This window comes from Xenopus laevis, chromosome 1S (assembly GCF_017654675.1).
Source record: "Xenopus laevis strain J_2021 chromosome 1S, Xenopus_laevis_v10.1, whole genome shotgun sequence".
Taxonomy (NCBI): domain Eukaryota; kingdom Metazoa; phylum Chordata; class Amphibia; order Anura; family Pipidae; genus Xenopus; species Xenopus laevis.
Genome location: NC_054372.1, coordinates 102,524,167 through 102,585,114, shown reverse-complemented (window position 1 = coordinate 102,585,114; position 60,948 = coordinate 102,524,167). Strand labels below are relative to the sequence as shown.

General features: G+C 39.6%; 1 protein-coding gene and 1 long non-coding RNA gene across 3 annotated transcripts; one reads left to right on the top strand and one right to left on the bottom strand.

Annotated features, from left to right (window-relative positions):
- Positions 1–22,694: 22,694 nt before the first annotated feature.
- LOC121399402 lies at positions 22,695–24,694 on the top strand. Its single transcript, XR_005964995.1, has 3 exons — positions 22,695–22,781; positions 23,973–24,028; positions 24,611–24,694. It is a non-coding gene; the product is annotated as an uncharacterized LOC121399402 (long non-coding RNA).
- Positions 24,695–30,257: 5,563 nt separating this feature from the next.
- dda1.L (DET1 and DDB1 associated 1 L homeolog) lies at positions 30,258–41,016 on the bottom strand. Of its 2 annotated transcripts, none has more exon segments than NM_001171704.1 (5): positions 30,258–31,756; positions 33,047–33,108; positions 35,760–35,811; positions 38,378–38,458; positions 40,842–40,885. In NM_001171704.1, coding segments are annotated over 5 exon segments (306 nt in total). In that variant the 5' UTR covers positions 40,845–40,885; the 3' UTR covers positions 30,258–31,648.
- Between the last annotated feature and the right edge of the window lie 19,932 nt (positions 41,017–60,948).

Here is a 60,948-nt window from a genome sequence, read left to right as displayed (position 1 = left end):
TTCTCAAACAGGCAATACATGCAATGATATTGTTACATGACAGAAATTTTCTAACCTGTCTGATTCCCTTCACCCGGTCACCCGCAGTAACAAACCAGTCACCCGCTATGTGCTCTGCACTGCAGTTGTTATTAACCCCACTGACTGAAAAGCACTCTGATATATCCCATACAGTATATCTCAGCAGGCAACTGGCAATCTGTGGGTTCTAGCAAATGCAGGGCTGCTATTAGGTGCAATAAAAAGTCAGTATTTAGTGGGCTGGTGTGGGCCTCTGTGTACCTGAAATGCCTGGCCTATTTTGATCCTCAGTCCAGACCTGTATGTACCTCAGAAACAACAGAGTATACAGTGCACCTGACTGTGTGACCAGGTGTGGTGGACAGGGCCGGATTTACATAGTGGGCGCCAGGCCTGGACTGAGATTCAAAATAGGCCCTGGCATTTCAGGCACACAGAGGCCCAAACAGGCCACACAGCAGCCCAAACAGCCTCCCACCAGCCCAAAATATAGTGACTGTCTATGGCAATTTATAGCAGCCCCTCTGGCATTTGCCAGAACCCACAGATTGCCAGTCCAGGCCTGGTGGGCGCCCCTAGGCCCACTGCCGTTCGTCGCGCCTGTCCCAGGAGCAATGAGGATTGGCACATGGGAAATTTAAAAAAATGATTGTTTCTCCAGCACATCCCCAGTGTTTTTGAACTGATGTGGGTGTGGTTGGGCAGCATGCCACCCCCCTAAAATCCTGCCACCCTAGACCCAGGCCTTGGTGGCCTTTGCACAAATCCGGGCCTGGTGGTGGAGGGAATGTTCAGGGCAGAACTTGGCATCTGGAAAACAAAAACCCAAATCCCAACACTAAAATGTATTTATTGACAATATAACATATTAATAATAACATTTTAAAAATACAGTATTTCATTTGATTTTATTGCATAAGTCCAGGGTAGGTGACAGGGTTGGGGTTCAAAAGCCTTACAGGGAAAATCATTATTTCACTGAAGCTGAAAGGCACGGTAACTAAAGGAGACTACATGGCTAGTAGGAGGCGCCATTTTAAGGGTGAGTCCATTGGCTGGCGGGTAACATAAGGCGTGTTTCTGTGTAGAGGCAGGAGGGGCAGGGGCGTAACTATAGAGGAAGCAGACCCTGTGCCTGCAGGGGGGCCCAGGAGGTATAGGGGCCCCACGAGGCCCTAATTCATATACAGTTTAAATAAATATTGGTAAAACAAGTCAACTGCTAAAAATTTTGGGGGCCTAAAAAATAATTTGCTGTGGGGCCCAGTAATATCTAGTTACGCCACTGAGGAGGGGGTTACCGGGATGGGTTGCTAAAGGATTCTAGTGGTATAGACTGTATGGAGATAGGCTGTAAGGATGCTGTGAAGATTGCTAGGTAAGTTGGCCGGAGCTGCATCTTTATGCAGGAAACTTGTTGTGTCCGATGCTGCAGTAGGTCAATGTTTGTCACTCACTTTTCACCTGCCTGTGGTAACCTCTGGTCACTGTGAGGAGTAGGCATGTTAAATGGGGCAGTAGGTATACTGCTAAAGGAAAGCTGCATAAGAAACAGTACTGTGCCTGTTATGGAAGAACTGTAATAAATCAAGTGACAATAACAGAAGAGCTGCGTGAGTATTAGCTCCGTGTGTAATGCTGCTACTGCTAATGATACACAATTTGTGCAGCAGGAGGCAACGAGCAGCGGGAAAGAAAAGGAGCAGGGCGGGCCCGAGAAGCCACAAATACTCCGTGTTGTCAGACTCCTCGCTGCCTGAGTTTTCTCTGTCTCTCCTCTCGCACAGCTCCAATGACAGCGGGGACCACCGGACCCATGCCACCCTGATCCTGGCCCCAGCATGCCGGACACAGAGCCGGACAGAGGCAAGAAAGCCCAGCCAGAAGGGGGGCGAGCAGACCCGGCTGGCAGCCAGCATGGCACGACTGGGCTACTGGGTAAAACAGCTCAGAATAAATCGCTGGAATATATTGAGGATGTGGGGTTGTGACAGATAAGATACAGTGTATGCTGGATACACAACAGGTGTGCTGTGCATATATGGGGTCACACATCGCATGGGGTTAATATTGTTGGCCATTGGCCTATCTGCAATGTCCTGACTAAGCATTGGACCTGCTCTTCCTGTAATGATGTTCACTGCTACACTTTACGTGGGCTTTGTGTTTAGAATGTATTTGTGCATGGGATGTTTCAGTACTTGGTAGCATGTGTGGCGTCTGATAGTGTGTGTGTGTACTGCAATTCTATGCTGACATGTGATGCTTCTTCCTGTATTGCTCTAGCCATGCTTTGTGTGAAGGAGAACTTCCACCAATGCCATCTACATATTGCTCTGTGGTCTACATATACTTGCATTGCTCATCATGTACCTGCCAGCCCTTTAAAAAATACTGTGGAAAACAGATAAAATACCATATGATAATTTACATTATTAATAAATAATGAAAATAATAAATATTATTATTATTTAAATCCGGTGCAGATGAACACTGGGTATTGTAGTTCAGGAACAGCTGAAGGGCAATCGGTTTAATGCAACATTCTGCTCACTAATGCATTTTATATAATATGTGTGTATATATATATATATATATATATATATATATATATATATATATACACACACACATAATATTATGCCAAACAGCTTTAACCATTTCTTGCAAGATAAGTTGTTTTTTGCATTCAGACACTGAGCCCCCACAAATTGCAATTTTGCAGATTTCATAGCAAATCATCTTGTTCTGAATGAGCACCCAAGTGTTATTCTAGCATGTCCTCTGCTATATATTCACCGCCAGCTGCTCCCAACAGCTTACTGTGGTGCATTCATATGTGGGTTAGTCTGGCAGTTATATAGTTTAACTACAGCTGGAGGGCCACAGGTTTGATGTTTTTGGGCTATCCATTAATTTTGCAATCAGTGTCTGCATTGCAATGGTAAGCTTTGGACAAGAGGCTCTGCTGCTCGTAGAAGGCAATTTAGAGATTGCTTTGCCATCTTCTACCAAATTAAGATGGCTTTCATTTTAGCATTCATCTGATTTTATTTGCTTAGTGTAGACTTGCATGAAATGAAATGCTTCTTAATAACATTGAGATACTTTAAGGAAATTGGTGTTTTGTTCATACTTGGATTTGTAAATTGGTAGGTGTGGAGATAATTTTTGGCAAAATGTTCCCTTTTACTTATAGATAAACTTTTTGGGAAGCGTCTTCTGCAAGCTGGTCGATATATCACATCCCACAAATCCTGGATGAGGACTGTGCCCACAGAAAACTGTGATGTAGTTATGACATTCTCTGGTAAGGCAGATACCGAGTTTTACACACACACAGCCTCCTGCTTTTTCCCCTGTGACTAGAATCTGCCAGTGATCATATACATTCATACATACATACTCAGTGGAGTAACTACAGAGGAAGCAGACCCTCCGGCTGCAGGGGGCCCCAGGAGGCACAGAGGGCCCCATGAGGCCCTAATTAATGAGCAATTAAACATATATTGGTAAAATAGGTTAACCTCTGGATATGTTGGGGGCCCTAAATTTAATGTGCTGTGGTGCCCAGTAACATCTAGCTACACCACGGTACATACATATTCATTTCTAAAACCAGCTATCTCTGCCCACACTAGTTATTTGATCTTTGGCCACCTTTTATCCATTCTATTAATATGAATAGAACACTAAACTATTATTGCATATTATTTTTAATGTTATTTTGTGCTCTACAGAACTGCATTACCTCTGGCAAAACATTTATTATTATGACATATTCATAAAGAGTCAACATATTTTTCTACACTGTACAATAAATGGGTATATACACTGGATATATGCAGAGATCTCCATCCGTACAACTGCTGATATGCCCATGGGTTTGAATGGATCTTGGCAGCTTTCTTAATTTTTCCACAGAAAAAATGCTGGATAAAGGCAAGAGAGACAATGCTAAATATGTTCGTGTTAGTTTTTCATCACTCATTCCCTACGAATCATTGTTGTCTCACCAGATAACATGAACCATGTACGCCTGGGCATACCTGAACTTATTATGCAGATTCGACACCACAGACACACCGGGATCTACGCCTTTTTTGTAACTTCAACGAATGAAAAGTATGTATTTACTTTCAATTCAAGTTTCTTTTGCCATGAATGAAGCACTTGCTGTGAACTCAAAGTCAAAGAACTGAAAATGTTTACTGGAGTAATCCCTGCATGGTATTTCATGCAAGATATACTGGTACATACAGTATGAATACCGGTAATTCACATTCCTAGTTTACCTACCTACAGCTGCCAGTACCTCTCTCTGAAGCTTACTGTCTTTGTCTGCCTCTTGTAGTGTTTGCTGTATCAGGTTTGTTGGTGGTGTTCCCTCCAGGCACCCATAGTCCATTTACTTTCTGGACTTTTCCTTTGGCAACCCTATCCTTGATTTGTTCTCATATATGTAAATTTCTGCTCATTGTTGCGTATTGCAGTTTTTTTTCTTCCACACTGCATTTTGATTTCCCTTTCTCACTGTCGGGCTGAGCTATCAACACTGGGTAAATTTGCACATGGACAGTAACCCATGGCAGCTATTTAAATATTTAAATGTTTGTTTCCATTGTTCATCCTGCATCTAGCTAAAAATGCTAATCACTAATTGATTGCTATCACTTGTGTTGATAAATGAGCCCCTGTGACTTTTCTGTGCCAGCTAAACTTAATATATTGTATTTTCCTTCATTGCTACTTCCTCCTTTGAACATCTTTCTGATGATGACTATTTCATAACCTTAATGTTCTCTGATCTCATCTCTTATGCTAGTTTGCTCCGCGGTGTGGAGGAGATTGGTCTTCGTAAGCCAGTAAAACCAGAGTTTGGAGGTGGAACACGAGTCTTCTCATGTGAAGAGGATTATATTTATCAGAACATTGAAAATTAATTAATTTTTTTCACATCTCAGGTGTATCCCAGGTTTAATTTTTTTGTTTTGCTTGTTTTCCAAGCAAAAACACACACACAATAAGCAACAAAGCAACAAATTTTCCAGTATCCAAACATAGTTTTACTAGAGAAGATTCTGTGGTCCTTGTGTGGGGGGATGCAAGCAAACCATGCTACCAATTATATCGTGGCAGCCATTGCTCACTGGCGGCCTGACCACAACCTACTTATAACCTCTTCCACTTTTAATTTAGTTTAGTATTGTTTGCTGTATTCTGATTTGACATTTCTCCTATCAGGAGTAGCTAGAAGATGAGGCAGGAGAAAAAACATTTCTGAGCTCAGCAGCAGACTTGGGTTGTAACTTTCGAATTAGTTTTATATATATATAGATATATAGATATAGATACATTTATATATAGATAGATAGATAGATAGATATATATATATATATATATATAGATATAAATCTATCAAACCTCGAAACCTGTCAGCTTCTTACTATTATTACAGGCTTATGCCAAACTTCCTGTATGTTGTACTGAATAGTGTTAAAACGGTATTTCAGGAATGGCAGTGCATCATCCGCTACTGGATGGAAAACCTCAGAGCCAAACAAGGAGAATCCCTGCACAATATCTACTTCCTTGAGGGCCAGCCAATTAGTGAGTAAGCCCTAAAAAATACTGAATATGCAGATAATTTACATTGTAATATAAATATTTTTTTGTCGTTCATTGGCTGATGTAAATTAGCATGTGTGTCCTAGCATGGCTTGTGTGTGAGCACATTTCCGTGCACAAGCCAGCGGCAGTCCTTAGTGCTTAAAATGGCAGTTTTTGATATATTTTTAAAATAAATGTTGTTAAAACAGCTGTTTAGGTAATAGCCTTCATATATGGATCATTTATTTTGTTTCACAGCATTTTCATTTGGTTATTTCCTCTTCATACATTGTTTGTTTGTGAGGGTCTCCTCACCTCTTTGCTTTTTTTGTGTTAATCTCTCACTTTATCACTCAGTCCCAGAGCTGATGGCCCGTGCGGTCATCCAGCAAGTGTTTTCCATCCATGAACAAAGAATATTGAGCCGACTTATGAGGTCCTGTATCCAAGCAATCTGTGAAAAACAACCTCTTGGTAAAACATTTTTCTTTTGGTAACAGAGACAATAGTGACTGATGTACTTTTGAAATAAATTCAAAAATAGTATTAGAGGTTTACCAATTGCTGCATAAATGTATTCAAGAACAGCAATTCACGTTCTACAGGTATAAGACCTATTATCCAGAATACTTGGAACCTGGGGTTTTCCAGATTAACCGATATTTCCATACTTTCCATTAAGGTTTATATCTTAGTTTGGATCAAATACAAATTACTGTTTTATTATTACAGGGAAAAAGGAAATCATCTTTAAAAAATGTACTTATTTAGATAAAATGGAGTCAATGGGAGACTTCCTTTCCATACTTCTTGAGTTTTCTGGGTTTCCGGATAATTGATCCCATACCTTTACTTGTAGATTTTTGTATAACTTTGTGCTAGAACTCCTTGTCTATTGGTTTTCTGTACTTGATTTATAAATCTTTTTGATTATAATCTTTTTGTTCCCCCATTAAAGCAGCAGTATCTGATATGTAAAGCATATGCAATGTGCTTCTGTACTTGTTGTCAGGCCTGATGTCTGTAGATATTTAATCTATTGCTTCATAAGAGTTTGGAGCCTACAGGGTGCCACTTTAATATCTTTAGATTATATATGTATAGCATCTGTTATCCAGCATTCTGGGGTTTTCTGCATAACAGAAATTTCCCTTATTTATCATAGTTTGGATCAAATACAAGGTACTGTTTTATTTTTACACAGAAAAAGGAAATCATTATTTGGATAAAATGGGAGATGGCTATTCCATAATTTGGAGCTTTCTAGGTAACGGGTTTCCGGATAACGAATCCCATACCTACAGATGAATGACTAATCCTTTAAACAAGAAAAGTAGAGAAGAAGTAGATTCCTGAACATAATTTGGACTTTAAAACAAACTTAGAAGGGCTTTAAATTAGCTGTCTTTGGAGAAAACCTGGCACAGTTTGAACTTATTGATCATTGTAACATTTTATTTTCAAACATAAACGCATTGTATGGCTTTGAGGGATAATCTGTATAGCGAGGGCAGTTGTTCTTGTTCTTCTACAGAACTTTTTTCTGTAAAACAGGAATATCAAACCATTGGCTATCCACCTGCTGTGAAATACAATACCTGCCACCACCAGTTTATTGCTGGAGTGATACACATTTGCATAGGTCCAACAATGAAGATATTTAAAGGGGACCTGTCATCCATACTTGAAAAGCTGTATAATAAAAGACCTTTTCAAATTAAGCATGAAATCATAATTCTTTTTTTTTAAAGGAGGGGCAATTACTTCCACTTTCCATTTTGCACTACATAGATTTCACTGCCCTCCTCACTTTCTCCCTCCCTCTTTACCATCTAATTGTGTAGCCAGAGCATGGATAGGGTTATTAGGTCCCTCATTCTGGCACATAAACACGATTTTGGCATGAATCAAAGCTTGCCTTAATACCTGTGTCTACAAAAATGGCACCTGCCTGCTGATGTGATTGTGAATTCCAAATGAAATTATTTTCATAGTGTAAATGAAGTTTATTTTGCTTTCATAACATCACAAATAGGATTTGGAGTAATTTCTTAAGGTGACAGGTCCCCTTTAATTCAACAATAGTCCATGATCTTTCTTATTTTGAAAATTGTATACATATATTTAACTTGTTTTAAAAGTTAAAAAACGTTAAGCAATGGACTCCTTTTCTTTTGTTTGCAGATGAAGTTTGTGACTATTTTGGGGTCAAAGTCGCTATGTATTTTTCCTGGATGGGTTTCTATATTTCCCAGGTGTTCCCCGAATATTATAAGTCAATTTGATTAGAGGCAATGTAGCATTTATTAACTGAACACATTGTTGGTGTGTAGAAGAATTGGTGCTCATCCATTTCATAATTACCAATTTTTTTGCATAGAACATGATGGATAGTAGTTTTGTAGATTTTTGTAGGGGTACTAATTAATCTATTACACCTAGTAATTAGTTTTTGAGAGATCTGATTCCAGGGAGGGATAGACATTCGTTAATTTGGCGAATGATATTTATCCATTATGTTGCTACTTTAGGCACTCCCAAATTAAATGAAGAAACCCGGCCTTCCCCATAGCTTTAAGCCTCAGGGGTGCAATGTAGATTTCGTGGCACATTTGAAATTGTACCAATCTGTCCCTGAGTGGTATTGGGAAGGGATTTAAATTGTCCGTGGTCTCTTCCCATTAGTCATCATCTAATAGGGCATTATTGACAACCACTTCCGTTTTGCTTTGTCAAATGGAACAGGTTGGGAGGACTGGATTGTGCTATGTAATTGAGATAATAGTTTGACTGAGCCCGGACCAAAAAGTCTGATTTCCCATGCCAGAATACTTGGTGTGAGTTGATAGGATCGAAACTGAGCATGAAATGCATGCCTCAACTGACAGTTTTATATCTTGGCAGTTAGGTTTGGTCTACTTCCTAAACCACCTTGGATCAACATAAATCCACACAATTTGCACTGATCTGCAAATAACTTGTTTTAGGCATTTCTTTCCTACGTTGGTACACCCGATTACACTTCCCCAAGTATATGTTGGGTCTCGTAGAAGCTTTATCGCTTGTCTCTCCCATTTTCCCAGACAAGTCGTGACATTTGCAGTGTTGTCTTTGCCCTTTTCAATGTTGTTTGGGCTGCACTATTCTTAGAGGGATGGAAACGAAGAGGGGCAGAGTTGGCATACAAATGAGGGACACTGGACACCCCTGCTGAATTTATTGAGGAGCCAAGACCCCAATTCAGTTTAGGTGTAAATTAGCAGTGAAAAAATAATATACACTTTCATCATTATTCCTACTCATAAACCAACAATGTGATCCAATTTCACTGATGTAGAATGCCCCACAATATTAAGTCAAAATGGAACAGTTTAGGGTCCTCTAAGAATATAACACTGGCTTTTAGAGCAAGGACTTCATTACACAGCTTTCTGTGTCCTCTGCATTGTAAATTAAGCAGTTATGAAGAAAAGGTGGAAGGCTGCCAAGCTGGCATTTTTACAGTTTCTTTTCAAAACTAGCTTTATCTGTTTTTAACTTAACAGGAACATTAAACTTTCCATCGATTAACTTGATTTGCAAAAGTTCCATGAGTGCACTTTGGGTTCGCTAATAGAGCAGTGGGAAAAGACTTCATGGAGTCATTGATTAAAAACCTTTAGAACTGAGCCACTCTTTCTAACATTTGCCAGTTGCACATCATATCCCAAGGTACAAAAGCAGTGTTCTGAATTGCAGGTAGTAGAAAAGACTGAGAACTCAACAAATCTGAATATTTGTGTAGCTGGCAAGGCTCAATTCTTCAAAGCACCCTCTGAAGTCTGGGACTGGATGCAAGTAGCATCTACTATTCAACAACCAGGAATATACAGTTTCATTTGTTTTAACCATTTGTAGATATTAGACTTTTTTTTACTTAACACTGGTATGCTGAAAGTTGTGATCAATGACTAAACTTTAGCCATTTAAGGTTTAGTGGACATAAAGTTTAACATTTATCCTATATAATAAAGTTGAAGTGTCTCTGCGACCAGTCCCTGTGTCCGTGGGATTGCGCTACTGCGCATGTGCCCCACGGACCGTCTCTGGCGAATTTTTTTTAGACTAGAACAATTCTGTTTTTATAAATGTTTGACTACATATGTTCTAGCGCCCGTTAATTTAACGGGCTTAATGTCTAGTTAAATAATAAATAACATAATTAACATCAGCCGATTGTCTTACTGGTCTTTCTCACTCTCTTTGATTATTACAGATGAAAATTGTATCTGCCTTTGCATTGTGTTTTATATTAGATTTGTTTGTAGAAGGAACTGATATAAGGTTCTGTTAATTACATAGTTACATAGTTAAATTGGGTTGAAAAAAGACAAAGTCCATCAAGTTCAACCCCTCCAAATGAAAACCCAGCATCCATACATACACCCATCCCTAATTATACAAAGTACTGCAAGGATGATTTTACTATGACAACGAGGCCTCCATTACTATATACCATTGTTGTCTTCCGCGGACGACCATGTGTTTTTGTCTAATAGACTTAAGGTATGAAAATCCAAATTACGGAAATATCTGTGAACCGGAAAACCTCAGGTCCTGAGCATTCTGCATAATAGGTCCCAAACCTGTATCATCTAAAATCTTATTATATAGTATTGGGTCCTTCCTATTGGTAATGAGAAAGCACTATGGGGCAAATTCACTAAAGCGCGAAGCGGCTAACGCTAGCCCAAATTCGCCAGCGTGACGTCATTTCGTTACTTTGCCAATTTACTTACGGGCGCTGGCGTAAATTTGCTAGCGAAGTGGACCTACTCTAGCGCTACTTCGCACCCTTATGCCAGGCGAAGTTGCGCTATGGCGAAGGGACGTAACTACGCTAATTCACTAACTTGTGCATTTTACTGAACGTTACCTCTTCGCCAGACTTGCCTTTGCCACCTCAGACCAGGCGAAGTGCAATAGAGTAGATAGGACTTGCGTCAAAAAAAGTTGAAAAGTCCCAAAATCGTAAATTTTTTTGGGGGTACCCTCCTTCCCCCCTACATTTCCTAACATATGGCACCTAAACTATACAGTGGGCACATGTATAGGGCAAAATAACAACTCTATTTTATTTTATGAAGCTTTCCCAGGCTTGTGTAGTGTAATGTATTTGTTGCTACATATACGTCCATTGTACTTTAACTTGGCCCTGTATGCAAATTAGGCATCACTAGCATAACTTCGCTTTGCTTGACAAATTAACGCTAGCACAACTTTGCTACCTTTCGGCTCCCTGAGCGCAACTTCGTATTTTATGTGAATCGGCGGCGCCCTGGCGAAGGCGGCGCTAGCGCATTTTCGTTGCTTAGTGAATTTGCCCCTATATCTGCATGTGTCAGTTGTACATTAAAGTACTTTTTGAGGTATGTGTTATATTGGTTATTACGTTTTACTTTCCAACAATATTTCACTTGGCTTTAATTGTTTTGTTCTTGGGCTGAAATAAGATATTAGCAATACAGATGTTTATTGGTAAGAAATTTAGGTAGAAAATGTAAAAAGTTAAATGAATAAAAAAAGTTTAAATATTTCAGCCCACTGCCAAACTGATGCTGTAATCTCATGTTTAACTGCCAGCGAGGAAACAGCATCCACAGGCTATTTACCTTATGCACAGTTATATACTGTAATTTGGAGGGGTAAAGCAATAATCTTAGTTATTTTATACAGTATATATATTAAGGGGGTGGTTCACCTTTAAGTTAAATTTTAGTATGTTATAGAATAGCCAATTCTAGGCAACTTCTCAACTTTCATGATTGATTTTCTATAGTTTTTAAATAATTAACCTTCTTCTGACTTATTCCAACATTCAAATGGGGGTCACTGACCCCATTGAGAAAGAAATCCTCTGTAAGGCTACACATTAAGGGGCAGATTTATCAAAGGTCGAGGTGAATTTTTAAATGAAAAGAATTGGAATTTCTAGCTATTTTTTGTTTACTTCGACTAGGGGATAGTCCAAATTCGATTTGAATTTGAAAAAAATTTCAAAAAATTCAAATATTGAAGTTTATCATGTACTGTCTCTTTAAAAATTAGATTTCGACCATTCGCCATCTAAAACCTGCCGAATTGTTGTTTTAGTCTATGGAGGACCTCCTAGAACCTATTTGGATTAAATTGGTGGACTTTGAAGAATGTAATTTTTTTTTTGGAAAAACTTTGAATCGAATTCGATCGTTTGATTTGAATTTGGTTGAATACGGACCTATTCGACCCAAAAAAACCTTCAACTTAATTTTGGTTGGTCTTTTTGAATTCGAATTTCGAAGTTTTTTTCAATTCGAAATTCCCTTGATAAATATGCCCCTTATTGTTATTGCTACTTTTTATTACTTCTCTTTCTATTCGGGCCCTCTCCAATCATTTATTTACATCAATCCATGGTTGTTAGAGTAATTTGGCTAGCAACCAGTTGGCTGAACTAGCACACTGGAGAGCTGCTGAATAAAAAGCTAAATAACTCAAAAACCACAAATGATAAAAAATGAAAACCAATTGCAAATTGTCTCAATAATCTTTCTGACGCTTGTTAGTTGCTCAGTTTCTCAAAGTTTCAAGTCAGAATTCTATCATTTTGGATCTTCATACATTATGTCTACTAGAAAATCTTGTAAATATTTAGGGGGTTATTGTAAGGAACTTACCCTGGTGGTCTAGCGGCAGCGGGGTCCACCAACGTCTTCGGCGTGGGCGCCCGTCGCGTTGCTCCCTGCTCCATGCTGGTTCCGGTCCTCTAGGGCGCGCGTGCCGCACGCGTGCATTATTTAAAGGCACAGTCACGCTGGCGTGATGACGCCAGCATGCAATTGGCGCGAAATTCAAACAGTTTAAAAGGGGAATTTGGTTTTCAGCAAATTGCCCGTTGTTAGGTTCAATTAGCTTGTTCCTGGGTGTTTGTTCTGGGTGATTCCTGTTTGATCTACTGTGTTTGACTGTTGCCTGCCTGCTTACTACTCTGACCTCTCCAATCCTGACCTTGCCTGCCTGAAACTACGTTGATCTCTCCAATCCTGACCTTGCCTGTCTGACTATTCTAACTGCTTGTGCTGGCCTGGCCTGCCTGTTCCTGGTGGCTTCCTATCTTCCAGCATCCTTGTAAACAGTCGTGCCCCATTGCCTGCCAGAACTTACGCCTTGCACCTCTCGTTAAGTCCAGGTGGCATCTGAGTAAGCTGAGGGCTCCTCCCGAGGCCAAAGGCGGTCACTTAACTGGTGAAGTACGAGCCGAGACCAGGGTACTTGGCATCTGTTCTGGTGTTGGGTGCCAACCATGACAGTTATTTACTAAAATCTGAAAAGTTCTCATTATTTTATTAATTTTTCAATTTATCACCCCTCTTTGTAATCTATCCTTCATTTCTCTATCCAAGTACAGGTATGGGATCTGTTATCCAAAATGCTCAGGACCTGGGGCTTTCCGGATAATGGATCTTTCCATAATCTTTAGTCTACTAGAAAATCATTTAAATATTAAATAAATCAAATAGGCTGGTTTTGTCTCCATAAAAGATTAATAATATGATATCTTAGTTTGGAGGTAGTATTCTATTGTTACAGAAAAAAAGGAAATCATTTTAAAAAATTTGGATTATTTGGATAAAATGGAGTCTATGGGAGACTAACTTATTTTTAATTCATAGCTTTCTGGATAATTGGTTTCTGAATAATGGGTACCAAACTTGTGCAAATACTATCTTCCAGGCCAATATTACTTAGTTTAACCTTCTGTGTGGTACTGTATTAGATGCTTTAGAAAAGTCTAAGTAGATGACATACACTGCCATCCCTGAGTAAACGGCTATTAAATGAATCTGGCAAGATCTGTTGCACATAAAACCATGTGGCGTAAATTTGCTAGCGACCGATTCGCCCACTTCGCAACACTTCGCCAGGCTTAACCCTTTAACTGCCAAGAACGTAGCTCCTACGTTCTTTTAAAAAAGGCTTTAAGTGCCAAGAACGTAGGAGCTACGTTCTTTACTAAGTCAGCGCTCTCTCTGCACGCGCAGCAAAAACAGCGTGCAGAGAGGAGCGATCACAAAGGCAACGAGCTTACCTGCAGCAGATCGCCGATCCTCGCCGACACCCTTCTCCACGAGCGACACAGACGCAGCAACAGCTTCCTTGTCGCAGGACACGGACCTCACGTGTTCCAGCGCCGCCCACGCACTTCCTGCTGCTCTGACTCATCGATCCTGGACCCTACAGCTCTGAAAAGGACCCCCTTCATCTAGATTCGGTAAGTGCCCCTTTTTTACTTATTTAATACATTTACAAGCATTTACATGTACACAATGCACATATTAGTAAAAGTAGTTTTTTTTTTTTTGCTTTTCTGACTTTTCTGATTTTTTTGATTTTTCACACTTTGGCACTTATTTACACACTCACATATGCACAAATGTATACCCTTTTTAGAGCTGTACATCCATGCATACACAAACACACACTTATAGCGTTTTTTTGTACTTTTTTTTTAGCTCTTCATTTTCAAGTTTCCCTCTTGTTATTTCCCCAAAAAACGTTAGATTTCATAGCGTGACTACTGGATCAAGCATTCTGACCACTAACCACGCTGTCAGAAAAGTTATTTTGTTATTTCGTTGATTTTCCTAATTGTATTTGATTTTTTGTGATTTTTATTGCAGTTTTATGCTTGCATTGTTTTTCCTTGTGTCATTTTTTAGCATCGTTTACACTTTGATCATTTGGGGTAGAAACACATTTTTAGCAATTCTGTGTTCATCAGAATGTGTACTTTCCAAAAATATATGGTTTTGGGGGGTCTTTGTACTGTTAGGGGCTCTTACGGCACATTATATGCAGTCAGTGTGCTATGTTCACAGAAGGCGAATTGACAGCCGAGAAAATTCTTATGCACTGTTTTCGTTTGGGGTCCGCACGTGCCCACCTGCTTTGGTTTATCTATGCATATTGGGCATCATACTGTTCAGTAGACCCTTGGCGTCAATATTTATGGTGTTTTCTAATTGTATGTAAGAAATTGGGTGAGATAAATGCGACCAACTGCAATATTTATAGGCGATTTTCAGAAATATCATAAAAACTGCTGCCTTTAGCGTTGCTTTGCAGTATGTACGTTTGGAGTAGAAAGACAGGTTTAGCAAATTTTTATTGGGCAGAATGTGTACTTTCCAAAAATATATGGTTTTGGGGGGTCTTTGTACTGTTAGGGGCTCTTACGGCACATTATATGCAGTCAGTGTGCTATGTTCACAGAAGGCGAATTGACAGCCGAGAAAATTCTTATGCACTGTTTTCATTTGGGGTCCGCACGTGCCCACCTGCTTTGGTATATCTATGCATATTGGGCATCATACTGTTCAGTAGACCCTTGGCGTCAATATTTATGGTGTTTTCTAATTGTATGTAAGAAATTGGGTGAGATAAATGCGACCAACTGCAATATTTTTAGGCGATTTTCAGAAATATCATAAAAACTGATGCCTTTAGCGTTGCTTTGCAGTATGTACGTTTGGAGTAGAAACACAGTTTTAGCAAATTTTTATTCGTCAGAATGTGTACTTTCCAAAAATATATGGTTTTGGGGGGTCTTTGTACTGTTAGGGGGTCTTACGGCACATTATATGCAGTCAGAGTGCTATGTTCACAGAAGGCGAATTGACAGCCGAGAAAATTCTTATGCATTGTTTTCATTTGGGGTCCGCACGTGCCCCTCTGCTTTGGTTTATCTATGCATATTGGGCATCATACTGTTCAGTAGACCCTTGGCGTCAATATTTATGGTGTTTTCTAATTGTATGTAAGAAATTGGGTGAGATAAATGCGACCAACTGCAATATTTTTAGGCGATTTTCAGAAATATCATAAAAACTGATGCCTTTAGCGTTGCTTTGCAGTATGTACGTTTGGAGTAGAAACACAGTTTTAGCAAATTTTTATTCGTCAGAATGTGTACTTTCCAAAAATATATGGTTTTGGGGGGTCTTTGTACTGTTAGGGGGTCTTACGGCACATTATATGCAGTCAGAGTGCTATGTTCACAGAAGGCGAATTGACAGCCGAGAAAATTCTTATGCATTGTTTTCATTTGGGGTCCGCACGTGCCCCTCTGCTTTGGTTTATCTATGCATATTGGGCATCATACTATTCAGTAGACTCTTGAAATCAATATTTAGGGTGTTTTCCATTTGTATGTAAGAAATTGGGTTGGATAAGTGCGACCAACTGCAATATTTTTAGGCGATTTTCAGAAATATCATAAAAACCACTGCATTTAGCATTGCTTTGCAGTATGTACGTTTGGAGTAGAAAGACAGTTTTAGCAAATTTTTATTCGGTAGAATGTGTACTTTCCAAAAATATATGGTTTTCTGGGGTGAACGTAATTTTTTGTACCTTTGCCTGTCACAAAATGCTGTATATGTGCTGATTTTGCAGTATCTGGTATTACAGAACTCGTATGGGGTGTCTTATTTCTGGGGCCCCTATACGCCACATACTTAGGTGTACCTATGCATATTGGGTATCATACTGTTCAGCGGACCCCAGACTTTCATGTTTAGGGTGTTTTATCTTGGTATATAATGATATGTAGGAGATACAATGCTTTAGAGTTGGAGTATTGAGGAGATTTTTGTATATGTCATAAAAACTGCGAAATGTAGGAACGCTTTGCTGCTTGGTAATTTGGAGTAGAAAGACTTGCATACCCATTTTAGATTCGTCAGAATGTGTACTTTCCAAAAGTATATGGTTTTCTGGGGTGAACATGCATTTTTGTACTTTTGCCCCTCATAAAATGCTGTAAATGTGCTGATTTTGCAGTATTTGGAATTACAGAACTGTCTTTGTTCTGGGACCCCTATACGCTACATACTTAGGTGTACTTATGCATATTGGGCATCAAACTGTTCAGCGGACCCTGGGCTTTCATATTTAGTGTGTTTTATTTTGGTATATAATGATATGTGGGAGATACGATGCTCCAGAGTTGCAATATTGAGATGATTTTCGGTAATGTCATAAAAATTGCCAAATGTAGGAACGCTTTACGGCTTGGTACTTTGGAGTAGAAAGACATGCATACCCATATTAGATTCGTCAGAATGTGTACTTTCCACAAATATATGGTTTTCTGGGGTGAACATGCATTTTTGTATTTTTGCCCCTTGAGAAATGCTGTAAATGTGCTGATTTTGCAGTATTTTGAATTCCAGAACTGATAACTCATATGGGGTGTCTTCATTTTGGGGCCCCGATACGCCACATACTTAAGTGTACCTATGCATATTGGGCATCAAACTGTTCAGTGAACCCTGGGCTTTCATATTTAGTGTGTTTTATCTTGGTATATAATGATATGTGGGAAATACGATGCTTCAGAGTTGCAATAATGAGATGATTTTCGGTAATGTCATAAAAATTGCCAAATTTCGGAACGCTTTATGGCTTGGTACTTTGGAGTAGAAAGACATGCATACCCATATTAGATTCGTCAGAATGTGTACTTTCCAAAAATATATGGTTTTCTGGGGTGAACATGCATTTTTGTATTTTTGCCCCTTGAGAAATGCTGTAAATGTGCTGATTTTGCAGTATTTGGAATTCCAGAACTGATAACTCATATGGGGTGTCTTCGTTTTGGGGCCACGATACGCCACATACTTAGGCATACCTATGCAGATTGAGCATCAAACTGTTCAGCGGACCCTGGGCTTTCGTGTTTAGGGTGTTTTATCTTGGTATATAATGATATGTGGGAGATACGATGCTGTAGACTGGACACTTTGAGGTAGTTTTTCAAAAATGTAACACATTTTTATAAAAACTGCTAACTTTAGGAAAGAATTGCAACTTGGTAGTTTGGAGTACAAATATATATTTACCCATTTTGAACTCATTAGAATCTGTTCTTTCCAATAAGGTGTAGTTTTTTTAGGGTAAACCTACTGTTAGTGGAATGTTTGGTCTTGAAATCAGATGTATGCAGTTTTGTAGAGCAGTGCTTTGGAAATTTGGTAGTTTACTGCTTCGAAGTTTTTGATCTATAGAAGTAAGAAATCTCCATAAAACTATATATATTTGGTATTGGCGCGTTCAGGAGACACAGAACTTTCCAAATCTGCCATGTTCTCATGCATAAAATAAATTATGCTTCTGATATATGTGTTTTTATCATGTGAAACAGTTTTTTTTTTTTATACATTTAGAAGCCCATATCTTTTTACTGGAGTGGAATAACAACAAAATACTAGCATATTTTGAAAGCTTAGGTTGTCCTGAGAAAAACGATACCTTGTTTTCATGGGTAAACTAAAAGACCCCCCCAGGCAAGTCCCCTAAAGTGAAAGAGCAAAAAATGTTCAAAAACGGTCTGGCAATAGAAGTTTCAACTTGGCCAAATTGGCTGGCAGCGAAAGGGTTAAATTCGCCTGGAGAATGATAATTCCCTAAAATGTGAAGTTGCATGCAGGGCGCCGAAGGCTGGCAAAGTTGCACTAGCGTTACTTTGCAAAGCAAAGTTGCGCTAATGTTGGCTAATTCGCGTACGGTGGGAAGTGAAAGTTGAATGGACGTATATGTTGCAACAAATACATTAAAGAAGCCCAGGGAACCTTAATAAAATAAAATAGAGTTGTTATATTGCCCTACACATGAGCCCAGTGTATAATTTATTTGCCATGTGTTAGGAAATGTAGGGGTGAACCCGGTTACCCAAAAAAAAAAAAATTAGACTTTTTGTAACATTCAGTAAAATCCACATCTTGGTGAATTTGTGGACTTAAGTCCGTTCGCCAGAGCAAAAATTCAACCTGGTGAGAAGTGTCTATCTCCTTCACTCGTCTATCTCCTTCACTAGCAAAGTGACGCCTGCACCCGTTAGGGAATCGACGAAGTTCCGAAATGACGTCACGCTGCCGAATTTTCGCCGCTTAGTATTATGATTGGAGATAAAGTCCAGTATTTTATCCCTTAATACCCTTTTGAAAAGCTTTCCTACCACTGATGTCAAACTAACCAGCCTATAGTTTTGAGGCTGAGAACGGGATCCTTTTTGAATAGAGGCACCACATTAGCAATACGCCAGTCTCTTGTCACTATACCAGACATCGATGAATCCTGAAAAATGAAGTAAAGAAGCCTGGCAATCACAGAGCTAAAAGTATTCTGGGATGAATACTATCCAGTTCAGGAATTGTGTTTATCATTATGGGGCCAATTCATTAACTTCGAGTGAAGGGTTCGAAGTAAAAAAACTTAGAATTTCTAAGTGTTTTTTGGGCTACTTCGACCATCGAATGTGCTACTTCGACCTTTGACTACGATTCGAATCGAAGGATTCGAACTAAAAATCGTTCGACCATTCGATAGTCGAAGTACTATCTCTTTGAGAAAAAACTTCGACCCCCTAGTTCGCCACCTAAAAGCTACCGAACCCAATGTTAGCCTATGGGGAAGGTCCCCATAGGCTTGGCTAAGTTTTTTTGGTCGAAGGATAATCCTTCGATCGTTGGATTAAAATCCTTCGAATCGTTCAATTTGAAGGATTTAATCGTTCGATCGAAGGATTATTCCTTCGATCGTTCGATCGCAGTTTTTGTGCAAAATCCTTCGACTTCGATATTCGACCCTTGATGCATCTGCCCCTTAATGTTCAAGTCTCTTTTGAATTTCCTCTTGAACCATGCATCATTAGTTGTATTACTGGAATTGTTTTTTGTTTTTTCCTCATTTGTGTAGATACAATCTCCATCACAAATCAGGACAGGACTGCTGCTAGACAGCATAGAATCCTTTACATGTGTGAGATTGCTCTGTTAACAGAAGAATCTCAGCCATAAAGTAAAGCTGGACATAGACGCAAAGATCCGATCGTACAAATCGAGGATTCGTACGATTTTTGGACCGTGTGTGGAGAGTCCCGACATTTTTGGTCCGGCAGGGATTGGTCTTTTGGTCGATCAGACAGGTTAAAAGATTTCTGTCGGCTGCCGATAATATCTCTGCATGTATTGCCGATCGTACGATTTTCAGTGGGAGACTGTCACTAGCTTTGATCGGACATAACTTTCGTACGATTGCTGTCAGGGGCTGAACATCAGCTGATCTGTTCTTTTCTACTTTATTTGATCTGAATGGTTAGTGGCAGGTCGGGAGATGGGGAAGTCCGATTGTTCAAGGATTCGGACGATCGGATCTTTGCATCTGTGGCGAGCTTAAGAGTGGACTGTTGCTTCACAAGGGAAAGAAGGCTCAACAATCTGGATATACCTTTGTCGAAATTTTTTTTTAAAAAAAGTGACAATTTGAATGAATTTGGTATTTCATGTATTTATTTCATACATTGGACACTGTAGGCTTTTTTACCAAATGTATTGATTAAGACACACAGCCCAGACACCTACCTCCCAGTAACAAAAGTGAGAAGCCATTCTCAGGCCCTGATTTGTGGGCAGACCACAAAGGCTATCGTCTAAGGCAGCAATTGGGTGGCGGCATCTCTACTGGGGACTGCACATTAAGCATTTTAGGGGTTACCAGCATGCCATTCTTCAATTACAGTCAGAATCCCATGCACATGCAGGCACTGTCTTGATTCACGCCATTATTCACTCAAGTTCAACATAATGGATCATGTCCATATCACATCCATATTGAATAAAAACAAAATTACACACTTAAATTTTTATTAGAGTTTACTTTAGATTTTTACATTCTTCTATTGAGCCCCATAACATTTAGTTCATTCCTCTATGAAGCTCTATCCAATTTCCAGCTGAAAGTTTTCTTTCAGTATTCCATCTGAAATGGCCCTGGGAGAATATATTGATTGGCTGGTCTTCACTAGTGATTGGCGAATAAATTCGCCTGGCACAAATTCGCAGCGAATTAAACGCGTCAACATTTTATTTGGACGCGCGTCTGATAAGTTGATTGCGTCAACAATCGGGAGAAATTTGTACATCACTAGTCTTCACTGTACATTCCTCATCTTTCCTCTCCTTTTATGATAGACAGTGTTCCATGGCAAGCTATCTATTTTAGGGAATGCAGTTATTTCTCTTCTCTCAAAACAATCACTGAGGTGTTTTCTCATTTCCTTATTATCGTACTTGCAGGTGGGGTTTCCGTTGGCAAGGAACTCGTATGCGTTGGCAATAGCATATACACCACACTCATAACGGTTTGGTTGTTGATCAACATCAAGTATTTCTGTCATTTTTACAGGATCACACGTCACTGCTCCTCCATAACATTCTCTTATTTGTTTCTTTAGTGTATCAGTAAGGTAACGTTTTCCAGAACTGTCTGCAATCTCCACGTTATGTGGTTTTAAGCAGCTTGTCAACCAATTCTTCCTGTCATGATGAATCTGTACGGACGGGCCATAAACAGGATAAAACTGCATTTGGGAAAATAGGCTGCTTTGAAGTCCCTCACAATTAAACTGCTTTTTTAGCAGGTTCTGAGCTGCATCAATTATTGCATCATCCAGCACTTCAGTACTTTGCAGCTTCTTTTTATGCTGCTGCTTCAGATTAAGTTCAGGGATCCAGTCATTGTTCCTGTTGTTTTTCTTTTTACCCCGCTTCTTTTTCTTTTTGGGGATAGTGGAGTCAGGTGTAGCTATCTGTTCATCCTTTGTGCAGATGGAGTCGGTAACAGAGGGTTCATGTCTCTCTTCCTCTTTTATACAGGTGGTTGAGTCTTTATTGATCTCTTCTTCTTTGCTGCAAACTTGTACAATTACTTCAGATTTGTCTGTGCTGGTCTCTTTTCTGTTTTTATTATGGTTTGGAAGACAATTGAATATTTGCATGATACATGTTTTTGTTAAAGGATTAAGAAGTAGCCTAAAAAAAGGAAAACTATACCCCTGAACAATTTAGGTCTCTATAAAAAATATATTGCATAAAACAGCTTATATGTAAAACCTTACTTTATGTAAATAAACCATTTTCATAATAATATACTTTTTAGTATTGTGTGCCATTGGGTAATCATAAATAGAAGGCCCACCCCTTTAAGTAAGAGCTCCTTTATACAGAGCATATCACCTGATTCAGGGATACATCTCAAGCCAAATTATAAATCTTGTACACCTCAATCCAAATCTTCCCCTATATTTTCTTATTGTCGATTTCTGTCTGTGAAGAGATGCATATATTATGCTGATTCTATAACTATACACAGACAATGAATTAGGAGGAAATGGCTAGAAATGTTGTACATTATGTTTTGTGCTTCTGTACCAGCCCAAGGCAACCACAACCTTTTAGCAGTAAAGTTCTGTGTCTCCAAAGATGCCCCAGTAGCTCCCCATCTTCTTATCTGCTGATTCACTGCACATACTCTGTGCTGCTGTCACTTACTGAGCTTAGGGACCCACTCACAATATACAGTACACATAGAATAGAAATGTCACAATAAAAGGCTGATTAGTAATTAATACATATAATTACTACATGGCATCACAGAAACCAGTACAATTAGCATCAGAATTTAATAATCAGCCCTGCATCATCATCTTATATTACAGGAAAACCTCATTTTCTGCTTGATAATTTGTGATGACCCCTAAGCTTAGCTTCTCAACAGCTGCTCAGAGCCCACTGAGCATGTGAGTGTCGCAGACACTTTCCAAGATGGTGACCCCCTGTGACAAGTTTGAAGTCCTGAATCATTGCTGCTATTGAGAAGCTGAAACTTTAGGCTGGTGCAATAAGTTCATTATATAAAATATGGTATTTTTAGCCATATTCATTTTTAGGGTTTAGTTCTCCTTTAAGAATGTATAGATAACCATTTGGTGCCAGGTAAAGTAGTAGTTAATTCACATCATTAAATCAAAATGTATTAAACAGTATGCCATTTCAATTTATTCTCAAGCAAACCTTAGATGTATAGGTCTTGTGTTCATGCAGTATAATGAGAACGTACTGGAATATTTGACTTCATTTTGTGCTTCTCTCTCTGTTCTTTGCAGGAGTTTATACTAAGTATCAAGGAGCTCCCATGGGTTGTACGCTTCTTTCCCAAGATTCTCCTGGCTGTTATAGTTAGCTGTTGTGGCGAAGTTTACAGGAAGATTACCTACTGGCTAAATGATTCAGGTACATTTTATTGCATTGCTTATATTATCAGTTCATCATGCTTCTGAAATCTGAATAACCTATACAGTATATCCTTGTCATCAGTTATAATTGGCGTTTAGTGATGGCACTTGTGTCTAATGACTCATTAAAACTTGTCTATTACCAATAAATTGTATACCCTTTAATATTAGGACATTTGTATCCTGCCAAATGTGCCACAGTAATTGTTCCCTTTAAAGTCACTGAGGTCCATTTATATAACCTCTGCAGGCAGAATATTGAGCAACTGGTCCTACTCAACTTAAAGGGGTCCTCCATCCAAATATGTTTTTTTTAGTGGTAGAAAATGTATTTTAATTTATAATGTTCAGTAGTAATTTTCTGGCAGTATGTCTGACTGTTTATATTATTTGCAATCCTAGTTCTGACCAGAAAGGGATAAACAAACACTCCTTAACCCTGCAGTTTCAGTTAGGGCAGAGACACACGCTCAGATTCAGGGAGATTAGTTGCCTGGTGACAGATATTAGGCGTCCCCAGTGATTGTACTTGTTAACCTGATACCCCTGTCTGGGGCTCCTGTTTGTTTAACATTGAGAGAGGGTAGTTGTATTAGTGTATTAGCTCATTGGCCACAGTCTTATTTAGCTTCTTTTAACATTTCTCTTCAGAAAGGGCCAGCACAGTAGAGTGAATAAGACCACTTTTGCATCTTAGTACGGCTCTCACTCTACTGTACATGCGCCTGGCCTAAATTAAGTGAAGTTGGAAGAAGATTATGACCACGAACTTCTTCATAATTACCCAGGGCCAGTGCAGTTTTAGTGAACAGGAGTACTAACCTGAGGTATCAGATAAGTAATTGTAACCACTTGGAGATTCCTAACATTTTGGCAACGCCCAATGATTGTATATTTAGTTTTAAGACCATTGAAAATCATTGATAAATGTATATTGGAAAATTGCTTAAAATTATATATTTTTTGATTATGTCAAAATAGTTTCTGGGTAGAGGAACCATTAAGTAACAGCAGTGTGTAAACTCCTATTTTCAGTACGCTGTAAACTTTGGTCCCTCATTTAGGCAATTGTTTATTTTGGCAGCTTACTGTATTTAATGTTGCTAATGAGCTACCATGAGTTGTTCAATCATATACTCTAGTCTTTGCTACAAGTAATGTTTTGTGTTTTTTTCTTAATCCTTTGCAGAAAATGATCGTTAACAGAGTGCCTACGAGAAACATCTCATCATTAAAATTGTTTTAGTAAGTGTTCAAACAGTCAGTGCTCATAATAGTTTTCAAGGTGGTCGCTATTAGGGTGTAGCCCAATAGAATCTGATGAAATGAAATGCATGATGTTGAATAGTCAAGTTTTTCATTTAAAGGGCCATTAATTAAAATATAGAATGAGTCTTGTGCTAATAAAGAACATGGGATATATGTATGATTTAATATGTACTACTGGGATAATACTCACAGAATCCAGTTTTTATTTCATGAAAATTATTTCATGAACAATGCTTCAAAGGTTCTTCGATTACTAATAATAAACCCACCAACTACTACAAGTCCACCTTCCTTAAAAGAACTGTCATGTACTTCCCTCTATAAATAATAAAGGAAATATAGATGATAGCAAGATTAGCACTGTATAATTGTAGCACTTTGTTGGTAAAAGAATTTGCTGTGCGTCTGTAACCCTTTTTTTCATGCTATGCTACCCACTTCCCTCTGCACCCCTTCCACCCATATTCTCTACTCTCTTTTAATAAGTCATCATTGTCTCCCCTGGTTTATCTTACCCTCCCCACACTATATATTTTTCAACCACTATTTTTCTTACAGTTCCAGTTTGTAAACTCCTACCTGAGTCTTTTCTACATTGGTTTCTACCTCAAGGACCTGGAGCGACTGAAGGAGGTGGGTGGTGCAGCTTTTCTCCATTTTTGCTATCTGTATTTGTTTTCAGGGTATTCGATGAAAAATGTTTAGTCCAGTCTTAAATTGAAAGTAAAGGCTATTCAGAAGGTATAGGGACTGTATTTTTAACATAAGCAGATTTTCCATGAATAAATATACATAGTAGTTTTGTACCATTGCAAAAGCATATGGCAAGTACATTTGAAATAGCTGTTAAGCATCAAGATCCCACTGCACAAGGTTATTTTTCAAAAGAGACTGCAGATGGGGCAAGCAGATGTGTTATAAAGGCACTGAAGTCAATATCTTCATAATCAGGAATTCTAAGCCTGTGGGTTGGAACCCAAAAATCAGTCCCATGCTATATGTTTGTGAAGATTCTCATTCATCCAGGTCATGGTATATCTGTGGAAATAAGTCAAATCAACTGGACTTGCTTACTGGTTCAATGATGTTTCACCAGTCATCTAACTGGCTTTCTCAATTCATTTACTTTTTTTTACATTTGAATGTGGTTCACAGCCTTTTATTTAAATTCTTCATTTATAAAACTAATAAAGACTCTCTATAAAATCTATAAGTGCTTGGTCATTATTTGTTCTCAAAACAAGTCATGGATGTAAAACGAATGTGCTGAAAAACTGGGCTAATTTTTATGGCAAAAAGTGTAAAATGAATGGTATATTTATGAAGGCGCATCAGGTAAAATACTGGTGAGATCCCTTTGTGCATACATTATATATATAAAGGTTCTGTTGTGCCTATACCTGAGTTATGCCACAATTATTGCCATTATACACTGTAATGGACCGTGTGATGTATGTAGAAGCCAATGGTATGAAAAGGGACATGGTAAGTAACACGGTGCCCATACACAGACTGACACATATGTTTACAGCATTTTTCTCCAAGCAGTCTGTGTAGAAGAAATAGCAATCACTACTATGCATAAGGGGCAACAAAGGTTCCAACTGGGCCTTATCAGATTTACAAACAAGCCTGACAAATGAAGCAGCCCTTCCAGTTTGAGGTTTGACTGATGTATCAGATGCAGCTGATGGGCACCACTTGGGGGCATCCGCTTTATCTGTAAAGCCAACCTCTGTCCCTTCCTTACTAGGGGAATTTTTAGGACACCATTAAGACACTAATCTCCCCTGGCCTTTGATGAAGTTACACACACACGTCCGTAATTTCCTCCAGGATGGGGGTTGATGGTTTATTTGTTGGGACTGCGAAGCAGTGGTCTCTTGGGGAACCTAATGACTGAATGGCAGCTTATGTGATTGGTAGGTGAGCACTTAATAGCGCTAGTAATACATTTGAGGGCAAGTGGGACACTAGAGGTGTTTCCTAAAAAAATCCCTAGTGAGGCAGGGACAGAGGTGTGGCTTTGCTCACCTGAATTCTGTTCTGCCCTGGTTTCGATTTTTGCCTCCTATGTTGCTACAGCGTTAATTCCATGGGGTCCCACGTTGTATTTAAACAACACTGTATGGCACTTTGTTCCTCCCCTTATATCCATGGACAAAATCTTTCACTTTCTTGAAATCCTGCTTCATAGAACACTTGGCGATATACAGCTCCTTCTTTTTAACTACATTTGAAAATGTGATTAGTGGCCCTGTAAAAACATAATCCTTACTGTATAATCATTGGACTATTAACAGCGCTGTTCAGCATCATGTATTGCTAGCAGTGATTTCTCTTTCCCCTCACCATCTCCTGTTCTTTCACTTGGCTCATGTCAATCATTTCCATTTTGTTTCCACACTCAGCCCCATCCAGACCAGTGTCTGCATAGAAACAATAGTCAGAATCCCTTTCGCTTTGGAGAAGCCTAAAAAAATATCTAAAATTTGGGGTTTGTACACAAGAGTAAAATGCAGGGGAAAATGACAGATAAAGAATCTAAAATGTCACCACCAAATAAAATGAGGAATGTTTTGTATTCTAGTGCACCGATAGATTAGCAATTCTGGAAAAATTAAAGACAGAACCACAAGGAGTATCTGAATTGGCAGAAAGAATGCTGGTCAATAACTTTGGATCTGACCCCTACTGGGTGCCCAGGTAATTTAATAGAAGGTCCAGCTGTCTGTACCAGTTAGAGTGAAATTGGGAGTAACATTACTGTGCTTCTTTGGAACTATAGCAGGGAACCTACAACAATGGCTTTCAGGGCTGCACTGGGGGGCCCAGGGCTGCTGTCTCGGGGCCCCCCTCCGACCGCTGCACACAGCTGTGTGCCACCACGCGCTTATACATGTGTGAAAAAGTACTGTGTTTTTGCCGGTCGTGGCAGTTAGAAGATCATCTGGTCGCTGCAGATAGAAGAGCAGGATGTGGATCTGGGCCAGTCTGACCCTGATGGCTTTTATATCTGTAACTTTGTTGAGAGTCAAAGGGGGCCCTGACCAAATATAGTGCAAGGGGGGGATGCTAGAAGGTAAGACTCCACCCCAGTCATTACCATTTCATTGTAGACAAATGTTGATGAATTTGTAGGTACAATATTGGTGAGTGGAGACTGTAAGGAAAATGGCACAAAGGCACTTTACTGAACCTGTTCTTTTACCCCAGCATTTTGTCATTGGGTGTAAAGTTGTTTTTTAATTTAAATCTAGTTATAGATGTTACTTATTTATCTGAACTACTCTAGTATGTCACCTACACTGAAGACCCTTTGCCACAAAGCAAGTGGGCCTTTGTGCTGCTATTGGTGCTTTTGACCTGTTCTGTTATTTCTATTTCTCCAAGGAATTCCTCCCAAGGATCCGCTATTCTATGGCAAGAAACCACTCGCACTTATTCTGGTTTGAGACTAAGTGTAAATCTGATGTGCTTAATTAGTAAGGGTTCTTAATCAAAACAGATTCAGCCTTTGCTGGTGTGAAAATGATTCCAGTTAATGTTGCCTATTTAATGAGAGAGGCAGCCATAGCCGTCCTTAGTTTTCATTCTCCTGCTGCTAATGAAGCTCTCTCTGTACCTCCTGTCATGTCCTATACCAACAAGTGCTGCTCCACGAGTGCCAAGACACCTACAGAAGCTCACTAAGTGCTTAGGGATCATCTACTGAGACACTGTTTAGTGATTTGTTGTACACATTATTTAATACGTTAGGCTCTAGAGGAAAGTCATTGTGACACTTTTGTACCCACAGAGGTATGTCCAATATTTTGACTGCAGTTTCAACTAGTCTATGGGCATTGCTGTATCCAAGAGGTGCAATATGGCAGCTCATTTGTTTAAGTGCAAATAGAGGTCAATGTTATATGCAAATAGTAAGCGGTCTGTTTAGAGGATTACTGACAGAATATTAGAACTTCCACTGTGCCATCTCCACAGTCTGGGGAATGAACTTTTTGTTTCAACTCCACATATCTGCAGTCTATTAGGAACACACACCTGGATGTGGCCCATTATAGCTAAGAATAAAATAATTATCTCCAAGATATTGTGCCCTGGGATAACACTGCAGAAATAGCAGAAACCGTCGCATGTATTTGAAGTGGAATATTTTATTGGGTAACATACACAAAGAAGCAGGCACAAATGATTGATAACTGAGCATTCGTCGTACAATGAATAAAATCTGAACATTTATGGCTAGATTAAAACGTTCCTTACCCAAGAGACCATGCTTTATTTGTGTATGTTCAAGGTTATTCCATGGGTGAAGGATCAGGAATAAATTCTGGAGTGCTAGTATTTTTTTTTTTTTATCAAATCTCCAAATGTTGGCCAATGATTTAATTTTTTTTTTAAATTCACTATTCTTTGCTGAAGATTTTTACGGTAGTGTTAGGTTGTATTTAATCATCAGCCTATAAGAGAAGAACTTGATAGCCAAGTCTGGACTGGCAGTCAAAATAAGCCCTGACATAAAGAGTACACAGAGGCCCAAACTTAGAATTGTTTATAGAAATTGGTGAATTTTTTGAAAAGTGACCTCAAAGCTTCCAATCTACAGCATCATATCTCCCACACATCATCAGGTACCAATGTAAAAACACCCTGAATATGATTGGCAGGAGTCCACTGAACAGTTTGATGCCCAATATGTATAGGTTTACCTAGGCATGTGGTATATAGAGGCCCCAAAATGTAGACACCCCATTTGTGCTATTAGTTCTGTAATTCCAGATACTGCAAAATCAACACATATGCATAGATAAAAAGGAAGGTAGAAAAAAGTACATTCACCCCCGAAAACCATATATTTTCGGAAAGTACATATTCCCCTGAATCCAAATTGGGTATGCATGTCTCTCTACTCCAAAGCATCAAGCTGCAAATCTTTCCTAAATTTGGCGATAAAGGCCTCAGTTTTTACATTTATGAAGATTGCCTAAAAGTATTGCAATTGGCCACATTTATCTCACCCAATTTCTTACATAAAATTGGAAAACAGCCTAAATATTGACCCCAAGGGTCACTGAATAGTTTGATGCCCAATATGCATAGATATACCAAGGCAGCTGACATGTGCAGACCCCAAATAAAAATAGTGCGTATGAATTTTCAGCTGTCGATTCTCCTTCTCTGAACAAAGCCCCCTACTTTGTATTATGTCCACAAGACCCTTTTAACAGCACAAAGACCACCCCGCCCAAAACCATATATTTTTGGAAAATGTACATTCTGACAAATCAAAAATTGGTAATTAGGTCTTTCTACGCCAAATTACCATACTGCAAAGCTACGCTAAATGCAGCGGTTTTTATGACATTTCTGAAAATCGCCTACAAATATTGCAATTGTCCACATTAACTCACCTAATTTCTTACCTACAACTGGAAAACAGCCTAAATATTGACACCAAGGGTCACTGAACAGTTTGATGCCCAATATGCATAGACATACCAAGGCACCTGGCATGTGCAGACCCCAAATAAAAAGTGCATACGAGTTTTCTCTGCTGTTGATTCGCCTTCTGTGAACATAGACCCTTAACTTCATATTATGTGCCTCAAGACCCTCCAAAACCATATATTTTTGGAAAGTACACATTCTGATGAATCCAACAAAGATAGACGTTTTTCTACAACAAACTGCCAAGCTTTTCGTAACAGAGGTTTTTACATTTTCTGAAAATCGCTAAAAAAGATCACCCTAAATATGGACGCCAGAGGTCTACTGAATAATTTGATGCCTGATAAGCATAGATTTATCAAAGTTTGTGGTATGTACGGACACTGTTTTTCTCCAATAGAGTAATGTAGGCTAGCAGTCCACATACCAAGTAACCTATCACAGTGCTTATTTGGCATCCCCAAGGGATTTTTTTCCTTTCTTGTGCGGCGTCAAACCTTCTACATTTAAGTTCGGCTCACAAGTTAAAAAAAAAAAAAAGTTGGGGACCTACCCCAAATGAAAAACCAACTGAGCTGCTGAGAAGAGAGTCCCAACTGTGTGTTATGCGCCGTAAGACCCCCAAACTGTAAAAACCATATATTTTTGGAAAGCACATATTCTGGCGGATCAAACCAAGTAAAATATATCTTTCTATACCAAAGCACCAAACAGCAGAATTCTGCTCTAAATGATGTTGGGCTAACACAAGTGATGCGCTCATGATTTCGAAGTGTTTAATGAAATAATATACATTTAAAACAATGTTGTTCTCTCCCCCCCCCCCCAAAAAAAAAATAGTAATAACAAAAGCAAATTCAATTTTATAAAAGAAAAATGTATTAATGTAATTTTGGTCAGTGACAGAGCAAATATTACAGTCTGGTTTAGAATCTGGCGTTGGAAAGCATCAGCACAACAAAATGTGTAACAGTCATTTGTTACTTACAGACGTGGGTATAGGACTATTTATTAGCGGACAACACAGGTTCCCTATTTATAGAATTGTGACGTTTAATACATTGATTACCAGCCTAACATATAAATTATAGTATGTGGTGATGGTTTCACCATTGGGCTAAGACTGAGGCAGCCTATTTATGGCACAGCAGTAAATCTTCATGTGCTGAATGTGTGAAATCCTACGAGCCACTCTATTCCAGTAATATGACCACCAGGTCTAGTAACATTAGAACACAGCAGATACGTCTTTTCTGCAAAGAATCACCCGCCAGTACATACGTGTGACATTGGAGGAAAATAAAAGCAATGAACAGGGATATTACACCCCTCCAATAAAACGTATATAAGTACACTCACTGACTACAAGTAGGGTTGCCACCTTTTTAAAATATTCTTACCAGCCAGTGGAGGCAGTGACACACCAGTAGGAGGGGTGATGAGGTAAAGGGGTTGGATGATGATAGTGAGGGGCAGGGCAATTACATCACCAGACGTCCCAGAGAGTCTTTGGGAAGGATGAATAGTAAGAGATTGGTACGTTTTACTGGATGACGGGCTTAAGGGGTGGAGCAGGAGCAGGCATGGGGCTGCACTTTGGAGTATTACAAATTTACCAGCAACTTTGTAATATCGGCACAGCCCTGGCATCTGTTTTACCAGATAGGCTGGTAAAATACCGGCCTGGTGGCAATCCTAACTACAAGAGATGCATAAACAGATTTTGTCAGATGTAATAATATCGGCACGGCCCTGGCATCTGTTTTACCGGATAGGCTGGTAAAATACCGGCCTGGTGGCTACCCTAACTACAAGAGATGCATAAACAGATTTGTCAGATGTAACTTAGATTTCCCTAGCCAGTGGGGCAAATAAACTGAACAGCAACTTGGGGGGGATAAAAAAAAAAAGTGTTTTTTGACATTTTAACACTATCCTCTCTTTAACGGTTTGCAGCGCAGTATAAATAAAATCTGGAAGAAATAAATACAATTTTGGCTCCTATGGATCATAAGAGTGGGAAGGCAAGGTTGGAGGGAGAGGAAAGGCTGTGTTGCTCCCCACACATTACAGTATGATCCCGTGTATAGAGGGAGGGACACGGAGTGGGACAACAGCTGATAAAGGAAGGTTTGCAAAAGGCGCCTATGTCTCCTCGTTCATTTCTTGGCTGTCTGTCCTGGCAATCTTTCGTGGGGGTGCTGATGTCTCGCCTATTTCTAATTGGTCTTGATCTCTTTTCTTTGCAGAATTCTAGTGAGAGAGAACAAACAGATTGAGAAGCTTTAACATAGAATGCGGAATTTATCATAACAGAAATGTACCCAGGCATTTTTCACTTTACAGCATCATGTAGCTCTAGCAATCAACATCACAGAATGCAATTGCTGCAGATAGCAGTTCCTTCAAAATAGTTCACTATAAAGCTGGTTTATCCTTTATATGTTCTACATCATTCACACAAGCAAGGGCTGAAATTAGCCACACCCACTTCTAAATTACACAAACATAGAACATCTATAATTTTAAACAGTCTCAATATTTCTACAGGCAAGTCTACAATGAATCGAGAGCAACAGGCTGCACCACTTACTAGCTGGATGGCTTCTGGCATGAGATGAGCAAAAAGCTGCCCCATATTTAAAAGTTAAAAACTTCCCATATTTAAAACAAAACTGCTGCACTTTTAGGGCAGTGTTGTATTTCCAGTTTCTACACTAGCAATCCCTTCTTAAAACCCAGTTCTGACCAGGAGTAGGAGGGGTTGGCCTGCTGCACCTCATCTTGGACAAAGCCTTAATGTTATTGACTTTTGCCAGTAAGAGACAGATTAGATAGCTATTAAGAGATACATAGATCAGATAGATAGATATTACGAGATATATAGATTACATACATAGATTATAGATATTAAGAGATATATATGGATATTAAGAGATACATAGATCACATAGATAGATATTACGAGATACAGGTATGGGACCTGTTTTCCAGAATGCTCGGGACCTGGGGTTTTCTGGATAACGGATCTTTCCGTAATTTGGGTCTTCGTGCCTTAAGTCTACTAGAAATTAATTTAAACATGAAATAAACCCAATAGGCTGGTTTTGCTTCCAATAAGGATTAATTATATCTTAGTTGGGATCAAGTACAAGCTACTGTTTTATTATTACAGAGAAAAAGGAAATCATTTTTAAAAATTTGGATTATTTGGATAAAATAGAATCTATGGGAGATAGCCATTCCGTAATTCGGAGCTTTCTGGATATCGGGTTTCTGGATAAGGGATCCTATACCTGTATATAGATTACATAGATTAGATAATAGATATTAAGAGATAGATATATAGATATTAATAGATTATAGATACTAAGAGATAGATAGAGGTATATAGATTAGATAGAAAGATAGATAAATAGACAGACAGACAGAGCTGGGAGCATAGAACCAAAAAAGTTTATTACATATAATGAAGGTGTTTCACACTCCAAACGTACAGACCACCGTATGTATAAAAAATAATATGCAAACTGAAAATCTTACCTTTTTGTCCCATTGTTGGTGTAGATAACGCAGAAGTATATTCGTTTTCTCTGTTACTATGACTGAATAAAAATGGGTTTATAAATGTGTGTTTTTATTAAAGCAGAGAACAAAACCACTGAACAGAAATACCGAACTTATTGAAGCTAGCACTGGCTTTCTAAATGAAAATCAAGCAACTCATACAGCAATATATGTTTTGATTTGACTATACTTAGCTGGTGCTCATCAACAGATATATTAACCAGATTGCAGATATAAATAGGGATGGGTGAATTTGACCCGTTTCGTAAAAAATTTGCTGCCGTCAAAATGTCGTGGACGTCCATTAAAGTCTATGGGTGTCAAAAAATTTTTGACGTGCAGCGCATCTTTTTTTTTTTGACGAATGACGCCATACAAGTCTATGGGCGTCATTTCCGCGGCGAAACAAGGCGAAATAATTAGCCCATCCCTAGATATAAACAGTGCTTGTTACTGATGCAAGATCGACCTAAATCAAGGCAGGGAAGGCAAGTTGCTCAGATGGATGATTCTCATTGCATGGGGGCTAGTCCAACACAACTTAAATAACCTACCACTTACATTACTGCAAACATCCTTGAACTCTGCAGGACCTCTGCTATTGATGTTCTAGACTTTTCTTTTAAAGCTAAACATACACATTCAAGTATACTTTACTTCAGAAAAACTGATGTATAGTAAGAGAAAAAATATCAATAGAAGACTTCTTGTTTTGTTATGCCCAGAGGACAGTTGCACAGGTAACATAAGCGTCAACAACAAGTTGCCTTCAGTATAAGTACAGAACATTCCCAGACAATCAGCCGAGTCCAATACTAACTAGGAACAATAAACACTCCAGCAGCAATTTAAAAAAAGGGTTTGTTTGGGTTTTTTTTAATAAGAGTGATAAATGCTGTGAACAGCTACTCATTTTTTATTTTATTTAAGTTGTTCTTGGATAGTAGAGATAGTGAGAGTTAAGTAGAAGAAAAGTGGAGAGGGATGGGTTACCTACATGTTGTAAGATACATACTAATCAGCCGTGGCAGTCTGTGAACAGCTACTCATTTCAAGACACTATTTGACCAAAATACAAAAATCTGAAAAGGTAGAATGCCCGAAAAGCAAATGGCTCTTTGTAGAACAGTTTGTAAACCAGCATCTGCAGTTTTGTGCTTCTGTACCATCCCAAGGCAACCACGGCCCTTTAGCAGTAAAGTTCTGTGTCTCCAAAGATGCCCCAGTAGCTCCCCATCTTCTTTTCTGCTGATTAACTGCACATGCTCTGTGCTGCTGTCACTTACTGTGCTTAGGGACCCAATCACAATATACAGTACATATAGAATAGAAATGTCACAATATAAGGCTGATTAGTAATTAATACAGATAATTACTACATGTCAGCATAGAAACCAGTGCAACTAGCATCAGAATTAATAATCAGCCTTGTAGCATGATCTTATATGACAGGCAAAGCTCATTTTCTGCTTAATAATTAGAAACAACCCCTAAGATTAGCTTCTCAATAGCTGCTCAAATCACACCGGCATATGAGTGCCGCAGACACTTTCCAAGATGGTGACCCCCTGTGATAAGTTTGAAGTCCTGGATCATTGCTGCTATTGAGAAGCTGAAACTTTAGGCTGGTGCAATAAGTGCAGTATATAAAATATGACATGTATAGCCATATTCATTTTTAGGGCTTAGTTCTCCTTTAAGCCACTGTCCCCCGGTGTGGTAGAAGTGCCTGGGGTACATGTCAAGCTAACATGTCTCCAAGAAAAGCATTTGGCTTGCATTGGGGTGCTGTAAATTAAAACTAAAAATGTTGCAGCCCTTTAAAGACAACGTGAAAGAGGACAGATTTTGGATGCTTCAGTAGCTCGTTTTGCACCTTTGAGCAGTTGAAGCTGCCATTTAAGGGCTAACATTTGTTTAGGAGCTTTTTGACTCAAAAGAAGATTACAGATGCATGAAAGCATTACTTTATCAGCCATTATTCTTAAATACAGGTATGGGACCTGTTCTCCAGAATGCAGAGGACCTGGAGCCTTGCAGATAATGGATCTTTTTCTGTAATTTGGATCTTCATACCTTAAGTCTACTAGAAAATCATGCAAACATTAAATAAACCCAATAGGCTGATTTGACTTACAGTAGGAATTAGTTATATCTTAGATGAGATCAAGGAAAAGGTACTGTTTTATTATTACAGAAAAAAGGAAATCAATTTTTTTAAAATCAAATTTTGATTATTTGGATAAAATGGAGTCTATGGGACATGGCCTTTCCGTAATAGAGAGCTCTCTGGATAATGGGTTTCCGAATAACAGATTCCATACCTGTATTGTATTCACCCAAAATGTCACCCTGACATTAAAACAACCATTTGAGATGTATGCAGAGAAATCTCTCTCTCTCTCTCTCTCTCTCTCTCTCTCATAATCTTGAGAACAGTCTTAAACCAAGACCTAAACATCGTTCTGTATGTTTCAAACGTTGTGACTGAAGGATTGAACTTCTAAGTCTGCTGTGGGCTTCATACACCTTAAAGATTGTAAGTGTATATTGTATATATCTCCAACATTCTTACATACTTTCAGAAGCACTCCACAGTTTTACAGATACAATTAAAACAATTTTGCTATTAACCCTTTCAAGTCTGCTTTATGCCAATAGAAGGAAATAATGGTTAATATTTGCTTACTTTGGTCAGAGGGGTATTCTCTTGTGGGGAGGTATACTGATGGCCGTCTGTTCTGTAAGAAAATTTTCACAGATCAGGAAGTGCTAAATAGTCATTAGTTATTGGATTATAATATAATACAAACATGTGTGTATAATGTCTGATTACTGTCATATTACCAACAGTTGAATACACAGTGTTCTCCTTAGGCTGTATTGGCTAGGCCCATCACTCAGCTGCACTGTCCCCCACATTGCATACAGAGTTCAATTTTCATACTGAAGCTGGTGGGACTGTGGGCTGTGTTGGCTAAAACACGCAGTGCTATCTGCATTTGTAAAATGCTTAAAATCTAAGTTACACTGGGCATTTTCTTAGCTGCTGAAGTAAACACCAATACCACACTGAACAATGCAACCCATAACGCATTCATGTCTCCCCACTTTGGATTTGTGAGATAAGATCAACATGGTGCAGACTTCTAGTACTAAGAATAAAAAACAAATTACACCGTTAGCTACTTGTCAGAACGCACAGTATACAAAATGCAGCACTAACCACTGCCGTTACAAACTATGGCATCTACAGTCACATGAAAAAGTTTGGGAACCTCTCTCAGCCTGCATAATAATTTACTCCACTTTCAACAAAAAAGATAACAGTGGTATGTCTTTCATTTCCCAGGAACATCTGAGTACTGGGGTGATTTCTGAACAAAGATTTTTAGTGAAGCAGTCATTTTGGAACAAAGTGCTTTGGACTGATGAAACAAAAATGTAATTATTTGGTCTAGCAAAAAGCTTGTTGAACGGTGGAAGAAGAACACTGCATTCCAAGGAAAACTCCTGCTACCTACTGTCAAATTTGGTGGAGGTTCCATCATGCTGTGGGGCTGTGTGGCTAGTTCAGGGACTGGGGCCCTTGTTAAAGTCAAGGGTCGGATGAATCCAAGCCAAATCAACAAATTCTTCAGGATAATGTTCAAGCATCAGTCACAGCACAGGGGTTGGATATTCCAACAAGACAATGACACTAAACACACTTGGAAATCTACAAAGGCATTTATGCAGAGGGAGAAGTACAATATTCTGGAATGGTCTTCACAGTCCCCAACTTGAATATTATGGAAAATCCATGGGATGATTTGAAGCAGGCTGTCCATGCTCAGCAGCCATCAAATGTAACTGAACTGGAGATTTTGGATGGACGAATGGTCAAAAATACCGCCATCCAGACACTCATCAAAGGCTATAGGAGGCATCTAGAGACTGTTACATTTACAAAAGGAGGCTCAACTAAGTATTGATGTAATAGCTCTGTTGGGTGCCCACATTTATGCACCTGTCTAATTTTCTTATGATGCATATTGCCTGTTCATCCAATAAACTTATTAAATTGCTACTTTGAAAGCTCAGCCAATGATAAACAAAACACCAAAGAATTAAGAGGGGTTCCCAAAATTTTTCAGATGACTATTTTCAGCCTGCTAAACTTGTCTGCTCCTAACGCGTGATGACCTGACCTGTGGATCCCTGATCAGTAGGCTTAGTTAATAATCTGGCACCTTGGAGAACACTTTTTTTGTGGCACATCATAAGAGTTTCTGATAAGTGAAGATAGTCAGGAAGCAAAATGTTCTTAGGAGACTTGTTTTCTATTCAACACCCATAAAAGTTGCCAAATTAAAAAAATAAATCAAAAATGTAATGCCTGTTAGAAATAATTCTAAATCCTTTTCTATCATATTAGTAGAGCAAAATAAACTTGACTTACACTACATTTATTATTTAAATATTGTTTCCTTTAGACTTGGAATCACACAATCAGAGCAAGTAGGCAGGTGCCATTTTGTGGACACTTATTAATGCAAGTTGTGTATTACCACAAAATCTTGTATATGCCCCAGAATGGGGAACCTAATTCTCATGTGCTGTGCCCTATATAATTAGTGTGAGGAGGGAAAGGGGAATGTAAAAAGTGTAGCGACATCTAGGAAGTGCTCAATGGAAAGTGAAAGTAATTGTCTGCCCAACCTCTATGCCTCAGGCATAAGGGCGGGGCAGGTAATATTTACCTTAGCTCAGATATTTAAACACCTTTATAACAGGAATAGCCGTTTTAATGAAAAAAAAAAAAGCATTTCATGTATTATTTGCAAAGGAATTATACCGTTTTTTTATGTGTGGGCGACAGGTCCACTTTAAATTAATTTATTGAGGAAAATGATCCAAAGTTACATATTAGATCGCCAAGTTTCACATAAGGAAATAATGCTGCAATGCAGTGTTTTCCTTTCACAAAACACTTTTTCAAGTTCTATTTTGATCCCATTCATCCACAGAACATTCTACCAAATGTCTTCTGATGTTTCAACATAACCTAGCGAACTGTAGACAGGCAGCAATGTTGTTAATAATAATAATAGTGGCTTTTCCCTTTAAATAAGGCATTGTCTACCACACTCACACCTGTTTATCACCCCATGGATGAAATTCCTGACCACCCTTTCAAATGAACTGAGAATGCTGGAGGTTCACATGTAGGTAATATTTATGCAGAAATAATTAAGATTCAAAAAGGTTCTCAAACTGTATGACAAAACATAAGGCATGTGGATTGCTTCACAGTCATTTACTCACTGAGGCTTTACACACGGAGTCTGCATGAAATCTACTGAAGTTACTCTCATTGTAGACAGGTAGTCCTTTTAAAAAATCAGCCTGAAAGTATAAAACAAGCAGATTTATTATTATTTAAAGTGCAAAAAATAGGCTTACAAAAACAGGGAAAAAAAATCAGGAACCTATAATAAACATTTGAAACAAGCGAGTGTACTATAACTTAAAGGGGTAGTTTACCTTTAAGTTAACTTTTAGTATGTTATAAAATGGTCAATTCTAAGCAACTTTTCCACTGGTCTTAATTTTTTTTTATTATAGTTTTTGCACTATTCGCCTTCTTCTTCAGATTTCAAATGGGGGCAGTGTTCCCATGTAAAAAACAAAATGCTCTGTGATACACATGTATTGTTATTGCTACTTTTTTTTACTTGTCTTTCTATTAAGGCCTCTTCTGTCCATACTCCAGTCTCTTATTCAAATCAATGCATGGTTGCTAAGGTAATTTGGGCCCTAGCAACCAGGCTGCTGAAATGGCAAACTGGAGAGCTGCTGAATAAAAAGCTAAATAACTCAAATACCACAAATAAGAAAAAATGAAAAGCAATTACAAATTGTCTCAGAATGTCAGTCTCTACTTCATACTAAAAGTTATCACAAAAGTGAACAACCCCTTTATCAGCCAATAAATTCAAACTTCCAATACGCAAACTGGCAAATATATATATAGATTCAGTATGAGTGCAATTCAAAAATAGACAGATTGCACTGCTCTTAAGAAGCACACTATATACCCCTGGGATAACTAGAATGACTGTAATCAGAAGACATTACACGTAGATGTAGCTGTGGCAAGAATATAAACAATGGGATAGATTAGAGTTAGAATAAGAGTTACAATGTGCCTTTATGATTGGATTAGTGGAAGAGTTTATATGCAAGAACTTCCCACACCAGTCAGTTGAACTGAAGAAGCTGCTCGGATGAGTGGTGAAACGTCTTCAATGATTACTCAGCAAGTGTGGAATGAAAGGAATTCCATATGATCTCTCAGTCCAGACCCAAACATGTTGGTATTTCTGACCTGGTGCAGGCCTTTCTTAGTCCACATATTATATTTAGCCATAAGTCCCAGATTTAGTCCCTTCTTCAAAGAATTTAAAGTTTCCATTAGTTTGTACTCCCACACTTCTTTCATAATCTGTTTTAAGATTGCCCTTAAGAACCAAAATTCTTAAATCCTTTATGGAGAAATGAGGGCCATTGAAATTACCGGTATTTCCTATTGGTGTGTCCGTTTTTTAATTGGTTATAGTGAATTGGTGGTGTGTATTTTGGTTCTTAAGGGCAATGAAAGAAAAGTATGGGAGTACAAACGAATGGAAACTTTCAAGTCTTTGGAGAAGGGACTAAACCTGGGCCATGTGTTTATGGCTTATTATGTGGACTAAGAAAGGACTGCACCAGGTCAGAAATACCAACATGTCTGGCTATGGACTAAGATCATATGGAATTCCTTTTATTCCACACTCCATTAATTCAGCCCTAATTTATACTCAGCCTCTTTGACCCACATTATCTTGTACCTGATCTGTTTGTCTCTTGCAGATCCCCTCGTAAATGACTGACACCTTACATGCAGATTGATATTCCTTTTTGTTGGTCATTTGACCTATGAGCTGAATGTTGTATATAAATATACAAGAAAACACCACAGCTTCATTGTAATCATCTTGAAAAGGGAACTAAAATGTTCTGATTATATTAGTTAGCCAATAAAGGTATCACCTGTATACCACTTTGTTATTTCTTATTACAAAAGTGTTGTCCTGTAATATAGATCTTTAACAAACTATGGTGTCCATCATCTAATATCCACTGGCCAGTTTACATCTACATGACTAGATATTACATAGAACAGTGTCAAAAGAGTGCCAACATGCACGGCTCACAATTTTACTCTCAAGCAAACTTGAGGCACAGACTGGCAGTAGAGAAACAAACACAATACCGGTATCATTACCCAAAGCTTGAGGAAAGGCTAATGTAAGCCTGAAACGTTGCAGTATTTCATCTGAATAAAGCCCTTTCAATAAAGGCTTTTTAAGAAAATTCCTGTTGGGTGCTGTCTATTTTGCAAAGTGATCATTACCCAAAGCAACAGGCCGAATGAGCCACAATCAGTGCATTGGTGCTAATAGTGCACAAATATATCAACAACCAGCTACTGGCTCATCCTCTCCACACGCAGGTGGAAATAAGTATGGTGGAACTTGTGCTTATCCAGAAGCTGAAGAGTAACGGTCCCAAACCTACTGCATGGCCACCCATTGCTACTATACGCACACTGGGCCTGACCTACCACTAAATACTTCCTACAGACACGGCACACCTACCACCATATGAATACTAGCCCACCCATTGCTATATGCCCGCACCCGGCTTGCTCACTTCATATCACCAAATACCACGACCACATACACACCATAGTCAGCCTCCTCACGGCGTCTCCGGCCTCTCCCTCTCACACTAACTCCCACAGCGGGAACCCCAGCCCACTAGCCTGGTCTGTCATTGGGCGGCGCGTCCCCATTTTCGCCCTCCTCTTTCCTTAATTCATTGGAAAGAACTCTGGTCTGTCAGGGATACGCCACGCTCATTGGCTCTGACGAATCCAAATAGTCAAGGGCGGTTGTCTCACAGACGATCACCTGCTCCACATGCTTGCTTCTTATTGATTGGTAGACTACGTTGCAAGGGATTCTGGGAATTGGAGTTTTTTTTTTACGATTGTTGATATCGCGAGACTCCAGTTCTATCGCTGCTTGCTTTGCTAAAGGTGTGATTGGTTTCGTATTCATTCATATATTGGCCCAGCATTTTCTGTTCATGGTTTATTTTTTAGAACGAGAGGGGGCAACTGGCATACACTGGCTAAAACAAGAAAAGAGTAAGACTGGGCCGGCGTGACGCCGGGGAAGAAATGCTGCAGCGGTTGTCGCAAAGTGGGTTCTTGAGGTCGTAGTGCTGGTCAGGACACCGTAATTCGACGCTGAAAGCTGCTGTAATTGGAACACATTACTGTGCTGTCCAACTGTGCACCTATACACTATTTAACTTGTTCAATGCGCGTCACTTGGCAAAATCCTTCTCTTTTAATATCTCTGTTTTTCAAGCAGTCTCCCACTGATGCCTTGCACTATGCCTCTCTAGCTGTTTACAATATATTCCATACCTTAACAAAAGCCTCAAATGGTGACAAAGTGGTAGAGCTACAGGGAATTGAGCAGGGTTTGTGTAAATTGGACCCTGGCTCCTTAATTTTTTTATACTATGTTTCATTTCAACCTATTCTAAGCAACTTTTTAACTAGTATTCATTATTTGTTTTGTATGCCTCTATAACTATAAACCTGCCTATATCCAGCCTTCAAGTAATAAAACTCAGATTAAACTGTGAGGTTTCCATTTTATTTTCCTTATTTGCTGTCTTGTTCTTATCTTGGTATTGTAAATTATGATGTCAAAGTTTCAGGCCCTTTTATATCATATGATCCTTTCTAGCTTCCAAACTGCTGCCTGGTTAGTAGGTTAAGCAAGTGGATAGTAGCAGAATTCAAAGCCTAAAATTGCAGAAACACTAAATAATGGAATCTTTGCCTCATTTGTGCACTCATGCAGTTGGCTAAATCCGGGGATCCAGTTGCTTGACTTTTGGGCCAGTGCTCAAGATACAATACAAACCTATATAGGCCTACCAGTCTCCATAAGGTTTTTCATGTTTACCCCATAAAATATCTGAAGTACAGTATTCTGGAATGGTCTTCACAGTCCCCCGACTTGAATATACTCGAAAATGTATGGGATGATTTGAAGCAGGCTGTCCATGCTCGGCAGCCATCAAATTTAACTGAACTGGAGAGATTTTGTATGGATGAATGGTCAAAAATACCACCATCCAGACACTCATCAAAGGCTATAGGAGTCGTCTAGAGGCTGTTACATTTGCAAAAGGAGGCTCAACTTAGTATTGATGTAATATCTCCGTTGGGGTGCCCAAATTTATGCACCTGTCTAATTTTGTTATGATGCATATTTTCTGTTAATCCAATAAACGTTATGTCACTGCTGAAATACTACTGTTTCCATAAGGCATGTTATATATTAAAAGGAAGTTGCTACTTTGAAAGCTCAGCCAATGATAAACAAAACTCCAAAGAATTAAGAGGGTTCCCAAACTTTTTCATATGACTGTATATATATTTACTTATATTGTGGTCTAAAGACAGATGTGCAAATGATCTACTACTACAATGGTGAGCACTATAATATAATGCTGTCTGATAAAGCATGAATGTGCTCTAGTGAAGCCTCACTTACAGCCCTGTCCAGCACCCTTTTTCAGTCAAAAGTAAGAGAACCTAGTCTACTTTCCATTACAGGCATGGGCATCCACATATAGGGGCAAGGGGGGCACTGCCCCCCCCCCTGGACTTGTACTTCATGCCTATCTTGCCCATGTGCATCTGTAATGGCACAGCCTGGGACCCTGAGGGAGAAGGCACTTACCCCGCCACACGATCATCAGTGTCAGACTGGGACACCAGGGACCCACCCAAAAACCTTAGACCAGGGGCTCACAGAACTATTATATTTCCTCTCCTCGCTTAACCACTATTCTCCTAGTCTCTTTTCTTTACATAATATAATACCATCATCTATTATTCCATCTATTTAGTCTTTTTGTTCTCATAGAAATAAAGAATGACCATGAAAAATGCCAAATGTTTAGCAGCATTAGGGTCCACTGACACCTGGGCCCACTGGGAGTTCTCCTGGTATCCCCGTGGGCCAGTTGAAACTGACTCTAGCTAATTACACCTGGTGAAAACATTTTTATTATCATACCTCCTTTGTCTCTGTGAAAATGTTATGTCCTGCTCAGACACCATATCATTTCAAGTATTTATATAACGTAAATGATACACTTTGTCCCAACTCACTGCAATGTTGCTTTATTCCGTAACTGCTTAGACATCCCACTATGCTGACTAGGCCCCTGAAATGGTGCATTTTGGTGAAGAGAAATACCATAAAACTGTCATCTTGGGCATTCCTCTGGGCTTACCAGAACTCTGCTGTAAAATGTAAGTGTATAGAATCCCTTTTGGTGTACTTATCTAGAATCCAAGTACAGGTATCTCATTCCAGTGCTCTGACATACACACAAAGGCTTAACTTGTTTGAAAGTGTAGCCACATTAACAATATATATCACTTGCAAACAGAGATCAGAGCTAATGTACTATTCCATGTTCTGATATAAATACCACAAGCAGTGCTGTTGGTTCCCTTTATTACTCATAAAGATTTCATTATATTGAATATTTTAAGGTACTAACATTTAATTTCAGATAGTTTGTTTCTCTCCTAGGGCTGTATTTAAGTCCAATGCCACCCTAGGCACCTGACCTAAACACGCCCCCTACACTGTGCGCATGACATCACATCCGCCAACCATTTGCCTGCATGATCCCTTTATCTATAATACCCTCATTCATACTGTATGTCTAAACTGCTGGTCTTGCCATCTTTAACCACCCACAGTCTCAGTATTACCCTGTTGCTTTATCAGCTTTTTACAGAGGGAATTGTGTATTGCACTTTTAGCTTGTATAACCTTCCTCCATACAGTATAGTTAGCTGTGTTTAACCCTGTGTTCATTCCAGGAGTCTGATTCTCAACATCTGTTTCATAAAACCTCTATAGATTATACCTTCTTACACTAATAAATGGGTGTGATAAAGGCTGGGCAGTGTCAAGTCTATATAAATATCCCACCTATTCCAGCTGCAAGCCAGTATAACTTGCCTTTGTTATCATCTACTGTCACTATCGGTGGTGCGATTGGGTCAGGGTTTGCACCCCCGGGCAGCTTGCGCGCCACTGGAATCCGGCCAGGAAATTGCATACAGAGGGGGGCAGGGGGTCCGGCTGCACCGTCCCGCACCAGGGCCCGCCCCCCTCTTTACATTTCTGTCTACTGAAGAGGCTAAATTAGTAGATTCCTTCTTAATTCCAGGGAATTTTAGTCAACTAAGGTAAAAAAGCATGAGATGATGATTCTAAAACAGAATTTGTTTGAAGATCTACATGTAACTGGTTTTCTCTCTAAATATTCAATTTCCATGGCTTCCTTAAACCAACACAGACCATCAGGGCCCTTCTAAATTGTGGGGCCGGCCCTTTTCCAAAGGCCCAAAGGGAAGAATTGTCCAAAGGCCAGTTAGGGTGAGATTTGGGAAGGATGTTTATTGTCTCTCAGTATTACATTGGTTCATATAAGTCCTATGGAGGATAGTAGGACTGACACAGCAGTTATATGTTGTTTCAGTTTCATTGTTAGGAACCAAGGAGAAACATAACCAATGCGACCATTTACTGCTCTATAAGAGCCTTATTCTAACTTCTCTCCCTCCCCCTCTATATGTTATCCCTGTCAAATCCCTAGCCCAAAACCCACAATAAAGATACACACAATGACTTTGTGGTTAATCTGTGTAATCCACAGCTTTATTAATAATTAGATAAACTGCGCTTTTTGATCGCAAGGAAGGCAAAAAACCTCTGAAAAGTGAATTTCCTTCACAAGAGGGAAAAATTCCTTCCTGACCCCTTAAAGGCGATCGGATTTGCTCCCACGATCAATTCGCCACATTGTGTCAAGGGAAGCGAAGGGGGGGGAATATGGTACGGTAAGGGACTGCGGTGAGAAGATGAGAAAGAGAAGGGAATATGGTAGCATAAACATGGGCACATTTAAGCCGCACGATGAATGCTGCATTCCTTTCCATTCCATTGGACCCCGGGCAGCCTGCAGACCCCGGCATTTGCAGTCTGAGGGATGGAATGAAAAGGAATGCAGGGTCTACCAAGTGTCTTAAAGGAGTTCCTGTGTATAACACCATATTTTGAATAAAGGGGAGGAACCACTGGTGGAACTATGGTGTCTGAAAGTACTGCTGGTGAAAGTGCAGTGGATGAAAGGGTGGCATCACTGGTGGAATTGAGATGCCCCATACTTACTGCTGTTTCCTGAGGATGTGGTGCCTAGACTGAGGTGCATCGGTATTTGGTACCGAGGAAACTGCTGGTGGTGCTGGTATCATGTGCCGTTGTTCTGAGGACCATCTGTAAAACCAAACAAGATAACTCAGACTATGTATTTTTTTACCTTACAAATTGATATCCCTGTAAAATCCTTATACGGGTATGGGTCCTGTTATCCAGAATGCCTGGAACCTGGGGTTTTCTGGATAATGGATCTTTCTGTAATTTGGATCTTCATACCTCAAGTCTAATAGAAAATCATGTAAACATTAAATAAACCCAATAGGATGGTTTTGCTTCCAATAACTATATCTTAGTTTGAATCAAGTACATGAAACTGTTTTATTATTACAGAGAAAAAGGAAATCATTTTTAAAAAATTGGATCAGTTGAATAAAATGAAGTCTATGGGAAATGGACTTTCCGTAATTCGGAGCTTCTTGGATAATGGGTTTCCGGTTAACAGATCCCACACCTGTGATATTTAGCAAATTAAGCACAAATCAGGTGATTAAGCAAAATTAAATGATTGACCACATGTGGCAAAGAAAAGGATGGATTATATACTGCACCTGAATATCTCTCATTGTTCCTAATCAGTATGGCCTTGTTGATCTTCTCTAGTTCTTTGTAGAGGTGTTTCAGGTGGGCCTTGATGTATCTGTAGTCCTGCCAGAACTCGTTCTTAAGGTGTAATTTCCACCATTTTGTAATCTTCACACAGTCCTTGGCCATCCACAGATCGTAGAGTGCAAACCAGATATCATTGGTGATCTTGTCCCTGATGCACTCGAGATAAGGGCCCGCGAGTGGATCCTCAAAATCCCTGATCTCAAAGATGTCCAGATCAGACGAGATCCACCGTGAGTGCTAGAAAAATGTAAGAAGCAAGAAAACACTGAGGTCAGGGCACACACTATGCTAAACCATGTCAAATTTCTGTTTCAGTGTATTTACACCAGTGATCCCCAACCAGTAGCTCGTGAGCAACATGTTGCTCTCCAACCCCATGGATGTTGCTTTCGGGATCCAAAAGCAGGTGCTTATTTTTGACATTGCAAGTTTGGAAGCAAGCTTTAATTGCATAAAAAGTAAGTATAGTGCCAAGTAGAGTCTCCAGTAGGCTGCCAGTCCACATAGGGACTACCAAATAGCCAATCACAGCCCTTATTTGGCACCTCAAGGAAATTTTTCATGCTTGTGTTGCTCCCCAATTCTGTTTACAGTTGAATGTGGCTCGCAGGTTAAAAAGGTTGGGGACTGCTGATTTACACAGAAGATATGCCATGTTTAGCATTGGGTTAGCCCCTCCTTTAACCCCTTGGATACCTTTCTCAGCAGTCAGAAAATAAAATAAGGAAATTAGCTGTGAGCACCTTAACCTTTTCATAGCGCCACTGGTAGTAAAGCCTGCTACTTGCACTCATGCCCATCTTTGATGTTCCTGTAAAATAAAATAGAGATTTGGGAAGGTTAGAGTTAATGTAAAGATGTAAGACCCCCAAATAAACACAATAAAGAGCAGAGGTAAAAACAGCAGCATATTTACACCTTATTTAATAAAGACCCTTTTCATTCATAAATAGGGATGGGTGAATTTGACCCGTTTCGATTCGCCAAAAATTTGCCGCCGACGCCCATTAGAGTCTATGGGCGTCAAAAAAATTTTGACGTGTGTCTTTTTATTTTGACACATAACGCCATACAAGTCTATGGGCGTAATTTTATTGGCGAAACAAGGCGAAAAAATTCGTCCCATCCCTATTCAGAAACTATGGTTTTAACATGGTTCCAATTAGAAACAAATGCTTATTATGTATATAGAATGCCCCTCACCACCAGCTCCCCATGTCCCCATTTTAAGACAATACCATCCCATTTTATTTGGTCCACAAATAAGCCCATTATTTCTGTCAGGGCCCTACTTTCCTCTGGATCAGCAGTTACACAAAAAGGTAGACCTTGATGGACGTGTGTCTTTTTTCAGCCTCATCTACTGTGATACATATTACAGATGGGAACAGGGCCACCATTAGAAATCACGGGTCCCATACAACAAAATATTCTGACCCCACCCACACTTGTGCCCGAGCCCCACCCCAGATCCCACCCACTCCACATCACAGTTAAAAGACCACACAGACATCAGTGCTAAAAAAATTAACCCCCCACACACAAGTTATAAAAAGCTATTGTTGGTTAGGGCCCCCTTATTAGTTAAAAAACACATTGGCGCCAGGGCCCCCCATAAAAGTTTTTTTTAAAAAAAGCATTGGTGCCAGGGCCCCCCTTACAAGTAAAAATAAAATTGGGGCCCCAAAGAATATTTTTTTTAAAAAAAACATTGGCTCCAGGGCCCCCCTTACAAGTTAAAAAAAATGGGGCCCCAAAAATATTTTTTTAAAAAACATTGGTGCCAGGGCCCCCCTTACAATTAAAAAAAAATTGGGGCCCCAAAAAATATTTAAAAAAAAAACATTGGTGGCAGGGGCCTATAGAATATTAAATAATACATTGGTGGCCAGGGGATTAAAAAAAACACAAATTGGTGTTCCCACGCTTTGGGAGTTCGGCTTCGGCCTGTTTTCGTGACTTTGGGTCCTTACCTTCCTCCAAATAACCCACAATGGGTTGGGCAAGTTGTTCTGCTCCTGATGAAAGTTGATAGTCTTTAGAAAGACTTTTGTGTTTCTTCTTTATATCCTTCTGCTCCTGGGAATCGCTGAGAATCACTAGGAATCGCTGAGAATCACTAGGAATCGCTCGTATTTCACTTTATGGGGAGAGAAAGAAGAGATTGTGAACTGAACCTTCTCTGCCATATATATCTGTATATACTGGATTTCCCTTAACCCTTTCCCTGCCAGCCGTTTTGTCCTAGATGCGAACATCTACTGCCAAGCAGTTTTTAGATATTTTGCACTCTTTCACTTTAAGGGCCTTTCCTGGGGTGGTCTTTTAGTTAACCCAGGAAAACAATATATTGTTTTTTTCAGGACAACCTGAACTTTCACAATATGCAAGAATTTTGGTGTAATTCTACTTCTCTAAAAAAATATTGGATTCTAAGTGTCAAATAAAATGAAAAAAATCATGTTGCACGAAGAACAATCACATATATCAGAAACATCATTCATTTTACGTATGAGAACACAGCTGATTTAGAAAGGTCTATGTCTCCTGAACGCGACAATACCAAATATATATAGTTTTATGGAGATTTCTCACTTGTATAGCTCAAAATCTACAAGCAGTACACAACCAAATTTCCAAAGCAACACTCCCCAAACGGCATACTTTTGATTTCAAGGCCAAACATTCCACTAACAGTAGGTTTACCCAAGAAAACTACCCATTACTAGAAAGAACAGATTCTGGTGAATCAAAAATGGGTAGAAATATCTTTGTACTCCAAACCACCAAGTTGCAATTGTTTCCTAAAGTTATAGTGTTTTATAGAAATTGGTGAATTTTTTGAAAAATGACCTCAAAGCTTCCACTCTACAGCAACATATCTCCCACACATCATTAGGTATCAATGTAAAACACCCCAAATATAAAATCCTGGGTCCACTGAACAGTTTGATGCCCAATATGAATAGATGTACCCAAGCACCTGGCATAGGAGGCCCCAAAAGGAAGACCCCCCGTTTGTTCTGTAATTTCAGATACTGCAAAATCAACACATTTACATCGTTTTGGGGGGCGGCAAAGGTAGAAAACAGTACGTTCACCCCAGAAAACCATATATTTTCGGAAAGTACACATTCCCCTGAATCTAAATTGGGTATGCATGTCTTTCTACGCCAAAGTACCAAGCCGCAAATCATTCCTAAATTTGGTGATTTTGGGGACATTTCCAAAAATGACTTCAAAATTTCGACCCTGCAGCATCGTATTACCCACATACTTTTAGGTATCAAGACAAATCACCCCAAATATGAAAGCCTGGGGTCCTCTGAACAGTTTTGATGCCCAATATGTATAGGTGTACCCAAGCACGTGGCGTATAGGGGCCCCAAAACGAAGACCCCCATATGGTCTGTCATTTCAGGTACTGCAAAATCAACACATTTACATTGTTTTGAGGGGGGCAAATGTAGAAAAAAGTAAGTTCACCCCAGAAAACCATATATTTTCGGAAAGTACACATTCCCACGGATCTAAATTGGGTATGCATGTCTTTGTACTCCAAAGTACCAAGCCGCAAACCATTCCTAAATTTGGTGATTTTGGGGACATTTCCAAAAATGACTTCAAAATTTCGACCCTGCAGCATCGTATTACCCACATACTTTTAGGTATCAAGACAAATCACCCCAAATATGAAAGCCTGGGGTCCTCTGAACAGTTTGATGCCCAATATGTATAGGTGTACCCAAGCATGTGGCATATAGGGGCCCTAAAAGGAAGACCCCCATATAGTCTGACATTTCAGGTACTGCAAAATCAACACATTTACATTGTTTTGGGGGGGCAAAAGTAGAAAACAGTAAGTTCACCCCAGAAAACCATATATTTTCGGAAAGTACACATTCCCACGAATTCAAATTGGGTATGCATGTCTTTCTACGCCAAAGTACCAAGCCGCAAATCATTCCTAAATTTGGTGATTTTGGTGACATTTCCAAAAATCACCTCAAAATATCTACCCTGCAGCATCGTATTACCCACATACTTTTAGGTATCAAGAGAAATCACCCCAAATATGAAAGCCTAGGGTCCTCTGAACAGTTTGATGCCCAATATGTATAGGTGTACCCAAGCACGTGGCATACAGGGGCCCCAAAAGGAAGACCCCCATATAGTCTGTCATTTCAGGTACTGCAAAATCAACACATTTACATCGTTAGGGGGGGGGCAAAAGTAGAAAACAGTAAGTTCACCCCAGAAAACCATATATTTTCGGAAAGTACACATTCCAACGAATCCAAATTGGGTATGCATGTCTTTCTACGCCAAAGTACCAAGCCGCAAACCATTCCTAAATTTGGTGCTTTAGGTGACATTTCCAAAAATCACCTCAAAATATCTACCCTGCAGCATCGTATTACCCACATACTTTTAGGTATCAAGACAAATCACCCCAAATATGAAAGCCTAGGGTCCTCTGAACAGTTTGATGCCCGATATGTATAGGTGTACCCAAGCACGTGGCATACAGGGGCCCCAAAAGGAAGACCCCCATATAGTCTGTCATTTCAGGTACTGCAAAATCAACACATTTACATCGATTTGGGGGGGGCAAAAGTAGAAAACAGTAAGTTCACCCCAGAAAACCATATATTTTCGGAAAGTACACATTCCAACGAATCCAAATTGGGTATGCATGTCTTTCTACGCCAAAGTACCAAGCCGCAAATCATTCCTAAATTTGGTGATTTAGGTGACATTTCCAAAAATCACCTCAAAATATCTACCCTGCAGCATCTTATTACACACATACTTTTAGGTATCAAGACAAATCACCCCAAATATGAAAGCCTAGGGTCCTCTGAACAGTTTGATGCCCAATATGTATAGGTGCACCCAAGCATGTGGCATATAGGGGCCCTAAAATGAAGACCCCCATATAGTCTGTCATTTCAGGTACTGCAAAATCAACACATTTACATCGATTTGGGGGGGGCAAAAGTAGAAAACAGTAAGTTCACCCCAGAAAACCATATATTTTCGGAAAGTACACATTCCAACGAATCCAAATTGGGTATGCATGTCTTTCTACGCCAAAGTACCAAGCCGCAAATCATTCCTAAATTTGGTGATTTAGGTGACATTTCCAAAAATCACCTCAAAATATCTACCCTGCAGCATCGTATTACACACATACTTTTAGGTATCAAGACAAATCACCCCAAATATGAAAGCCTAGGGTCCTCTGAACAGTTTGATGCCCAATATGTATAGGTGTACCCAAGCATGTGGCATATAGGGGCCCTAAAATGAAGACCCCCATATAGTCTGTCATTTCAGGTACTGCAAAATCAACACATTTACATCGATTTGGGGGGGGCAAAAGTAGAAAACAGTAAGTTCACCCCAGAAAACCATATATTTTCGGAAAGTACACATTCCAACGAATCCAAATTGGGTATGCATGTCTTTCTACGCCAAAGTACCAAGCCGCAAATCATTCCTAAATTTGGTGATTTAGGTGACATTTCCAAAAATCACCTCAAAATATCTACTCTGCAGCATCGTATTACCCACATACTTTTAGGTATCAAGAGAAATCATCCCAAATATGAAAGCCTAGGGTCCTCTGAACAGTTTGATGCCCAATATGTATAGGTGTACCCAAGCACGTGGCATATAGGGGCCCTAAAAGGAAGACCCCCCCTTGTATGTTCTGTCATTTCAGGTACTGCAAAATCAACACATTTACATCGTTTTGGGGGGGGCAAAGGTAGCAAAAAGTAAGTTCACCCCAGAAAACCATATATTTTCGGAAAGTACACATTCCCACGAATCTAAATTGGGTATGCATGTCTTTCTACTACAAAGTACCAAGCCGCAAACCATTCCTAAATTTGGTGATTTTGGGGACATTTCCAAAAATGACTTCAAAATTTCGACCCTGCAGCATCGTATTACCCACATACTTTTAGGTATCAAGACAAATCACCCCAAATATGAAAGCCTGGGGTCCTCTGAACAGTTTGATGCCCAATATGTATAGGTGTACCCAAGCACGTGGCGTATAGGGGCCCCAAAACGAAGACCCCCATATGGTCTGTCATTTCAGGTACTGCAAAATCAACACATTTACATTGTTTTGAGGGGGGCAAATGTAGAAAAAAGTAAGTTCACCCCAGAAAACCATATATTTTCGGAAAGTACACATTCCCACGGATCTAAATTGGGTATGCATGTCTTTGTACTCCAAAGTACCAAGCCGCAAACCATTCCTAAATTTGGTGATTTTGGGGACATTTCCAAAAATGACTTCAAAATTTCGACCCTGCAGCATCGTATTACCCACATACTTTTAGGTATCAAGACAAATCACCCCAAATATGAAAGCCTGGGGTCCTCTGAACAGTTTGATGCCCAATATGTATAGGTGTACCCAAGCACGTGGCGTATAGGGGCCCCAAAACGAAGACCCCCATATGGTCTGTCATTTCAGGTACTGCAAAATCAACACATTTACATTGTTTTGAGGGGGGAAAATGTAGAAAAAAGTAAGTTCACCCCAGAAAACCATATATTTTCGGAAAGTACACATTCCCACGGATCTAAATTGGGTATGCATGTCTTTGTACTCCAAAGTACCAAGCCGCAAACCATTCCTAAATTTGGTGATTTTGGGGACATTTCCAAAAATGACTTCAAAATTTCGACCCTGCAGCATTGTATTACCCACATACTTTTAGGTATCAAGACAAATCACCCCAAATATGAAAGCCTGGGGTCCTCTGAACAGTTTGATGCCCAATATGTATAGGTGTACCCAAGCACGTGGCGTATAGGGGCCCCAAAACAAAGACCCCCATATGGTCTGTCATTTCAGGTACTGCAAAATCAACACATTTACATTGTTTTGGGGGGGGCAAAGGTAGAAAAAAGTGCGTTCACCCCATAAAACCATATATTTTTGGAAAGTACACATTCCTGCGAATCCAAATTGGGTATGCATGTCTTTGTACTCCAAAGTACCAAGTCGCAAGCCTTTCCTAAATTTGGCGATAAAAGCAACTGTTTTTACATTTCTGAAAATCGCCTAAAAATATTGCAATTGGCCGCATTTATCTCACCCAATTTCTTACATACAATTGTAAAACACCATAAATATTGATGCCAAGGGTCTACTGAACAGTTTGATGCCCAATATGCATAGATATACCAAGGCAGCTGGCATGTGCGGACCCCAAATAAAAATAGTGAATATGAGTTTTCTCCGCTGCCCATTCGCCTTCTGTGAACATAGACCCTTGACTTCATATTATTTGCCTCAAGATCCTCCTAACAGCAATGACCCCCCAAAACCATACATTTTTGGAAAGTACACATTCTGCCGATTCCAACAAAGATAACGACGTCTTTCTACACGAAACTACCAAACTGCAAAGCTTTTCTAAACATATAGGTTTTTACAACATTTCTGAAAATCGCCTAAAAATGTTGCAGTTTGCCGCATTTATCGGACACAATGTTTTACGTACAAAGAAAAATCTCTCTAAATATGGACGTCAGAGGTCTAATAAATAGTTTGATGCCCAATATGTATAGATTTACCAAAGTATGTGTTGTGTATGGACCCCAAATGAAAAACGTAACTATGAATTTTCACGCTAGCCAACTAAGCTGCAGAAAAGAGAACCCTAACTGTACGTTATGTGCCGTAAGACCCCCAAACTGTAAAAAGACCCCCAGAAACCCATATATTTTTGGAAAGCACATATTTTGGCGGATCAAACTAAGTAAAATCTATCTTTCTATACCAAAGCACCAAACAGCAAAACGATACTAAAGATACATAGGGAACAATAATGCAGGGATAAAATTGCAATAAAACCACAAAAATAGCGTAAATCAATGAAATAACAAAATAATTGTTCTGACAGCGTAATTAGTGGCCGAAATCGATTATCCAATAGTCACGCTGCCAAAATAACACGTTTTTAGGCAAAAAAAACAAAAGATAACAGTATAATGAATTCGTAAAAAAAAAAAAAAACACCTGTTTGTGTATACATATTTGTGCACTAATAAAAGTTATCTGAGTGTGCAAATACATGTAAATAAGTGTAAATAAGTGTAAATAACTGTACAAAAGGGACCAAGTGTGCTAAAATTAAAAAAAAAAAATTTAAAAAAATTCCAATCTTTACTAAAATGCATAAATGTACTGTAAGTATGTGTAGGTGCAGGTAAGTGTGTAAAAAAACGTGCACTTACCGTTTTTGGAGCAGGAGAATCGCTGTCTTCTTTGGAGGAGTCCTGGCAGCGTGTCTGCAGAGTTGCTGCGCAGCAGGAAGTGCGTGGGCGGCTCTGCAGGCAGGAAGAAGGTGAGTGTAGTAGCAGACGCTCCATGCGATGCGTCTGCTACTTTGAAGTCGGATCTGCGACAATCGAGTCGCAGATCCGACTTGACAGCCCCCCAGCCTCGTTGCCTAGGGGGCTGTCTTCTCTCCCCACTCTCTGCGGAGGCGGCAAAAGCCGCCGAAGCAGAGAGAGCGCTCAGCTGCTAAAGAACGTACAATGTACGTTCTTGGCAGCCTGAGCATTTGCCTGCCAGCACGTACGCCGTACGTGCTTGGCAGGCAAAGGGTTAATAGCTCAATACTGCTGAATATAGTTGTGCCTTATATATAACCAGTAACACCAATCAACAGCAACTTTTATAGAATGAAGGAGCTGATTGGGAGAGACAGAATTTATTGGTGCAATCAAGGGCCCTAGACACCCCTGCTAACCAAGGTTGGGTCCTGGTGACACAATGCACAAACTAATAGTTGAATGAACAATTGGAATCACCCTCATTCATTTCTATGCCAATTTCTTTCACAAGGGCTCAATCAAATTGAATTTAGAAATGAACAGGAGTGATCATTTGGGAGTGAGCATTTGGTTGGCCATACACTGAACTGGAAATCACATGGGGACAAAACATCCCAAATCCCCCTCTGTGCCATTACTGTAAAGCTGTATGTTATTGGCAAGGTTTAATAGGGTCAGAAGACACTGGTTCCCATTAGAGGCCCAGGTGAGTAATGGGCCCACTGGGGCTTTTCATAACCAGTCAAGCTGATCAGTGCCCCTGCAACCATAACACAAGGCACCCTAATTCTAGGCATGTAATTATTTTTCTGATTTGTGCTACTTGTCTTTCTTCTCAGGTCCTCCCTTACCCATCATCTACTCTAATGCTGAGGCCACTAGGATGAGTGATGAGTGGGACAGTTGGCCAATGGCAGTTGGAAAATAGCAGTTGACATTAACAGCTAAAGAGCAGCAGAGTAAATGGTCTAACACTTCAAAAGCTGTAACAAGTAAACAAAAAATACCAAACACACTATATTCTATAACTACAAGTCAGCCACAGGGGGTGCTGGGAATTGTAGTTAAGGCACAGCTAGATAAGCACAGGTTTGGAGTCAGTGGGACAGCAAGTTCTCATGTTGTCTCACTCCCCATAGCAATGGCACACAGGCAGATTTTGGGTACTTTGGCACCCACAAGTTTTATTAGTTTGGGAAGGGGCAGGGCTGCGACCAGAAACCATTTTCAAGGTCCCATCATTGATTGTCCCCTTCCTTGTAGTTGTACCCCTTTGTACCCCCTGATAGCTTATCACCAAAAATGACCCCCCCCCCCTTTTTTCCAATGAAATTGGAAAAGATGGAACTGGAAAGACAAACTGATATCTCCAATGGACAATTTCATGACAAGCACCTTCCCAGACAATTACAATAGCAGGCAATGGTGGGGAAATTTTGGGAGCTTTGGCTCTAGACTAAAGTCCGGACTGGGATTTAAAAAAGGCCCTGGCATTTGAGACACATAGAGGCCCTCACAGCCCCCCCCCAGCAGCCCAATAAACAGTGTCTGTCTTTTACAGCACCCCCTTTGGCATTTGCCAAAACCCACAGATTGCCAGTCTGGGCCTGTCTCTAGTCCCCAAACTACTATAAATCATGGAAGCCACACTGCCCAAACTATCCCCTTGTATCATTGACTTTATCCCCCCCCCATAAAGTCTGCTCCACTTACCTCTGAATCCAGAAATGAAATACCTGTCACTTGTGCCTGAACCGTTAAGTCACCTTCCCTAGCAGCTTTCAGCCAATCAGGGCTGAGCTGGGAGTGATGTCATCCTCAAGTATGGCATGATATACCAGTAATTGGCAGCCAATCACATCAGTCACACACATTTATGAAAATACAACAAATAGACATCAAACATAAGCAGTCATAGAACCAGGGCCACCATCAGAACTCATTGGTCCCTGACTGGACTCTCCCATGCCCAATGAATGAAGGTCCTGCTGAGATCTCCTCTCTTAACCCATCAGCTACAACTCTGCTACTGGTTCTGGCTTTGAATGCTGGGAATTGTAGTTTAGCAGTGGCTAGAGAGATACAGTTATGGGATCACTGAGGCAGACAGTAGTATTCTGTTGGGAATATGTTTTTTTCACTTTACTCTTTTGCAGCTCTTTATGTTTGAATTGGAATAGTTTTCTTGTTTTAAATGTTCTACCTCCCTAGCAACCAGGCAGAGGCTTAAATAGACATAGAAAGGCATAGTATCCCTTGAAGCTTGAAGCCTATTGCAACAGCCTGTTGTCACTTGTCTATAGAGACTGAGACTAGAGCTGCACCCAACAAATATGCTTTAGTAGGGTGCAGCAGACCTAGCAAGGGCCTAAACATTCCCCCCCTATGCCGTGCACCCTAACCCTTTACCCCCCCCCCAGCTCCGTCACCGGATTTTTTTTTTCATTTACAAAATAAATTTATAGGCACCCCCCAAAACCTGCCGCCTTAGGCACAGGCCCTCCGGTGCCTTAATATGAATACGCCCCTGTCCTCTCCAAGAGATAACACGGCTCCTACATCAGAAGCAGTTTCTGGAAACCGCGAATATTTTGTATGTACAATACTGTAGCAGGTGCTGAGGAAGGCATCCACCTTCTAATTAAATCTGACAAGGACTTTAATGAGGACTGAGAGAAAAACAAATTGTTTGTTACATAATATTTCCACACACACTCCCTCTCACACACACACTCTCTCTCACACACACACTCTCTCTCACACACACACACTCCCTCTCACACACACACAATTTGTGTAATTTGTGTAATATGTTTTCTTCCTTGCCCCCCCCCGGAAAATTTTCAGTGGACACCCATGTTTACAGGATATCTTTATTGCAACATTTACTGTAGTCTTAACAAAGGTCAGAACTTGAAACAGAACTTAAAAAAAACAAATCTTGATCGAAACTTTTTCATATGACTTGTCAGAGTGCATTCCAGCTACAGTAATAATGATCCATACATACCAACTGATTCGACAGAGATTAAATAAGGGATTTAGCAGGTGTAATTTGGGTGCTCTGAAGACCTAGAGCCAGCAAAAAAGGTTTACTGCATAAGTGCACTTTTCTGTACCTTTGCACTTAGGATTACTCTAGAAATTATATTTGAGTCCTTGCCTGGTTCACAAAAAGCTACTAAGATTTGTACCTCATTTAGTCTCTGTGGAGTTATACTGTATGCAAATCACATATAATCAGAAAGAAGCAGCATGAGGTAAACAATAAAACTACGGCTGTCATACAGCTGCTTTAAATGACAGAAAGTAGGGGGTAAATTACTAATTCCATGTCATTTCTAACATTATTGTTTAGTGATTGGATTCATTTACAATACTGGTACATTTGTATCCATTTATATTATTAAAAAAAAAGAAATAACAGTGCAAAGAGAAATAACAGTATAAAGAGAGGACTAATAACCCTTTAGTATATCTGTCGCTTTTATTTGGTGATGATTATTAGTAACATCAGCAAACAGATGATGTTACTAATAGGCAAAATTGCGTGTGTCACCAAACTCAGTAAATACCATTTACTAATTTTACCCCCTCTGTCTCCATATACAGTATTTCCCCATTATTGTGAACAGCACAACAGTCTGGTCTGCAGAGCCTGTAATAAACATTCTGTAACAATGTAGAGCGATCCCATGCACCTTCATTTGCAGAAGCCAGACACTATGCATTAGCAAGGTTATTTGCTCGTTGCCAAGAATACTGTCTTGGGGTTAAAGCTCTCCATCTAATGATAAAGTGTTTAGCTAAAGCTGCAGATATCTTAAAAGCTTTTACTGGTGACCACTGGGTAATTGAACAAGATCAATAAACAAGGTAATACAGAGGCATCCCCACTAACACATTTTTTTTAAAAAGCAGAGAAACCATGAAACCAATGATTCAGCAAGGAATATCCCCTTTCTTTGCAAGACTGCCACACGCGGGGAAGGATGTGATTTGCAAACTGCCCAATCAGTCCATTACATTTCCAGGATGCTCTATATTTGGCCATCATTTCTACCCAGTTTTTCAGTTTGGTGATTGCAAGTTTATGATCTCACCAGTGGCCAGTTTCATTTTGTTTGAGGTTGGAGAAGCAGTATACACAGATCATTTGCTGTTACTGGCCACCAGAGGGCACTTTTACACTGGCGTCTATGATGCAGTAGATGAGGAACAGGCAGAAGTAAAACTATTAGGATAAGTAGGCAGAAAATATGCTAAATACAGACAAAGTAAACCCCTGCTGATCAAAGGTCTGGGTTATATTTTGCACTGCAAGCTGCAACTATATCTCAGAATATCGCTAGTAGATTGCACAGTAACAATATGGTATAACATCTGGAGAAGTTGACCATGAGCCTCAACTTTACAAATATCCACAGAACTGGGAGACACTGCATAGACACTGCACAAGTGAAAGCATTCTGTGCATTACAACAAGCTGTATTCCTAGTTTTTCCAAAGGTATGTAGCAGTGTTTGGGTGCGGTATAGAGGAAAGTAACTGTGGGATTCTACATCTTAGGGTCAGGCCACACAGGGCATTTTGGGGAGATTTGGTCGCCTGGCGACTAATCGTCTTGTTTTTGCAGCGACCAATCTCCCCAAACGCCTTCCCTGAATATGCGCCGGCTAAAATGAAATAAAGGCCAGCGCTAATCACACGCGTCGATTCGTTTTCCGAAGTCACCCGCAGTTTCCTCGTGGGAAGGCGTTTTGGTCGCCGCAAAAACAAGGCGATTAGTCGCCAGGCGACCAAATCTCCCCAAAACGCCGTGTGTGGACTTACCCTTAGTGTACATGCCAACCTATAAAAGATTAATGGTAAATTGGATATAAGAGTTGTGCTTTAGTTGTCTGCTTCACAAAAAATCTCTTAATGAAATAAATGGACATTAAATGAACAATTAATAATAGTTTAATATGATGGCATAGCATTTACATAGAAGCTACACATTGCAGATCAACACATTTCACTTCAAGCATCAAAACTGTGGGGCAAATGCACTAACTTCCGGAAATTCACCAGCGACGGCTTCGCTCACATCGCCACACTTCGGCAGGTGAAAATTCGCCAGGACAACGCTAATTCACTAAAATGCAAAGTTGCGCCCACGGCGCTGAACGATGGCGAAGTTTCACTAGCATTAATTCGGCAAGCAAATCGAAGTTGCGTTAGCGTTTGCTAATTTGCATACGGCAGAAAGTTACATTTCAACTGATGTATATGTTGCAGCAAATACATTACACTACACAAGCCCAGGGAACCTTAATAAAATAAAATAGAGCTGTTATAATGCCGTGCATATGAGCCTAGTGTATAATTTATGTGCCATATGTAAGGAAATGTAGGGGGGAAACCGGGTACCCTAAAAAAAAATTACGATCTTTTGCAACCTATCACCCTGAAAAATGAAAAGTCATGAGTGTTTTTTGGGACAAATTTTCAAATTTTTTTGAGGAACGCCTATCTACTCTATTGCACTTCGCCTGGTCTGAGGTGGCAAAGGCAAGTCTGGCGCAAGAGGTAACGTTCATTAAAATCTGCATCTCAGTGAATTTGCGTTGTTACGTCCATTCGCCGGAGCGAAAATTCGCTTGGCGTTAGAGTGCGAAGTAGCGCTACAGTCTATCTCCTTCACTAGCGAATTTATGTCCATTAGTTAATTGGCGAAGTCCAAAATGATGTCACGCTGGCAAATTTTCTCCAGCGTTAGTCACTTCACCCTTTAGTAAATTTGCCCCTATGATGTATGCTAATTGGCATCATAAACAAAACACTGATGTATTTGGAGCTGAACTTCAATAAAATATTTTTTGTGGTGCAAACAAGATTCCACCTTTATTTACCTATAGTTTATTACTCTGTCACTGATTCATATTGCACTCTGATGCAGCCATTTGTTGAAGTGCATACACAGGCATGGTGGAATACCTTGTCTGCTTCAGAAACATTCTCAAGTGCAATTTGTGTCTATGACATTTTACTCTTGAATTTGTATCAAAAGTGCCCATTGCAACACAATTCCCATCCTCCCCACCCCAAGTGATCTGCCATACTCATGACATCACCAATCCACTGAAGAAACAGCCACACTAGCTTTACACCAAGGCTATTTATGTAAATATGAAATACATTAATTATGTATGCAACCAGCATAGGTAAAATGTCTCTCTCTCAGATTGGGTTCAGTTTGTCAAAGATTTCATTTCTTTCAACATCCGTCGCAGGATAACTTATTCTTCCCCTTGTGCTGATCCTCTCAGTGTCGGACTGGCCCACAGGGATACCAGGAAAACTCCCGGTGGGCCCTCCTGCTTCAAAACATTTGGCATATTTCATGGCCATTACCTATTTCTATGAGAATAAAGAGACTAAATAGATTGAATAATAGATTATAGCATGTAAAGAAAAGAGACTAGCAGAATAGAGGTT

Coding starts and splice junctions, on each gene's coding strand:
- dda1.L (XM_018239830.2), bottom strand. CDS start 38,427: ATGAGAGTAACTTCAGTAGATTTCATGCAGACTCCGTGTGTAAAGCCT. Junction 35,807..38,377: donor ACTCCGTGTGTAAAGCCTCA/GTGAGTAAATGA, acceptor CTTACAGAACAG/ACGGCCATCAGTATACCTCC. Junction 33,109..35,759: donor AGAATACCCCTCTGACCAAA/GTAAGCAAATAT, acceptor ATTTTTATTCAG/TCATAGTAACAGAGAAAACG.